Source organism: Diospyros lotus, chromosome 15 (genome assembly GCF_014633365.1).
Source record: "Diospyros lotus cultivar Yz01 chromosome 15, ASM1463336v1, whole genome shotgun sequence".
NCBI classification, from domain to species: Eukaryota; Viridiplantae; Streptophyta; class Magnoliopsida; order Ericales; family Ebenaceae; genus Diospyros; species Diospyros lotus.
Window position 1 is genome coordinate 10,939,175 of NC_068352.1, and position 72,089 is coordinate 11,011,263.

At 36.5% G+C, this 72,089-nt stretch overlaps 3 protein-coding genes across 3 annotated transcripts; 2 read left to right on the top strand and 1 right to left on the bottom strand.

Moving 5' to 3' along the window:
• Positions 1-10,588: 10,588 nt before the first annotated feature.
• On the top strand, positions 10,589-11,948 carry LOC127791570 (uncharacterized). The gene is made up of 4 exons (XM_052321552.1): positions 10,589-10,778; positions 10,897-11,080; positions 11,162-11,366; positions 11,463-11,948. Exons 1-4 carry the CDS (start codon positions 10,589-10,591, stop codon positions 11,946-11,948), a joined length of 1,065 nt encoding a protein of 354 aa, XP_052177512.1.
• Positions 11,949-14,855: 2,907 nt separating this feature from the next.
• LOC127791571 (uncharacterized) lies at positions 14,856-15,242 on the top strand. Its single transcript, XM_052321553.1, has 2 exons — positions 14,856-15,051; positions 15,115-15,242. The coding sequence occupies exons 1-2, from the start codon at positions 14,856-14,858 to the stop codon at positions 15,240-15,242; spliced, it is 324 nt and encodes a 107-aa protein (XP_052177513.1).
• A 30,063-nt stretch (positions 15,243-45,305) lies between these two features.
• On the bottom strand, positions 45,306-45,995 carry LOC127792645 (uncharacterized). The gene is made up of 2 exons (XM_052323236.1): positions 45,651-45,995; positions 45,306-45,561 (listed from the first exon to the last, which is right to left on the bottom strand). The coding sequence occupies exons 1-2, from the start codon at positions 45,978-45,980 to the stop codon at positions 45,388-45,390; spliced, it is 504 nt and encodes a 167-aa protein (XP_052179196.1). The 5' UTR covers positions 45,981-45,995; the 3' UTR covers positions 45,306-45,387.
• Positions 45,996-72,089: the final 26,094 nt, after the last annotated feature.

The following is a 72,089-nucleotide window of genomic DNA, read 5'->3' on the forward strand; positions in this document are numbered from 1 at the left end:
CACGCGTCGATCGTCTTCAACCTTATTCTAGTCGCCGACAATGCTTCAACGGTTGGTTTCTTCCTCCAACCTTGGCATACTCCTTGCTCCAATCACGAAGGAACTGTTGGGTGCTTGAAATGATGATTGGAAGTGCCTCAAATGGGTGGTTTAAACCTCGGCTCTAGCGAACCCTCACAATTTCGTCCAACCTCGAACACCACTCAAACGAACTCCAAAACTTCTCAAATTCTCCATAAATGATCCTCACTTACTCAAAAACAAAAGCCCCTTATCCTTCTCCCTCAGTTCTTCCTCAAACATTTAGATTCTTGAGTTTAATTTTTAAAGTTTTTTTTCCATCCCTAAACCTCTATTTATACTCAATTTACAGCCATGTTGAGCCATTCTTTGTCAAATCCAAGCCTTTAGTGCCCTAACACAACCATAGATCACTCGAACACCCTTACCTAATTTTTCGGTGACCCTTAGCCATATCTCGCCTTACAGAGGTCAAATCACGGCTATTCTTAGCCCATACCCTGCCAAAATCGACTCCCCATACCCTGGAGCCCATGATAGACCTTTAGGCAACCCTTCCCAACAGTAACAGGAGGCTAGCAGGCGATGGTAGTGGTGGTCGGCGGTGGACATAGCTATTTTTAGAAAAATTGCACTTAGACCCCTACTAACTTCCAAATTTTAGTTGAGCCTTTCCGTGCACCCCTTTGAGTTTCCAAAAATTCCACAATGAACCTTTAAATTTCCTCTTTCACACTTTATCCCCCAAGTTTTGTTTTACCACTTTCGGTCAAGTTTCAAAAATTATACTTGGGCCCAAATTTAAGTCAAATCATAGTTCTTGGAGGACTACGACAAGACCATGCAGTTTCACCCAGGGCGTACCCGTGTGGGGGTCGACACTTGGTGTAGCAGTAAGCCTACTATGTGATCGAGTTGATGGTGACAGCTTGTGTGCTGGCTGGCAGTGAATGTAGTGCCTATGAGGAACTAATTTGATAGTCTTAGGTCGATAGTCAGCTAGATCTGAAGAATGAAATACGAGAGGTAATTGAATCTTGGTGAGTGAGATTTCGAGTAGTAGAGCATGGCTAGTTTGAAGACTTCACAATGAGTTGTGTGACGGAAATCTCAGTTTAAGGAAGAGTTTGTGCGCTTAAAACGCAAGAGTTGCTTGTTTGGTCGTAACGACCATAAAGGGAATGATGAGATACCTAGTCAACAGAGTTTGTGACAACGGTTTAGTGTGTCAAGTGGGCTTGGAGACTTAAGGGTTGTGGACTCAAAGCAAACCTAATGGAAGGCTTGCATGAGAGGTATCGTTGAGGTTAACGTTGTTTTGTTAAAACCTGATAGATGATCAAAAATTTGTAAGTGGCTAGATGTGTGAAGCCACTGTGAATCTTGGGATTTAGGCCAAGAATTTTGAGGAGGCTAGTGAGTTCGAGGATTTGAAAAATACTAAGTGTATTCAAGGAAGGTACGCCTCAGAGCTGACTCCAAATATGCTAAAGGGCGACCCTAGCTTTGTGGCCACCCATGTGAGAACCTTGGTCATATGATGGGGTGAGGGAGGCGTGATGGCTGTCCAAAAGTTCGATAGGCCTAGAACCTCAGCCATGATAAGGTGAGAGAGGTGCAAATGCTGTCCAAAAGTCCTGTAGGCAAGATTGGTAACCCTAGGTTTGTCAATGGAAATGGGTGTGTGTGAACACTGGCCCTAAATGAGGGTGAGGGAGGTGTGAATGCTGCCCAAAAGCCCAGTTGACCGGAAGTAGTTGAGAGAGGAGGTTTTTGGACTATCTTAATTAAGGTATGGATAGTGCCTTGGATTTTGGAATTGAGGTAAGGTTACCTTGAGGAAATGACTCATGGGAACCAGTCATGTCAGTTTGGTGTCAACTTAGCTGATGAAGTGGCCAAGGTGAAGTCTTGAGCCTCATAGAGGTTTCAAGTTGGAAATTTTGATTATTCATGATTTAAGACATGATGATTTGATGTATAAAGTCATTGAGATGATAGTATACATGCGTAAGGAAGAGACAAGATGATTAAAAGTCTGGGTATGATATGTGAAATGGGACATGTGGATAGGTTATACCTTAGGCAACCGCATGGGACCTAAATCGTTATCGAGATAGCAGAAAGGCGGATCTTTGAAAGATTTATGATTTTAAGGTGTATAGCTCATACGGAAAGAGGTCAAGTTTGAATGGACTGTCAAGTCCAAAGAAAGCTTCCAGGAGCTCAAGGGAAGACTAACCTCAGCACCTGTTCTGACAATGCCTTATGGGCCCTGTGGGTATATTGTATACACCAATGCCTCGAAGGTTAGCTTAGGCTGTGTGTCAATGCATCATGGTCGAGTGATCGTGTATGGATCACGCTAGTTAAAGAGCCATGAAGTGAACTACCCAACGCATGACTTGGAGCTGGTAGCAGGTATATGCTCTGAAGCTATGGAGGCACTATCTATACAAAGGGACGTTTGATGTGTTCACGGACCACAAAAGTATAAAAATCTCAGGTATGTGTTCTCGCAGAAAGAGCTGAGCATGAGGCAGCGACGGTGGATGGAACTCTTGAAGGACTATGACTGTACCATTTTGTATCACTCGAGGCGTGCCAATGTGGTGGTCAGGTTGATGGCCTAAGAATGGCTGTAGATTGAGGCTTTTAGCATGATGTCAGTGAGTGTAGTGCCGAAGGGTTCGTCCATCCTGATAGTTGGCCTAGAAATTCCACTGGATCTTGAGACTGAGATACAGGAGGCTAGTAGGGGTGATGGGCATATAAGTCTATGGGTAGATGAGTAGGGTTAACCCAAGAGTTTGGATTTTGAGATGCGAAATGGCACTCTAAGGTTTAGGGGTAGACTATATGTGCTGAACCTTTGAGAATTGAGGCAAAGGATTTTGGCTGAGGCCCACAAGACTAGGTATGCAGTGCACCTGGGAGCCATGAAGATGTATTGGGATCTTTGAGAGGTCTATTGGTGACGGGGATGAAGGCTAGAGTGACTAGAAGGGTGGCACAGTGTGATTTATGCTAAAGGGTGAAAATTAAGCACTAAAAACCCGCTGGGTTGATGAGACCTCGAAAATTTTTGAGTGAAAATAGAAGCATATCACGATGGATTTCGTGACAAAATTTTTGAAGAGTCGGAAGGGCATCATGCCATTTGGGTGGTAACAGACAGGTTAACTGAGTTAGCACATTTCTTATGAGGATAGACCAATAGGTGAGAAAATTCGCAAAGCTATACGTGAAGAAGATAGTTCGACTCCATAATGCATTGGTAAGTACAGTCTCAAATCAGAATCTGAGGGTCACCTTGAGATTTTGGGAGAGTCTACAGGAGTGCAAGGGGACTCGACTGAAATTGAGTACGGCTTACCATCTGCAGGCTGACGGGAAATTAGAAAGGACCATTTAAACGTTTGAAGATATGTTGTGGACTTGTGCCCTTGATTTTGGAGGGAATTGGAAGGAGAATTTGTCGCTAGTGGAGTTCATGTTACCACGACAGCATCGAGATAGCTCCTTATGAGGTTTATGGTGGAAGAGAACTATCGGTCGCATGATGTACAAAAACTATCGACCATTGGACCCTCAAACAAGCAGTCCCTATGGTTGAACCGAGTAGGTAGGGTACCCAGGCGAGGAATATCAGAATTGTTGGAGATGAGAAAGCCTTTGCCAGCGGGTGTGCTGGATTCTTTCGGGGATGAGTGATCCCACATCGGGCCAACGGGGGAAAGACGTTGGATGTATGGGCGTTAGCTATCGACTGTTGAGGTATGGCTGTTGGTCGTTCTTGCTTGCTCACCACCGGAAATTAGATTAAAAATTTGGGACTTTATGGATTATGAGATATATCTGAGTCTGTGAAATAGCTTATCTTGATCTTCAAAGATTGCAAATATGAGCCAAATTTCAAGGATAAAATTTTTGTAAGGAGGGAAAATGTAATACCCCATATTTTTATAAGGTCGCCACCTGATTTAAACAAGTTTCAAATATCGAAAATGTGATTTGATAATAAAATAAATCGTCGAACCAGCTGCAAGGAGTGCCCTGGAGCTTAGATACCTAAGGAAAAAGGTATGTCTTTGACAAGCATCTCAAGACGTGATTTATGACACTGAAAGAAATCAAATTCGAGACGATTTTTAGTACAGCTAAGTCATAGTCTGAAAGACCAAATGATTGTAAAGGGCTTTCAGGAAATCTACGGAACCCTATAGAAGTTCTAATTTTGTGAATAGAACAACCCTTCAGAGGTTTTGGGATGAAACAAAAGGGTTTGTAGTCGAAATATATATTTAGACCGAAGTGTAAATTATTAATTTTGGCCGAGGGTGATCAAAACGATGGTTTTTCTTAATCTTCGGGAGCGAAATGAAGATTTTAGAACTTATGAGGCTTAGTGGAATTGTTGGATAACTTGGGGGCTTCAAGGAAAGGGCCAAAATGGGAAAGGAAAGAAGTTGGGGGCCAAAATGCAATTTTTAGAATTTCTGCAACAAGGCATGGCCGATCTGGCTGCCAAGCATGGGCCAAAATTCAGCAATTGGACGGCACCATCTTGCCAGGGCATGGTCTCTATCATCCTAGAAAGCTTGTGGGAGACGCAATGACCTCTAATTGGGAGAAGAACGACTGGGGTTTGCCTATAAATAGTGGAGGTTTTAGCCAAAGATTTGATCACAAATTACTTGAGTTTGAGAGGGATTCGAGGGAAATGCTTAAGGCACTTTTGTTCCCTAGAGTGTGAGGATAAATTCTGGAGCAATTGAGAGAGTTTCATGTCGGTTTGACTGACTTTTGGGTATTGGCCAGAAAGTCACAATCTGTCGGAGTCGAGCCTTTGGCCGCCTGTCTGAAGGCTTTTCTAGTGGCTTTTTTAGCTCCAAGGCGTGCAATCGTGGTTTGAATACTGAGAAGAGCAAAGGAGAAGAGAGAGGTTGAGGTTTCGTGGTGAAACCAAGCGGCTAGCGGCGAGCAGCACGTCGAGGAAGAAGACCAAAGAAGGTGCATGTGACGCACGCACTAGGCAAGTGGCTACGGATGCGTGGCAGCACGTGAAGAGGTAAGGAAAAATAAAAACTAAAAAAAAAAAGCAAAAAGAGGAAAAAGAAAGAAAAATAGAAGAAATTCGAAAAAAAAATCCAAAAAAATCAAGGATTTTATTTTAAGTATTTTTGTGGAAGAAATTTCTGAAAAATATTGAAGGAAATATTTATTTTGTGATTTTTGAGAAAAAAGGAGAATTTCGAAAAATAAAGGAAACATAGGAGAAAAATCTAAAAAATTCCTAAAAATTAGGAATATTATTTTACGAATTGTTATGGAGAAAAATTTGGAAAAATGCTGAGGAAGTATTTTTATTTTGGAGTATCGATAAAATAATGGAAAGAAATTTGAGAAAACTTATGAGAAATTAGGAAAATTAGAGATATTGATTTTCCTTTGAATGCATATGATGTCTAGGGTATCGTTGAGGTTCAAGGTTGAGCAATAGTACCCCTGGCACAAGAATCAAGGTCTGACACGAATTTTGAGAAATCTCGAATGTTCAAGGTGAGACTCCGGTACTCAAACTCCTATATTGTGTAAAGCTCATATTGCATCAAACGTGTTTTTTGTAACGTTCTTGTAAGCAAAATCCTATTTGTAATACCCAGTATTTAATATCAAAGTCATTTCTAAAAGTTATTGGGTCAAAATAGAATTTATCAAAGTTTCGCGCCAATGTGTAATATTCAAAACTTGAATGAAAAGGAAAGTGACCAAACAAAGATGAAACTTGGAGGGTAAAAATGTTTAAAGAGTCATAGAATGTCAAAAACAAGGGATTTACAAATGTTCGGGGTCGAAATTACGCAATTAGGGGCATTCGGACCAAAGTGCATAATCTAGAAATTGATGGAGGGTGGTCAAAACGAGGTTTTTTCTAGACTTTCAAGGGTGTAGTGACACATCCTAAAATTGAGGGGTCTAATGGTAGTTATGAAAAACCAAGGGTTTGAGTAAAAGGGGCAGAATCTTGAAATATCAAAGTTTGGGGGGGTGAAAGTGCAATTATCAAAAGTTAGGTACGAAATCTACAAACCACCAGCCAACTTTGCGGCGACCTTCATCGAAACTACCAAAGGACACCTGGATGTGCTCCAGGCCATGATGATTCGAATAAACCAAGCCATTGGCCGAGATCTATGGTATATGGATGGGAATTCATTTTTAAAGAAAAATCGAATCTAGTCAAAAATTTTGAAGCAATTTCATCGCGATTTAGCTTGATTTCGAGGCTTGTAATGATCATATTCGAGGCTTAGGAGGTAGGAAAGCTTGTGATTGGTTGAAAATCCGGTCAAAATTGGGTATAAATAGGGGTCGAATGCCAGAGGGTTTCAAAACAAAATCGAAGTAGATTGGCCATGTTTAAGCAAGAATCGAGCCTTCTGAATAAGGGGGATTTTGTTCCTAGAGTGCTAGGGAGTGTTTCTGGAAAATTTGGGAGCTTTTGGTATAGGTTTCAAGGGGTTTTGAGAGTTGGCCAGAAAATCGGGCCTCGCCGGAGTCGAGACCTGCAACTGCTCGTTTGAGGCTTTTCCAGTGGCCTTTTTTTACGGTTGAGGGTACCCCTAGGATCACCTCTTCAAGTACTTCAAGACCCTGTAGCTTGTTTGGCCGTTGGAGGTTGTAGCCGGTGGCCATCGTCGGAGAAGACGACCGGAGAAGACAAGGCGCGTGTGCTCACACGCGAACTTCACTCTCAGCCACTCTCATGGCGCGTAAGGGCGCGTGAGGTACGGGAAAAATCCAAAATTAATTTTATTATTTTGTTAAAATTATTTTATGAATATTTATGTAAAAATATTTGGAGAAACTAGGTGTTTGGTATTTATTAGGGATTTTCGAAGGAAAGAAAGGTTTGGAAAAATAGAGAAAACTAAGGAAAATTAAGGAAATTACAGAAAAAAATAGAAATATTGATTTTTATAATCATAATGGTAACTAGGAGACAACTTGACTGTTAGAAGGAAGGATTACATGATTTTCGAGGTGTGACATTTTTTTCGAGGTAAAAATCATCTTTTTCCGAATTAAGGTGAGAGGTTTGAATCCAGTCTTACCGTTGTTTTTAAAGTGTCTTGATGTGTGTGTAGTGAGTTCAGGTGAGCGGTTATACCCTCCAGAACTTGAGATATATTGTATAGGTGTTTTATTTATGTACTTGTGGCATCATATGCATATTGTTCATTTGGGATATTTCATCAACTGTTTTATTTATGAAAAGTCGGTGCTTGTTACGCATTTTTCTCATATCATCAAGGTCTTGATTTTGTGTTATTGTTATCGGGGTGGGGTCTTCTTAAGAATGGGGCAAGGTTAATCCCAGTGATCAAGTGACACGATAGGGCACTCAGGGATTAAGTATGTCGCGGTAAGGTCAACGCCAATGGTGTGTGGAATGGATTTTTTCCACGGGAGGTTTTGTATGCTAGGGAGATTTCTCCGGTTAAACATGTTGTATGTGATACTTGTCTATATATGTCATGTTCATGTGTTATTCATGCATTCAGTAAATTGTATCATGCCATCATTTAGATGTTATATAATCTAATCTGGGCTATGCCCCTGGAACATTTTACGTTCCAGCCAGGGACTGCTGCAAGGGCAAGGACGTGGCCAGTTGAGGGCCAATGGAGTTTAGTGTGATAGCTGATGTACTATTTTTGGGTCGTTAGTATTTATTTTTGGTATATGTATGGACGGGTGCATGATAACGTTATTATCCTTTTGTAGCATTGTAATACGTATCTTGCTATGTATGAACCTCATGATAAGCCACGATATTTGATGTCATGATATTATTTTTCGCTGTGTATGTTATGACTCGTTTAGTTTGAGACTATGGATCTTGTTAAGCTAAATGGGAAAGACTGGGGTTTCTGGGATTTCATCTGCATGTGAAGATTGTTCTTGAAATCACCGTGAACGCTGGCCTATGTAAGCATGTGAGATTGTTTGTTGGACCGTTTAATGTGTCAAGCATGTTGAAAGTTGTTCTTGCTGCACCGCGCATGATAATCAGAAAAAAAAAATCCCGAGAATTCCCTTATAGTGGCATGCCAGGTGAGACAGGGTGTTACACTATTGTTCTCTTACGTGAAATCATGGTGCATATATGAAATGTGTTTTCCTGGAAATATATGTTGTTGGCTTTTAATTGTTGCATTTATAAAAATTCGTGTGGCCATACTGTTGTACCTATTTGTTCTTGCCCATGGCAAAAGCTTGGATATCCCACGAGAGGCACTATGCGTGCGCCATCGAGAAAGCTCTTATGGGGAAGATCGTGAGCTTAAGGGACTGCAAATGTGGTACTTGTATGAGTTCTATGAGGTCGGGCCAAGGTGGAATGGTTAGGGATCTCCCGAGAGGTGTTATTGATAGAGCGCATATTTTCATATTATTTAGCCCTCATATTTAGTCTTTTTGCACGTTAGTTGTGTCATTTTATTCATCTTGATTTTATTTTATTTTATTTTATAGGAATTGAGCTTCACACTATTTTATCTTATTTTGGACAGAATAGGGCTTCCTGGGTCATAAGGAATTTTGATGGCAAGAAGGGAAACAAAGAGATTGGAGACAAAGAAGCAAAAGTGTGCTCACATATTTGACCTTCTGTGCTTCTTTCGAGTTTTTTGCCAAGTTATAATCCTAGAACGTGAATGATGTATTCAGAGATATTGTAGAGAACTTCTTGGGATTTCCAGAATGGTATTATTTGTCCAAATCCGAGTTCGTTTGGGCCTCCAAATATTGCTTCAAGTTAGGGCCGAAAAGCTGGGCCAAATCCTAATTGGATTAGAATTCTACACAAACATGGAATCTTTAAAAGGCCATAACTTGAGCTTCTGATGTCCAAATCAAGTGATTTAAAAGCCCAAATTCATCTACTCTTCCTGATGCACAATTTTTATGAAGGGGAAGAATCCCATAACGCACGTTATCCTATTCGAAATCAGCTGTGAAGTGGCGGTAACCTAGGGTTTCCTCCCTAAGCTCTATTTAAGCACATTAAGTGGCCGATTTTGGGGAGATTCTTTTCTCATGTGAACAGTAGCCAATTTTCCTTTTCTCCATTGTTCTTGTCAAGATGGAAGGCTAAGGATTTTGTAACCGGTTGCATGCCATACTCCTTATCCGGTTTGAATCTTTGGACGTTTTTGTATATCTATTTTCATCTTTAATCTTATGGTTTTGTTTCTTTGCTTCTTCTCAAGTGTGTATGTATTTTATGCGATCGTATGAATGCATGCATGATGCTTGGGCAGATTTGACTAATAGGCTCGATTGGGGTATTGGTTTGCAAGAAACAACATAAACTTAATGGGCGATTGTTCATGTCAGTTTCAGATCTGTGTGCTAAAAAAATTGAAACTTGTATATTGATTAAGAAGATCTTCTGTGATTTTTATATTTGTTTTGATTTAGTCTTCAGCGATTGTCAAGCATTTTTTTTAGATCTGGGGATTAAAGATAAATAGGTTCTTTATATGGTGGATGATGATACCCGGGTAGGGAGGAAAGGTTGCAACTGGTTGCATCTCGGTTTACTGTGTTCTTGTTTATTTTGTTTTTTGTTTTTCATCAAACCCCCCCCCCCTCGTTTAGTCTTGTTTTGACAGATCCGTTTGAGGTTCGTTGGGAGACGACTTTGGGTTGCACCCTTATTGCAAATCCGAATCATTATTCATTTAATCTATCGGTGTTCGACAGCGCCGACCAAATTTTGGCGCCGTTGCCGGGGAACCGTCAAACTGTCCTGCCATAACAAGATTTGTTTTCTGTCTTTCTTTTTCTTTTTAATTCTCTTTCATTCTTTGTTGCTTTCTTTTGTTGCTTCTTCGTGTCTTGCTCTTTGGTTTCTCTTTTTCTTTTGTTTCTTTGTTTCTTCTTTGTGTTTTTCTTTTCGGTTTTCTTCTTTTCTGTTTTCTGTTTTCTCGGAATGCCCTGATTTCATTCTTTGTTGCTTTCTTTTCTATTTTCTGTCATTCCTTTTTTGTTGATTTCTTTTTTGTTCTTTGTGTTTTCTTCTTTTGTTTCTCTGTTCTTTTATTTCTTTGTTCTTCTCTTCTTTTCTATTCTTAGTTTTTCTATTTTCTGTTTTCAGCCACAACTAGCACTGTTCACTGCCGACGACTATCTAGGAATGCCCTGATTTTTGGTGTCTAAAGGAATGGGTGTGTGGGGAGAAATAGTCACTTCTATGTAGTGAGGAGGGCGTATTTTGGCCAAAATCCAACATTTAGACCACTTTTTGGGCCATTTTGTGTTTTCTTGGTGTGTTTATGTGGTTTTTCCTTGTGTGTTTTGTTTAGTTTTTGTTCTTGTTGATATTTAATGCATGACCAAATCATCTAAGGGTGACCTAATTGATTTAGATCCAGAAATTGATAGAACCCTTAGGTGACAAGCAAGAGAACTTAGATCCCAAGATAGGGCAGTGACTAATAGTGTCTTTCCCATTGTTTCTGATACTGTGTTTGAGTTCCAACCTAACCTGATCAATATGGCCGCCAATGAAAACAATGGCAATGAGAATAGGAATAATGGGAATAATGCTAACAGGAGTATTAGAGAATTGGCTGCCCTTGATGTGCATTATCAACCTTTGTGTATTCAGTATCCTCAATTGGAGGCAAACTTTAAACTGAAATCTGGATTGATACATTTGCTTCCTAAGTTTCATGGTCTTGCAGGTGAAGATCCACACAAGCATCTGAAGGAGTTTCATGTGGTATGCTCCACCATGAGGCCACAAGGGGTTGATGAAGAACAAATAAAAGCTAAGGGCATTCCCTTTCTCTCTTGATGGAGCTGCCAAAGACTGGCTGTACTACTTGCCACCTGCTGCCATTACCAATTGGGATGGCCTGAGGAGAATATTTCTGGAGAAGTTCTTCCCTGCTTCCAGAACAGCAGCCATCCGGAAGGACATTTGTGGCATCCGACAGATAGATGGAGAAAGCTTGCATGAGTATTGGGAGAGATTCAAGAAGCTGTGTGCTAGTTGTCTTCATCATCAGATAAGTGACCAGCTCCTCATTCAATATTTTTATGAAGGCTTGCTCCCCATGGACAGGTACTTAGTGGATGCTGCTTCTGGAGGAGCCTTAGTGGAAAAGACACCAGCTGTAACCCGGGACTTAATCTCAAAGATGGCTCAAAACGCACAACAATTTGGTACCAGGTTGAACACTCCCATGAAGACTGTCAATGAGGTTGGTTTTGCTGCACCTATGGACCAGAGGAGAATAGAAAATAGGCTGGAGGAACTCACTTCAATGGTTCGCCTGTTAGCCCTTGATCGAAACCAACCCCAGTAGGTATGTGGCATTTGTTCATTATCTTCACATGTAACTGATCAGTGCCCACAATTGCAGGATAACACAGAATCATGCAATGGAATCTTCCCTGGAAGACCGTTTCAGCACCAGCCACAACAGAGTAGGTATGATCCCTATGCTCCCACCTACAATCCGGGCTGGAGAGACCATCCCAACTTCAGATATGGGGGTGCCTCAACTCAACCATTCCAACAGAGGTTCAATGCACCAGGTCAAAGTAATGTCACACCAATGAAGCAACAAGCACAGACATTACCCAAGACAGAATCGAGCTTGAATGACATAGTGCAGCAATTGGCTGCCAATACTCTCAAATTCCAACAACGGACTGACACCACCATACAGAATTTGGAGACACAGATTGGGCAGTTAGCAACTAACATAAATGAGCTAAGGAGTCAAGGTTCAGGTCAGCTACCTTCACAGTCAATATCCAATCAAAAGGGAAATGTGAGTGCGATCATGCTGCATAGTGGTAAAGAAGTGAATGCTCCAGAGAAGGCACAAGAAGAAACTGGTTGAAAAGAAGAGTCGCAGCCCCTCTCAATTCAAAGGGCCAAGCAGCACATCAACAATGATCAGGACAAGGGAGAACACCCCTACAACAATCCATTACCTTTTCCCCATAGAGCCACTCAAAACAAGAAGAGGGCAGAAGTTGAGTTGGATAAGGAGATCATGGAGACTTTCCAGAAGGTCGAAGTCAATATACCACTCTTAGAGGCCATCAGACAGATTCCCAAGTATGCCAAGTTTCTCAAAGACTTGTGCACCCACAAGAGGAAGCTGAAGGGAAATGAGCAGGTCAACCTTGGAAGGAATGTCTCAGCCTTAATCCAACCCGCCATGCCTTTGAAATGCAAAGATCCAGGGACGTTTACCATTCCTTGCACTATAGGAGAGCTGCAATTCACAAATGCTTTGCTAGATTTAGGTGCTTCCATTAATGTAATGCCTAAGTCTGTTTATGCATCCTTGCAGGTTGGCCCATTGAAATCCACAGGAGTGGTAGTCCAGCTAGCTAACAGGAGCACGGTCTATCCCACGGGAGTCTTGGAGGACGTGCTGGTTAAGGTTAAGGATCTTATCTTCCCAGCTGACTTTTATGTTTTAAATATGGAAGATGATAACAAAATTGGACATGCACCATTAATACTAGGCAGACCTTTCTTGAAAACCGCTAGGACAATAATTAATGTGCATGAGGGTACCTTGTCTATGGAATTTGCTGGTAATACTATCCATTTCAACATTCTCGATTCCATGAAGTATCCTTCAGAAGATCATTCCTCCTGGCATGTTAATTTTATTGACTTGATGGTTGATGTTGCATGTGCTGATATTCCTGACTTTGTTTCTAAATTCCCCACCATCCATGACTTTCCTGATAGTGTCCATTGCCCTGATTATCATGATGGATTCAGTAAGTGTGCCGCTTGTTCTGAGATAGATGAGTTTTTAAATCTTTCTAAATCTAACATGAGTTTTCAGCATGCCTTACACAACTCTCATGAGCCTTCCATGGCGAATGTTTCCCTTGCTGAGAATGTCATGCAAGCAGATGGTTCTCTTGACTTAAACACAAACAGGTTGCTGCCTTCAATCCAACAGCCACCTGCCTTGGAGTGCAAACCCTTACCTGACAACCTCAAGTATGCTTACTTGGAGGAGGGAGAGAAATTGCCAGTGCTCATAGCCAACAACCTCCGCCCTGACCAAGAGAAGAGATTGCTGGACCTACTCAGGAGAAACAAACGAGCAATAGGCTGGACCTTGGCGGACATACCAGGTATTAGTCCTTCTTTGTGCATACACAGGATTCATTTAGAGGAAGGAGCCCGACCAATGAGGTAGCCACAGAGGAGACTCAATCCCACCATCCTAGATGTGGTCAAGAAAGAGGTAAGTAAGTTACTTTCGGCTGGTATCATTTATCCTATATCTAATAGCAAGTGGGTGAGTCCAGTGCAGGTTGTCCCCAAGAAGACAGGTTTCACAGTGGTGGCTAATGAAAGAAATGAGCTAGTACCCATGAGAGTGCAAAACAGCTGGAGGGTCTGCATCGACTATAGGAAGCTCAACCAAGCAACCAGAAAAGATCACTTTCCCCTTCCATTCATCGACCAAATGTTGGAAAGGTTAGCAGGTAAATCGCATTATTGTTTTCTTGATGGCTTTTCTGGTTATTTTCAGATATGCATAGCACCAGAGGATCAGGAGAAGACCACCTTCACTTGTCCTTTTGGCACTTTTGCCTACCGAAGGATGCCATTTGGCTTATGTAATGCTCCAGCCCTGAAGTTCCTTCTGAAGAAGCCCGATGCAAAACCTAGGCTTATCCGGTGGATGCTGCTACTCCAGGAATTTGATATTGAGATCAAAGACAAAAGTGGAGCTGAAAACTTAGTCGCCGACCACCTAAGCCGGATACCTGCTTATCCTGACTCGTCTAACATGGATCATCCCCCTATCAGAGATAATTTTCCAGATGAGTTACTTTATCACTTACATGGTACTGAACCTTGGTATGCTAACATGGTAAACTTTCTAGTTGCTTCTGAATTACCTGCACATTTTAAGAAAGCACAATTAAATAAATTTAAGAGCGAAGCTAAGTACTATGTATGGGATGATCCATATTTGTGGCGCTTGTGTAGTGACCAAGTCCTTAGGAGGTGTGTCCCTGATAATGAATTTGCATCTGTCCTACATTTCTATCACACTCTTGCATGTGGTGGTCATTTTGGTCCGCAACGTACTGCTAGAAAGGTCTTAGATGCCAGGTTATATTGGCCATCCCTTTTCAGAGATGCATATGGATTCTGTAAGAATTGTACATGTTGCTAACACACAGGTTCAATCTCACGCAGAAATGAAATGCCTCAGAAACCTTTATTATTTTGTGAGATATTTGATGTATGGGGCATTGATTTCATGGGGCCTTTTCCTGTCTCTTTTGGTTTTGTGTACATTCTTTTGGCTGTGGATTATGTTTCGAAATAGGTGGAAGCTAAAGCCACCCGAACTGATGATTCTTCTGTGGTTGCAGATTTTGTTAGATCTCGTATTTTCTGCAGGTTTAGCATTCCCAAGGCCATCATCAGTGATCAAGGATCCCACTTCTGCAACAGAAAGATGCAATCCATGCTCCGAAAGTATGGAGTTTTACATAAAGTGGCGACGCCCTACCATCCACAGACCAATGGGCAGGCTGAGGTTTCAAACAGAGAGATCAAACACATTCTAGAGAAGACAGTCCAGCCCAACAGGAAAGACTGGAGCCAAAGATTGGAAGATGCACTTTGGGCCTACCGCACGGCCTACAAGACCCCAATCGGCATGTCCCCATATCGACTGGTCTTTGGAAAAGCATGTCATCTGCCGGTAAAGATCGAGCATAAGGCCTATTGGGCGGTGAAGCAATGCAACATGGACATGAAAGAAGCTGGTTCCCAGCGGAAGCTTCAATTGCAAGAACTTGAGGAATTGAGGTTAGAGGCATATGATAACTCCAAGATCTACAAGGAAAAGACCAAACCTGCACACGACAAATTGATTGCCAAGAAGGAGTTCAACGTTGGCAATAAAGTCCTCCTCTATAATTCACGCCTAAAGCTGATGCCTGGTAAGTTGCGTTCTAGATGGGTTGGTCCTTTTGTGGTTACTCATGTTTTTCCCTATAATGCAGTTGAGATCATGGACGGGTCGACTACGAAGAAATTCACAGTTAATGGGCAGAGGCTTAAACATTTCTACGAGGGCTTTACAGAACACACAGTGGAGGAGCTATCTCTCTTGGACCTTCCTCCGACTTGATACCACCAGGCTGTTTCTCTCTCTTTACTTTTCTTACTTGTCCTATACCTCATTCTTGCTGCATGCTTACATTGAGGACAATGTAATGTTTGAGTGTGGGGGGGAGTTTTAGAATAAAAGTTTCTTTTCAAAAAAAAACAAAAAAGATTTTTAGCAAAATGAGATAAATTGAGTTTGAAAGAATTTGGCATGATTAGAAAGTCGATCTTATCTTTTTGGGCTCTCAAGTAAATTGGCAATGAGTTTGGCTTGGTGGGTTGATTGAGGTAGTCTTTGTGAGGATATTTGTGCATGTTCTTTCTTATGCTATGCGTGCATTCACTAATCATGGGTATCACTCTAGAGCTTGTTTTGAATCGATATTGAAGCTATCAGTGCTCATGCATGTGAAAAGATGATTAAGGCATTCTTTCATTTTACTCACCTTACCCAAAAATTCAAAAAAAAAAAAAAAAAAAAGAGAGAGAGATCATTTCCCTTCTTTAGGTTGAAGAACATTCATTGCATCCCTTGATTATGAAAAAAAAAAATTAAGCAAGTCCTTTGGAATCAAAAGAAAATAGATAGAAAGGCAGAAGGCCAATGTGAGATGGAGCGTAAAACGCACTCACCAAGGTTGGGATGGAGCGTAAAACGCACCCACCATTCAAAAAAAAAAAAGAAGTTCTATTTTCTGCTTGCTTGATAGTTCTTCATTGATCTTGGGTTGTCTTGAAAGTTTTCTTTCTTCCTAAAGTTTACTTTTCATTGTTATCTTCCTATCCCTTTCACCTTGCCATGTTGGAGCCATGAATAAAAGTCCTTTTGATTTGCATGCATAAAGCATTGAGAGTGGAGATTTAGAAGATGAGCATATATGGTAGTGAAATTGTGATTGAGTGGAGTGAGGCATAGCATTTGAGGAACTTGAGAGCATATTCTTATTCTATGAGGGTCTGCTTATTTTGACTCGTCTTGCCAAGTAAAATTGCCATGCTACTTGTTTGTCTGGGAAGCGTAAGGAAGATGATCTTTGAGTGTTGAATTCCTATAAAACTTGACGTGCCTCTCATTTTGCATTCTTCACATCTCTTTTGTTATTGAGTGTTAGTGTCTAGTGTTTTTCCCAGGAGTGCAAAAGTCTAAGTGTGGGGGAATTTGATAGAGCGCATATTTTCATATTATTTAGCCCTCATATTTAGTCTTTTTGCACGTTAGTTGTGTCATTTTATTCATCTTGATTTTATTTTATTTTATTTTATAGGAATTGGGCTTCACACTATTTTATCTTATTTTGGATAGATTAGGGCTTCCTGGGTCATGAGGAATTTTGATGCCAAGAAGGGAAACAAGGAGATTGGAGACAAAGAAGCAAAAGTGTGCTCACATATTTGACCTTCTGTGCTTCTTTCGAGTTTTTGTCCAAGTTATAATCCTAGAAAGTGAATGATGTCTTCAGAGATATTGTATAGGACTTCTTGGGCTTTCCATAATAGTATTATTTGTCCAAATCCGAGTTCATTTGGGCCTCCAAATATTGCTTCAAGTTAGGGCCGAAAAGCTGGGCCAAATCCTAATTGGATTAGAATTCTACACAAACATGGAATCTTTAAAAGGCCATAACTTGAGCTTCTGATGTCCAAATCAAGTGATTTAAAAGCCCAAATTCATCTACTCTTCCTGATGCACAATTTTTATGAAGGGGACGAATCCCATAACGCACGTTATCCTATTTAAAATCGGCTGTGAAGTGGCGGTAACCTAGGGTTTCCTCCCTAAGCTCTATTTAAGCACATTAAGTGGCCAATTTTGGGGAGATTCTTTTCTCACGTGAACAGTAGCCAATTTTCCTTTTCTCCATTGTTCTTGTCAAGATGGAAGGCTAAGGATTTTGTAACCGGTTGCATGCCATACTCCTTATCCGGTTTGAATCTTTGGACGTTTTTGTATATCTATTTTCATCTTAATCTTATGGTTTTGTTTCTTTGCTTCTTCTCAAGTGTGTATGTATTTTATGCGATCGTATGAATGCATGCATGATGCTTGGGCAGATTTGACTAATAGGCTCGATTGGGGTATTGGTTTGCAAGAAACAACATAAACTTAGTGGGCGATTGTTCATGTCGGTTTCAGATCTGTGTGCTAAAAAAATTGAAACTTGTATATTGATTAAGAAGATCTTCTGTGATTTTTATATTTGTTTCGATTTAGTCTTCGGCGATTGTCAAGCATTTTTTTTAGATCTGGGGATTAAAGATAAATAGGTTCTTTATATGGTGGATGATGATACCCGGGTAGGGAGGAAAGGTTGCAACTGGTTGCATCTCGGTTTACTGTGTTCTTGTTTATTTTGTTTTTTGTTTTTCATCAAACCCCCCCCCCCCCCCGTTTAGTCTTGTTTTGACAGATCCATTTGAGGTTCGTTGGGAGACGACTTTGGGTTGCACCCTTATTGCAAATCCGAATCATTATTCATCTAATCTATCGGTGTTCGACAGCGCCGACCAGTTATGCGTGCGCCATTGAGAAAGTTCTCATTGGAGAAGGCTGACATGTTCACGGGGCACTTCGAAGTTGTCCTTATTGTTTCCTCATATGTTTTATTCCTGTTCATGCATCGATATAAACTGTTTTGGAGTTCCCACTAGAAAATTCATCTTCTAATTAGACTATGTCCGTGGAATATTCAAACGTTCCAGTTTCGAAAAGCAGCTCTAAGGGAAAATAGATTGTTGAAGAATAAGTTCGTTTTGCTGTTGTTGTTGCCAAAATACAATAATCTATTTTTTTTCGTGGGAGAATACAATTTGTGGGTGGTTGATCAGGATGATCACGGTAGTCTCGCTCAGGCCTTGTGACCATTTTGAGAGTTTTGTCGCCAACGCACGTTGAGAGTCTCATCACCAATGCGTTGTGAGTCTCGTCACCGTGTGCTGAGAGTCTGATGAACGAGTGGGTCTAGTGATCTGGTGGGTCTGGTGATCTGATGGGTCTGATGATCTGGTGGGTCTGATGATCAGGTGGCCCAAGATAACCGAGAGTCCCAAGATAATTGAGTGGCCCAAGATAACCGAGTGGCCAAGATAACCGAGTACCCCAAGATAACCGAGTGGCCTGCAAAATGAGAGTACCGTTAGGGCACGAGTGGGGGTCCCGCATAAACCCTCCGATGCCTAAGTCAGTTCTCGAGAGAAAAAGTACAAAATTGTGTTGAAAGGCCCAAGAGTGCGTACCTTGTGTTAGGGACGTGGCCTCCTATTTATAGCGGAGGAGAGACATGCGACAATCAAGGTGAGAATCTCACGTCCCATTTCGATGATTTCGCCGCCCATCCGATAGGGAAAAGAGGAGAGATTGGTCCAAGCCCACTCGGTCATGAACGAATGGGGTGCCACTCGGTCATGACTAATGTGAAAATTTATTCACACATTTATTGATCATAATTGATTAGTATTTTTAGTATTTTATATGTATTTTACCTAGAATTGTCTAGTATTTTGAGTTTTCTTCACATATATTTAATTTTTAGTATTTCTTGTTATTTTACTGGACTACTGCTTGGTGTTTGGTTTAAAAGAAAAAAAAATAAAAAAAATAAAAAGAAAAAGAAAGAAAAAAAATTATAAAGTTAATTTTAAAATTAATACTATAAATTAATATTATAATTTAAATAAAAAAATAAATATTATAAATAATAAGTATTATAATATAATTAAAGTTAATATAATTAATAATATATTATATATTATACTATTTATATAACATCAACATGTGTTGTGTGGGCTGTGTGTGATATATATATATATATAATAATGTGATGAAATGGGAATAGGGGAGTTGGGCAGCGGCGCACAGAGATTGGAAAAGGCTAGGCGACGTACGGGCTGAAGGAAATTAAAGAGAAGTTTGATAACAAAAGCTTGCGGCACATTGGTGAAGCAACAGACAGAACAATTGGAGGAATTGGAAGCAGCACACACCAAGAAGCCACGACCAATTAAATTGTGAAGAAGATTAGAGATTTTAATTCTAAATTAATTTTTTCAATTCTTTTGTTCTTGAATTTTAATTATGTTTTTTTGGAGTTTAATTATGATGATTTTTGTTATCATGGTTGGCTGAATTTCTTGTTAGCTAAGGTAATGAGATAGCAGCGAGATAATGTTGTGATTGATACTATTGTCGATTAATTTGATTGATGATTATTTCATGTGATTATGTGATATAGCTATTACTACTTTGACAATCTGATCACTTGTTAAATGATTTTATGAACATAGATGATACAGACCAAGTAATTCTATGTTAAGCTTCACATATCACATAACTTAGATTGGAAATTGAAACGGACCAAGTATGAATATTCATCTTTGTGGTAACTTGAATTTGCTTGAATTAGTAATTTGAGTTAGTGAATTTCATAAAACTTAATGCGTCGTTAATTAATTGATTTTACATGGATCAAGTGTAGAATTAGTGATTAGCGATAGTATTGTTATACCAGGACCAAAGGATAATAAATAAGTTATGAAATTCCGCCATCATATGTAAGTAAAATCCATCTAATTAACTTATTTGGTAAGGATTACAACATTCTCGTAGGTGAATCGAATACCTTAGCTATCTATCTCTCTGTTTTAACCTGCTTGATTGATCTTTATTTTGCTATTTTCGATACGCCGCATTCTTCTTACTTTATTTTGTAGTTAGTTGATATTATCTCTAATTCGATTTTTTTAGATAAAGAATAGGGTTGCTCCATTTCGGTACTTGTTTCGGTAGTCCCCGTGGGAATGATACTTTACTCATTCACTTTATTACTTGATCGACTAGTGCACTTGCCATTGCATTTTAGGCACATCAGTGACCGAGTGGGTCTTCTTCCCCTTGGCTTTGATGCCTTCTTTTGCCATTTTCCTTGGTTCGGTCTTGAGTGGTTCTTGTACCTTAACTTCATGCTCAATTTAAACCTTGATTCAGCTTGCATCTCTCAAAACTCAAAACATAGAAGTTGTAGATAATTCTCTTATATTTCCATAGGACTTTGAATCACCTCATTCGAAGCTTGTATGAGAGAGTTATGCCCGAAAAACCAAAGTAATGTCGTACTCACTCGGCATAACCGAGTGGGTTATGAAAAGTGAGGGGAGATTGGTCTCCCACCCACTCGGTCATGATCAAGTGGTACCCCACTCAGTTATGAGCGAGTGGGTCTTCATTCCCTTGGATTTGAGGGCCTCTTTTTCCTTTTGTCTTGGTTCGGATCCATCTTCGCTCCAATACTTGACTCTAAGCCTTAATAGTGTAGGTGCATCAAATTAAAGCCCAATTTTAGCCTTAATGCGGCTGGGATCTCTCAAAACTTAAAACATGAAATTGTAGATAATTCTCTTGGATTTCTATAGAATTTTGAATCACCTTAATCAGAGCTCGTATGAGAAAGTTATTCTCGAAAAACCAAAGAAATGTCACACCCACTCAGTCATGACCAAGTGGGTCCTCCCTACTTGGCCTCGACTCGATCTCTTGCTCTTTCGGCTTGTATCCTTGACCTCCTGCAACCAATTGACCCTTTTGGGGTTCATGTCCATGTCTCGTGACTCTTTTAGGTCTTGTAACTCTCCAAGTTTGCAGGGCATATCAGCTGTTGTAGCATGTTTTACCATATCTTTAAGTATGTATGAGAAATTCAGTTGATGTAAACCTTAGCATGTTTTGGTTATGTTTGAGACGTTTAGTTGTTACTTACAAGAGATGGTATCTATGTAATGTATTTTGTAAACATCTCGAACGGCTTCTTATATTATAAATAAAATATTATGATTATGAAGTATATCAGGTTCGATCTAGCTTCCATATTTGAAATTTTAACACATGTCTTGGTTATTCGATCATTGGGTTTGTTAGGCTGAGAAAGTGAAATTGGGATTTTCGGGAATCGTATGTTGTATATCAATGGATGTGGTGTGAAAAAAAAAGAAATTCTTGAAATCCTAGGTTATTTAACGCCCAAAAATTAGGGGTGATACAATTGTCAACTTTCTCTCTTCATTAGACACCAGATCGGTTGACCGTTCAAATGGAATGATCAATAGTTTCTGCAACCTGTAACAAAACAGAACACAATATGATGTTCTACCCTTGTGTTTAGTTTTGATGATGAAAAAGAATATCGTGTTTTATCCCCAAAGTCATGAGTCAAGTTTATGGTTTTCAACAAAAATCAATTTCAAATACTTTGTTAAAATAAAAACCAAATGATTTATATTCTTATACATGGAGATGTGAATAAATATGTATTATGATAAAATCTCCTAAAACGTTTTTCGAATTAGCTTTGAAGTCATTAGTCAACATAGAGCTAAAATTGTTCTAAGGCAAAAGACCAACTAGAAATTCAAATGAAAGATTTTCAATATAAGTTTTTCATATTTTGAAACATGCATGAAAGGTTTTGGCTTGAAACTTAATCGTATGAAAAATCCTTTAGTTCATGCATCATGTCTTGAAACTCATTCTGCTATCGTTTCAATATTTTTCCAAGTCTGGAAAACTAGCACCTTATAAAGAGACATATATGAAAATGTTTTCTTTTTAGAAAACTAACTCCCGGTAATTCAATAACTAACATTCATTAGTGATAAAATGATTTTTAACGAATTTTTCAAGAAATGAAAAGTGTATATCTTGGAGGTGGTAAAATAGCAAAATCCTAAGTTCCTACTAAAATCCAAATTCTACTTTTTTTATTCTTATGGATTTTGATTTTTTTGATATTTTTATTGAATCCAAATGGGGGGTACTTTCTTATTTACATTTATGTATTAAAGTAAATGAAAGGTAAAATATAAATTAAACAAAATGATGACATTTACTTAAACAAGTGTGCTTCTCATGTTATCTGTCAAGTTTCCAGATTTTCCAAGAAGATAGTCGACTATGTTGTTTAGTGTTGTCGACTATGCATAAGGATAGTCGACTATGCTTGTTCAGTCTGTCGACTATATCTTGCATCTATCGACTATGTTTGCGTCTGTCGACTATTGTGAAAGGATAGTCGATTATGCTATTTCATCTGTCGACTATGTTTGTTCATGAATTCCAAAATTTTCTTTGTAATTTTTGATCTGTCGACTATGTAAAAGGATCTGTCGACTATGAGATTTTTGTGTTATAAGATAGTCGACTATGGCTAGCTTTATTTGATAAAATAGTCGACTAACCTATTTGATCTGTCGACTATGTGTTTCACAGAAAATTTCAACGGCTAGTTTTTGGCGCATTTAATGCTCGCCCAACCACCACAACGGTCGGATTTTTGGATCTATCTACCATCAACTATAAATATGGGTTGGGAGAATCGATTGAAGGTTGTTGGAAAACATTTAATATCTTCAACCACCAAGCTTTCATTTTTACATCTAGCGATTAATATCTTCTCTCTCTGTATTTACATTTCTGAGGCTTTGTATACACTGTTACATTCATTGTAAGCCTAAATTTATCAATTGGAGAGAGCTTGTAACTAAGAGTTTGTACTCTTAGACTCTCATCTTCACGATTACTGTAATTGTCCTAGCGTAAGCTAGAGGGCCCATTATATTGGGAGGTTTGTAAGTTTTTCCTAGTCACGGATTAGAGGACCTACTCGGGTTGAGTAGGGGGTTGATAGTGAATTTGCTTCAAAATCCTTAGTGGGTAGCTAAGGTAGTGGATTAAGCTTGGAAAGCCGAACCACTATAAATCTTTTGTCTTCTGTGCTTCCTGTTTTTATTTGTTCATGTTAGCAATTTTATCCCTACTTAATTCATTCATTCATTCATAAGATTTCATATTTACTTTTCACAAAACAAGATTGTTTTTACACGGTTGATATCTCTGTTTCTCTACTTCAATTTTTAATATAACCAATTCACCCCCCCTCTTGGTGTGTGCCATAGCACCTCCTGTTCTAACACAATACACGTCCAAAAATGTACACACAATACACAAAACACAAGCATTGGATGATAAAACTGAGCTAAGACTCTGATACCACTAACTCGATGTGGATCTATATAAGAGTTTTATTTTAAAACATTTTTCATTAGAAAAATAGCACAGCGGAAGCAAAAAACATATATAGCAAAAACCAAAATTGACATTGTAAGACTCAGTACCTATCAACCACATGCTAAACTGAAAAGCCCATGCCATAGGAGGTTTTTCGGTATACCTTTCGGATGAAGATTGGTGTCGGTTGCCTACGTGATGACCTCTTTTTCTTTCTGTCCAGCAAGCTCCTCGTCCCTGCAATCACTTGGGTGACCAACCCTCCTCTGTAAGTGTAGAGGACTTAGTCCGTCGACACCTGAGCCACCACAGAACCCTCCAATAGAGCCCTGCTAAGACCCTCTCGATGGAGGTGACCCGGAGCTATATTCGGTTCATTCCTCGGTTGCTTCTTGGTTGTCCAACAGCCTCTCTATTGGGGAGAAGAAGAAAGAAAGATCTGCACCAGCTTGTCTTGGAGCAAGAACCAAAAAAAGCTGCAACTAAGGAGGAAGAAGAACAAGAATAAGAGAGAATGTGGAGAGCAGCTCACGCGTTTGGGTGCTTTCTCTAATCAACCAAAAACTCTCCCCGAATCCCTCCTAATCCCCCTACAATGTCGTCCACACCTCATCCTTTCTCATGCCCACTTTCATCATTTGCATCAGAGTATTACTTAGTATGCATTTGACTTTCTAGGTTCACATCCATGTAGCAATCAGTACTCGTCAACTCCTTAACGTCGACCGATCCTATCGATCTACTAAAACGATCTCCCCAGAGCACCCTGAAAGATCTTGAGTATCCTCTAGCCAGAACATAAGGAGATCCTAAAGGCAGGGAAGTCCAAATTCATATGAACCTATTAAGGCTCCTTGATTATCATGTACTATAGTCCTTCCACTAACTAACATCCCGACTAAGTGAGAGTCATGGACTGATTAAACTCATAGGACTCAATAACTATGATAGATCCAGTACAGTGTGTGATATAGGTAGCATGTCAGATCCAATCTAACATTGAAACTCTTTCCAATCTCATGCTCACCCTAGCTAGGGAATTTTCAATCACAATCACCTACATGGATTACATAGGATATTCGCCCTCAACAAATGGAGGTCAATGGATCGTATCAGCGAACATTTGTCTCGATACACTACTGCACAAAGAGCATTCCCACCTCTTACAATGGACGGTTCCGCTCAACAACAAATCCCTGACACCAGTGCACTCACTATGTCACCTCTAGTCAAAGGACCAGAAACACAATCCAAAGCTAGCGACAAATCATTAATCCTCAATCCATGTGATATGTCGTAGGCGTCACATTCAGTGGATGTTCTTCCAACACCCACCCACATCTACTATATGCATCTCATGTAATGTGGCTTGTCACTCACCACCCCATCTAGAAAGCATCTCCATACTAAACAATGGTAGTAGCCCATGTGCCAGTCCATTAATCGACTAATCATAGTCCCCTTCTGATAAGTTTTAGGACTGGGAATACCTTTAAAAAATTCTGGACTAAAGATCCAACTAAGGACTGAGAGTAGGAAGTCTAGGGACTCATTCATAAAGATGAGATGGAGAAATATGAATGAAGATATGACCTTTTATTAATATCAAGAACAATCAACAGTGTCATTCACATATAACCCATGTAATGTAAATCTAGCATCTAGGGCAATATCACTAACACGTTCAACACGATCATTTTTTTTTTTTTTAACCCATTATAGCCTGGATCATCTGCAAGAGGCTTAGCTACCACATAGGCCTTCTTATAGGTTTTATCCACCACTCAGAGCATGGATCAACTAGGGCCCTTGTGTTTTAAAGGGTCGGACTAGTCATCCAAAAACTAATTGGAATAGTTGGACTATTCGGTGGAGCTGTTCGGGAGTCACCAGTAAGCAAAAGGTAGCTGTCTCATGAAGATATTCAACCTCTTCATCAGAATCAACCAATAGTAAGATATAATTTCTAAATGCCCTATGGATGGTTTTGATATTGCATTGCATATAGTTGTCAATATCGGGTCATGCAAGGTGATTCTACTTTTATTTTTGCTGCATTTATTGTATGTTTTTGAAATGTTTTGAAAATGGTAAAATCCTTACATGATACACTGGCGTTCCCTTTTAGGTCAGTCATACTAGTGGCCATAGTGGGGTCAGGACTCATCAGACTTCCAAAAAGGGTTGATCGGCCAATAGGAAAGAACTAGGATGAGTATTGCAGATACCATAGAACTCGTGGCCATTCCATTGATCAATTCTGAGAGTTGAAAGATCTGAGATGCTTATCTGAGAAGGACACTTACACAGATATGTACGGGAAGAAGAGGGAAACAACAAGGAACCACAAAGAAGGAAAGAAAGAAAGAATTGAAAGACAGAAAAGACATAATTAGGGACATCAAGAGAGATGGAGCAACTACAGACAGAATCTCCCTCTGGATAATGAACCAACACACTAGGTTATACACATAATTTCGGAGGGCAAAACCTTGATTGGTGACAACTCTTCTTCCCAAAAGGCCTATGCCCATCTAGCCTACCAAGCCAACTCGATAATGGAAATTAAATAGAATGAAGAACCCATTACATTCACACCACCTGAGATGAGAGACGTAATTGTCCTGCATGATGATCAGATGGTAATTTCAACCATCATTGAAAAACATCCCATGGGGAGAATTCTAGTGGACAGTGGCAGTTCAGTCAACCTTATTTATTGGAACTATTTTGAACAAATGCGAATTGCCCATAATCGACAGGAAAATGACTCCTCCCCTTTATATTATTTCACTAGGGAGACTATCTCGATGGCCAGTTCAATTCATTTACCAATCACATTAGGCTCTAATCTCGAGAGCATAACATGACAAGCCAAATTTATGGTGGTTAAAGCCACCTCGACTACATACAATGTGATTTTGGGTCACCCCCTACTCGATGACATGAAGGCTATAGTCTCCTCCTACTATCTATTGATGAAGTTTCCTATGCCTCAGGGTATGGGACAAGTTTGAGGGGATTAGCAGAAGGCATGCACTTGTTATGTGTCATCCACAAAAGGGAAGAAGAGTAAAGAGACTTCATCCATTACCAAGCAAGTTGTGTAAGACTAACCGCCCATAAATCCCAAGTTGTATTTGAAAGATTACCTGAGAAGGGGGTGAATTGGGTATTTTGGAGACTTTTAATATTATTTGAAATATGATGCAGTAAGGTTTTTTGAAAATAATACTTTTCATAAACTAAAAATAGTCGCAACAACTAATAATATATATTTATGTACCATAGAAAGTTTTTCACAAAGATAACTTTGAAATATTTGAAACATATGATATATATAAATATATTCATATAAGATGAATGCATTTAAGGAAGAGCTTAAAGTAACCTTTTTTGCACCAAGAGAGGATTAGTTTGAAACACATAAGATCAATTGTATACATTAAGAGAAACAAGTGCAATTAGAGATATTTAAAAAGCTTTTAATTACGCAATGAAAGTTGATGTTTAGAAAAATTTTGTGCAAGCCATGAAAACAGAAATAGAAATGCTTGATGATGATTGAAGAAAAATGAGAATACATTATATATTAAAAAACAATGTTTTATGATAAACAAATTCAAATTTTTAGTTATAGAAAATATATGTAATGATGAAGTGCAACATTTGAAAATAAGAATGAGTAAAACATTTATGAAAATGTGAAGGGATTCAACTGACACTTCTAGATCTTGATTTTTAATTTTCATGAAAATGTATGCATTTGAGAAGTATATATATTCAGGAAGAAAAGAGGTTTTCATGCAAGCAATAAAGACTAAAAGTGATATCTTTTTAAGATGATTCCAATCAAGAAAGCATTTCCATGACAACTAAAAAACAATGCCATGAGTTGTACTTATGCCAAAAAAAACATTTATAAGGCAGATTAACAATGATGTTGTTAAGAATATAAATATGAAAAGAAAAAATCATGAACATAACAAATTTAGAGTGGTTCAACCAACATGCCTAGTCCACTACCTTAACTCTTCACTAAGGATTTTGAAATCATCCATTATGGGATCTTAGTTTTTAGGGCTCAACTATAACTCATACATACTTTTTACAGGTTCAACTATAACCTCCATTTTTAACGGGCTAAGTAGGGACCCCTAGCTTTTATAAAAGCAATTGCAACCTTTACATGAAGCTTTTTCACACTTTGCTCAGTCACAACCAAGACACTGCCTTTTGAGGCGTAAGCATAAGCTTTTACAAGTTTCACAAAACATGTGAAAGGATTTCTCAAGAGAAAAATATATGATAATACAATTATACCATGTATTATCTTAAACAAAAGATAGTTACAAGAATGAATGAATGAAGCACTCAACTCTCTTATATAAAATTTGGTTTAGAAATATATACATGAAATCTCACCAGATAATTCATTGAAGTGAAAGAGGATGAATCATGAAAAACACTCACTTCAAGCATTTGTTATAGGACCAAAAAAAAAAAAATTAGACTCGCGATGCTTAGGTTGGCTTTTTATTGCTCGAACAACAACCATAATATATATCAGTCGCAACCATAGCATCAATATCAATCTCTTTAAAGCACTTGGCCTTTAATAAAGCTTGAGACTTGAATTTAGCATTGATACATGCATAAGATCATAGCTTCTTTTGATTTGATCGATAACGGTCAAATTTGTTAGGAAACAGATGCATATTATATAGATAAGCATTTAGCACACTATTCATAAACATATTTATCATTCTTATATAAGAGAACATAGTTAAACTTCGTAGCATAAAGAATTATTACTCTAACGGTAAAAAATGTCCTCTTTTTATTTTCTGAGTAACGGCTATAATTTTTAAAATTTGACACCAATTACTCGACTAACTTATAGTCTTACTTAACTAATATAGCTCTTCCCTCGATTGGACATATCAAGTAATCAATTATATAATAGCCTCACTCGAGTATGACCATCACTCGAATGACTTATAAGCCACAGAGACTTTGCATTAAGCACTTGACTATAAGGTCTAAGCTTACTCGACTAACAGAGGCATTCTGTAAGGTGCTTTAGACCCAATCAAATTGGGCATGTTATACACTGACAATTACAATCATATCTATTATTGAATAAGGAGTTATTCAATTTCACAAGGAGTCATTCTATTAGTTTCTTATTATTATTGTAATAACCAGATGAAATTAGATAAAAGTCCATATGATGTATATTGTGATTAATCTATAAAGATGTGAGATGAAGCATCATAGTTTCTAGACATCATTAAATGTCTCAAGTCGTAGCAATGTCAAGAATAGACATTGACAATTGCGGTAAGACTTGTATGTGCTATGTTTTTACTATGTGATAGCAATGGGGGTCTCACACCCATAGGCATGGGGATGCCTAGACAAGTACATAGGTGACCAATGTTGGAGAACGTGTCACTAGACATGACTCGCCATGAGAATCCATTTTGGTTATATGTTGATGGAATTCTCATACGAGATGGGTGTAACTAATCCTTGGACCTGAGGTTGTCACGATCATCTCATAAGAACATTAGTATGCTTTGACATCGTTTCGATGGGCCTAGTCAAAGGCTATATGTGGGCGATCATTGGGCATATCATGAGGCTTATGGAGATGAGTGCATAACCAAGATGGGACTCGTCTATCCCTTGATAGAGGATGATGTATCTAAGGCGCCTTCGATGGATATTCACTTTAAATCGATGGCCATGGTGAAAGAAATCAATAAGAAGTTATTGATTCACTTTCTATTAAGTGAGGATATTCGGAAGACCGAAGAAAACTTATGTGATCGTAATCAAGCAACACATCGCCAACTTGAGATCACATAGGATACAATGATGAGAGGATCGAATTACACGGTAACCATGCTCGTGAAAGGTTATTTGCGGATTATGAATCCTTCTAAATAATTGGGTAAGCATGATGCCTTGTTAGAGGCCAATTTTGTCTTATGTGTTCTTACTGACACATTGCCAACATATTCGGAAGCCTAATGAGTCATACACAATAGGCACAATTCCTAGCTTAAACTAGGAGAGCGAGCGTATTGTTAAGTGGCACACTTCAACAAGAAGTTGTACCATCATAGGTTCTCACAGAAAAATAACAAATAGACGTAATGACGTCGATATGACGAGAGGTCGTCATAAAGGAAAAAGTTTCCTAAAATGACAATTGATTAAATTAGAAAGGAGTTTCTAATTTAATAATTTGGGCTTAATTTAATACTTGGTCTACATAAACTATTTGGGACAAATATTAAATTAAATATTATATTTGGACTTAAATTATATTTGGGCCAAATATTAAATTAAATATTATATTTGGGCTTGAATTAGATTTGGTCCAAATATTTTATTTAAACTTATAATTGGATTTGGGCTATTTAATTAAACTTCTAGTTGGACTAAAATAAACTCATTTAATTAAGTTCCTAGTTGGACTAGGATAAATGGGCCGATCGAATCTATTAGGGTTTAAGAAACCCTGGGAGGCTTCTCTATAAATACCCCTTTAAGGGTTACCCAAATCAAGATTTTGTTTTATGATTTTTCAAGAGTTAAAAAATTGCCATACATTCTCTCCCATTTCTATTCCGCATCGATTTGAAACGGGAGGTTCTTTATGTCCATACACAAGCCGCAAAAGGGAGAATGAGCTAGCACTCCTTTCTGCTCTCCTTGCCAACGGACACGTGTCACGTATCACAAGTTAGAGGCCGGACACTTGGACAACTAGAACCCACAAATGACTCAAAAATCTAAAGGTTAGATTTATTTTATGTTGCATATGAATGATTTAATTTCGACGTTGATCCAATCCCTAGTATCAGGGTAAGATTCAAAAATTTTGAACTACGTTGCTTGCCCTGTAGCAATATTGCTTTACTTTAATTTGTAACACCTCTTCTCCTATAACTGCTCGAGAAAATGTGCTATGGGAAAAAATAGATAAAATAAAATAAAATTCTCTAATAAACTGAAATCTAGAGTAACTCAACTGATTAAACATATTTGAACATCTCAATCAAACTGTAATAAAAACTCTAATTCAAAATAAACTGAAAACATAATCCACTAACTAAGGAAAATCTCTCTACTGAATATGAAAAATACTACTAAACTGACAAGACACCAACTAATCCTAGACATCTTTTATCTTGAGCGGCTCCACGTATACACACTACTAACCACTGCTACTAAGCCCCACATCTGGTATTCTCCCGCTAGGACCTGGATTGGTGAAGAGTATAAGATGAGCTACAAAGCTCAACAAGTAATAAACTAGAAAGAATAGCTGAATCGAAGAATATCAATACTCATATATTATTAATTGTCCTTGTACTGAGGGATATAATAATCACTGTAAGATTGCATTTACAAGATGTAATGTACATAAACTGTAACATAAATGCAAGTATGCAACTTTGACTCATGGTCCACATAACTATAATACATATGTAACGACCTATCAGAGGGTTTAGTATTTATTTAGCATTGATTAATTTATTTCATTAATTTTTAGTTTAAGATATTGCGAGTTAATTACTTAATGTGGCAATTGAGATTTTATTTGAGAAAATAATATTTAAATAGCATTAGATTCTTATTAAATTGTGAAGATTGAATATAAGGACATGGCAGTCTTTTAGAGGTTTGTTAATTAGAATTAAATTATTTAATTAAGAGTTATTGTGTTGGAAGAATCCTTGCGAGAAGAGGGATTAAATTATAGTCTCCTAATTACTAAAGGAGTGTGAGTTATGGGATTTAGGGTTGTATTTCCTACTTATATATACATATATATAAGCCTTTAAACTCTAGCATAGAGTCACGCCGTGAAGAACAAAGAAAACAAATTGAAGAAGCCTAGAGTTCATCCAAGTTCCATCCGTTGGTCTTCATCGATTGATTGATCAAATCAAAAGGCAAGTTCTTCTCCTTGTAAATCATTCTTACGGGAGCATGTGTAGCAATCAAACTCAACTTTTGTAGGATTTATATTGAATTGCAGATCAGTTTTTACATACATATATATCAGCGTAACAATGTGCATGATCAGATTATTCATTGGATCTTTATCTTTGATTCTTCAAGTTTTAATCCGTTGTTCATTCATATGATTGTTTCTTACCAATTGGGACTTGTTTTCCCAAGATTTCTTTCGGAATGGTGTTGTTATTTAGCTTTAAATTGAATCCATGGCGTCTCTGTCCGTGTCTCATTTCTGGGTTTGGAAGATGAAGGTATCCGGATACAAGAATTCAGTATTCGGATACCCAGCATTCCAGAATATTTTTGTTCTCTTGCGGGCCAATTTTGACCTTGATGGAGCCCGAATCTCGGAAACTTCAAAACATAAAAGTTGTAGGTATTACTCTTGTATTTCCATAGCAATTTGAATCAGCTCAATCGGAGTTCATAAGAGAGAGTTTTGGCCAAAATACAAAAGGGTATCAATCTGTCCACCCAGCATTCCAGAAAGTTTTTGTTCTCTTACGGGCCAATTTTGACCTTGATGGAGCCCGAATCTCGGAAACTTCAAAACATTAAAGTTGTAGGTCTTCCTCTTTTATTTTCACATCAATTTGAATCAGTTAAATATGAGTTGAGAAGAGAGAGTTATGTCAACAATACGAAAGGGTATCAATCTGTTCCGAATTCCATGTTTTCTTAAAGTTGTCTCTTTGAGTTTTGTTCTTTTGCGGGCCAATTTTGACCTTGATGGAGCCCAAATCTAGAAAAAATCAAAACATGAAAGTTTTAGGTCTTCCTCTTGTATTTCAATATCAATTTTAATCAGATCAATCGGAGTTCAGAATAGAGAGTTATGGCAAAAATACAAAAGAGTATCAATCTGCCCACTCAGCATTCTAGAAAGCTTTTGTTCTCTTACGGGCCAATTTTGACCTTTATGGAGCCTGAATCTCGCAAAATGCAAAACATGAAAGTTGTAGTTCTTCCTTTTTTCTTTTTCCCGTAGCACCTCTTCTCGGGCAGATCTAGGAAAGGGGGTGTTACACATATATGTCTGATCTGAATCCTGCAAACATAAAAGTTGTAAGCACATACTGTGGACAATATGCCCTTAGCTCCCTAGTCATCACTAGGCAAGCAGCTCATAAACTGAACTGTAACTAAAACTGTGGGATTCCCACAGACTAGCTGCCTGGCTCGCATAATGCAATGCTCATATATATGCTGGCACATAATATGTAATGCTCCATAAAAAGTCATACTCCATGCTCATATCAGAATATATGCACATAACGTCACATAATAATGCTAAACATGTCATATAAACATCATTAATTATATTGGAATACAAAGATTTTATGAATTATGAGTATGGGCATATTAGATTTATCATATTTGGCATGAGAATTCAATATTTGAAAGTATTGAATAATTTAATTTAATTAAAAACTTGAATTAAACATCACTGGAAGCTCGATTGGATTTTCTAGAAAGACCACCCGAATATCAAGAAGGGTATTCGGATATGAGGAAGGACATCCGAATATAAAGAAAGCTCATCCGGATGTTATACAAGCTATTCGGATATCTGGAAAAAGTATTCGGATATGAACTAAGGCATCCAGATATAATTCAGGTCATCCGGATATCTCACGAAGGCATTCGGATGCTATAGGATCCATTCAGATATGAAATTTCAAAACTTGAGAGAGACATCCAGATATCAGCTTGACCTATCCGGATGCATGATGAACCCATCCGGATATCACACACAAAAATATTTGGACACATCCGGATACAATACAAGGTATCCGGATATCACTCACAAACATCACTGGACACATCTGGATACTGATCAAAGCATCCGGATATTACTCACGAATATCACTGGTCACATCCGGATGTGAATCAAAACATCCGGATATCTTAAGAACCATCCGGATATGAACAAGGGTCATCCGGATGTTACTCACAAAAATTTATAAGCCATCCAGATATGCACATTGGCCATCCGGATGTCACTCATATAAAACTTTTTGATTCATCCGGATAATCTCTAGCCCATCCGGATATCACTCACATACTCTGAAAAATCCATCCGGATATAAAGAAACTCATTTGAATGTCTTCAAATTAATAACCCAGAAACGAACGATTACAGAGACTCTATTTTGAAACAAATCTAATCAAAACTACACCATTCCGAAAGAAATCTTGGGAAATCAAATCCCAATCTATATGAAACAACATCAATGATGATTCAAAAATAATATTTCACTGAATCGCTATAAAGAAATTGTTAGAACAGAAGGTGCTATGGCACACACCAAGAGGGGGGTGAATTGGTTATTTTAAAAACTTAATTGATAGAACTTGAAAAAAACTTTTTGATACAGATTGAGGTTTTAGAGTTTTAAAGCGTAAAGTATAAAAATGACAAATGAACAAAGATAAATATGTGAACCGAGTGAGGAATAATGAAATGTTTGGAAAGATAAATATATCAAAGAACACAAGCACAAGAAAACACAAGGATTTATAGTGGTTCGGCTTAACCCAAGCCTAATCCACTACCTTAACTCCTCACTAAGGATTTTTCAAACCATCCACTAAAACCCCCTACTTAAACCAAGTAGGTCCTCTAGTCCAAGACTAGGAATTACAACCTCTTGCTTATACAAGAAAGCCCTCTAGCACCTAGCTAGGAATTACAGCCCCTTGGTTCAACGAGCAAGTCCTCTAGCACAAAGCTAGGAAAATAAGAGTGATACAAATGTAAACGAGATGCTAAGAGTTGGCACTCTTAGTTACAAGTTCTCTCAGAATGAAAACAAGGCTTGAATGAATTAATACAAGTTAAAATCAAAGCCTTGAAGAGAGAAAAAAATTGAAGCACAATCACTGTAAATACAAACGAGAGTAATAGTAAGCTTAAATTATTTGATTCTCGTCCATTAGCCTTCTCTTGATCATCCATGACTTGTATTTATAAGCATCCCAAGATTCTTGCCCAAAACTAGCCGTTATTGAATGAGAAACTAGCCGTTGGAGATTGAAAAACTAGCCGTTATTGATTTTTGAGAAACAAACAGTCAACAGATAAAATGGGTTAGTCGACTATTTCTTCAAATAAAACTAGGCATAGTCGACAGACAAGAAAGTATAGTCGACTATTGCTCAACCAAGACTTCTTATAGTCGACAGATCCTTTTACATAGTCGACAGATCAAATATACAAAGAAAATTTTGAATATCATGTACAAACATAGTCGATAGAAGAAATAGCATAATCGACTATCCTTACACAATAGTCGACATAATGAAATATAGTCGACAGAACAATAGGCATAGTCGACTATTCTTAAGCACATAGTCAACTATTTATGGGCATAGTTGACAGATTGAAGCACGCAGTCAACAGATGAGGAAGATTTTCAACAAAATGAAGCTTGAAAACATTACAAAGTATTTACATTTCTGTAGTTTAAGTAAATGTCCTCATTTTGTTTAATTTATATTTTACCTTCCATTTACTTAAACTACATAAATGTAAATAAGAAAGTACCCCCCATTTGGATTCAATAAAAATATCTAAAAAATCAAAATCCATAAGAATAAGAAAGTAGAATTTGGGTTTTAGTACAAACTTAGGATTTTGTAATTTTACCACCTCCAAGATATACACTCTCCATTTCTTGAAAAAATCGTTAAAAATCATTTTATCACTAATGAATGTTAGCTATTGAATTACCGGGAGTTAGTTTTTTTTAAAAAAAAAATATTTTCATATATGTCTCCTTATAAGGTGCTAACCTTCCAGACTTGGAAAAATCTAACTTTGAAATCTCGATACTTGAAATTCATTTGGTTTTCATTCTTACAAAGTAATACTTGATATTGAAATTGATTTATGTTGAAAACCACAACATTGATTCATGACATAGGGATTAATAAAATATTATTTTTCATCATCAAAACTAAGTATACAAAAGTATAACAATAGAAATCATTCATAACTTGCTCATGCACTCGTTGTATGCGCATATATATATATGTATCTGTTGGCTATAAACATAAATCTGAGAACTCAAACAAAAGGTTGAACAATCTGAAAAATATGCTAACATGATCCTGTAATGGAAGGGATTACAGGGAAGATACCTGCCTTATGATCTCGATCGAATCAAACGCTTTCAGTGAGATCTCCTATGCAAAGTAACTTCTGCAACACACAGACTTATTGGCTCTCTACTCCTCATGCGACGTGAAGAACACTATGGCTTATGTGCCTTTATATAGATAAAGAAATAGCCCTAGAAGCTCATCTCCTTCTCCTTTTATAATTTGAAGGCTTTAAACCTAAACCTTCTCATGCATGGATTCTCCCATAATATTACTAATAAATAATTCATATAAAAGAAATTATTATTAAAACTCTTAGAATTACTTTCATGCCCTTGCATTTAATTTCCACATAATTAAATGTCATTTAAATGCTAATTTCTCACTTAAAGATTCTTAAATTGCCACCTAAGCAAATTCTCTTAACACAAGAATTAAATAAATAATTAAATAATTCTTAAATAACTTCTGAGCCCTCTAACGAGTCGTTATACATTCACTCAAGTACCAACATCGGTTACTCAATTACACTTAAGACCAGAGACTTAGCCAGATTCAATTTAATCTTCACTTCACTAACACATATAGATACTCAATTATCAAAATACTTTAGTCGATTGATGAGAAATATATACTCGATTAAAGAGTTGTTCAAAGTTTTGATACCAAAAAGATACTCTAGTAAAATTACTCCTTACTCGACTGATTTCAAGAAAATAGAGAGCTTATATCAATTACTCGAGTAGGAAACCTTAATAATCGATTGAAAAGATTTTGCTAAAACATGTAATCAACTAATTTGAAAAACACACAAAGCATTACTCAACTGAAAATATGCTCAGATTTCAATAGCTATAAAAGTACTTGGTTTTCTCAAAAGCTTACTCAAATGGTGAAGGATCAATGCTCAATTATAAAAGTACCATACTCGATTGAGTTTTAAGAAACAAAATTTTGTAAAAAAATAGTCAAATAGGTTTTTATGATAGCCGATTGAAATATGTTAATACTCGATTATTTTGAAAACAAAACTGAGCAATACTCGATCGACTCAAAAGCTATTCTTAGATTGAAAGGCTTTAAAATATTACTTGAATGAAATAAAGGTGCATGCAAGATTTGCAGGGTGAGATACTCTTTTGATTGGGACTCTCGGTCAAAAGAGTAAGGAGCAATTAATATGCCCTGCAAACAACAAGCATAACCTGACTAAAGACTTCCCATCGATCCTTTGATGAAGCATGAAGCACAACTTGTTGAGCAAGTGCATAATTGAACAAGGCAATGACTGAGTAGCCACTCGTTCATGATTGAGTGGGCACTCAATCGAGAAGAATCAAGGCTAAAAGATCCACTATTGAAGAAGCAACTAAGAAATCAAGGAAAAAGTAAAGGCAACAAGACTAAACATGCAGAAGCTGGAACAATGTCATGACAAAGTGGCCACTCGGTTATAAAGATCAAAAAGCTATGAAGATGGTCTATTGGGGAGCAAAAAACAAAGCAAATGAGAGAGCCAAATCCAAGGGAAAACCAAGGAAGAAAATATATCATCAAGTAAGGGAAGAGAAGCTAAAGGAAGAAGCACAACTCGGCCATGACCAAGTGCCCACTCGGTCATGATGATAATGCACCCCCAAGAGCCTCCCTTGTAGTTGAAAAACCCTCCTGGGGTGTTCCTCTAATAGAACCCGGGATCCTTCCTAAGACCCATAAGAATATGCCAAAAATATACTTAGAAAATGCCACCCGAGAAACTTGGGATGGTTATGCGTGTCCCTCTCTCCCTCCTCTATAGATAGGAGGAACACCTCCTCTCTCAAGCAAGCTCCCTTTGCCACTCCATGTAATATCCTAGTATTTTGAAAATAATAGTAATTAACTTTTGTATTTAAAATATTTCTTTTAACATCCATTAGAGATTATAATTAAGGAAACTAAGGGGTTTAGAATTAGTGGGCTAACTTGAAAAATGAAATATTAAGAAAATGGGCTTAGAGTTAGTAGGTTAAGTTAAAAAAAATAAATGTTAAGTAAATGAATTTAGAATTAGTGGGCTAAATTGAAAAGAAAAAAAGGGCTAAATAAATGGGCTTATAGTTAGTGGGCTAAATTGAGAAATGAAAGACTAAGTAAATGGGCTTAGAGTTAGTAGGCTAAGAAAGTGGGCTTAAATTTATGGATTACATGAAAGAATAATTCATTCAAAATAAGATTTAGTTGAAAAATAGTTAAAGTAAAAAATAATTAAAGATAGTGGGTGAAATAATGGAGAAATGTGGAGACAAAGTAGAATGTGGACAAATAATCAAAGATAATGGGTGAATTAATGGAGAAATGTGGGAGACAAAATATGGTGTGGACAAATAATCGAAGATAATGAATGAATTAATGGAGAAATGTGGGAGACAAAGTAGAGTGTGACCAAATAATCAAAGATAATGGGTGAATTAATGGAGAAATGTGGAAGATAAAGTAGAGTATGGACAAATAATTAAAGATTATGAATGAAATTTAGTGGAAAATAATTAAAAAGGGTGATAAAAAATAAAAGATAGTGGATCACTACAATTATACTAAACTTAATTCAACCTCTATAAATAGAGGAAACTTGAAAGGTTTGAGAACTTGAATTAAAAAGAGAAAGGTTGTAAGAAAGAAGGATTTGAGAGCAAAAGAGAGATTTGAGAAAGAGAAAGAAAGAATATAAAGAAAAATACCAAAAATTTTTAGAAAAATCCTATAGGTTGGGTTTAGTAGTTCGTGTGAAGATTTGTGACAAAAGACGTTGGATACGCAAATCGAGACTTCATCGCAATATGGAAGAATACCAAATCACTCCGCGGGAAGGTAAGTTATCTTCAAAAAATTTCTTTAAAAATTCTAGAAATATTAGAATGATATTTTAAAATTTTTTATGGTGAAATTGGAAGAGAAATGCATGATTAGTATTTATTATGGATTTTTGAGGAAATAGATACTTGAAAATCAAAGAGAAAATAAGAAATAAATAGAACATGGATTTTAAAAATTATGAGAAAATTTCTGGGGCTTAGGAATATTGTTTTAGGAATTATTGTGAAGATAAATTAAGAAAATTTTATGAGAAAGTATTTATTTTATAATCTTGAAGAAATAATAGGAGAAAATTGAAGAAATTAGAAAAGTTAGAAATCTAATTTTCTTAAGTAATTATGATGTCAGGGTACGTCAAGGTTCATAATTGAGTACAATTGGAAGTCCGATGCGAATTTTGAAGCAAAATTACGCTAGGGGCAAAATTATCTTTTTATAAGATAAGTGGTACTATTCAACTAAATTTAGTTTATAAAAATGGCTTGTAAGTGGTTTCACCAAAACCTGATTTTATGTAAATATTTTCATCATGTTGTCATGTCTTGATGTGAACATGTCAAAGTATGCATATGACAAAGTATTAATGACAAAGTATGCATATGAGCATGATGAGATTCACGGTCATACGTTGCATGGGTTTGGGATTAGGTACTGGCGTCGTTGCTTTTACCAATGCTGCACCCATACACTCCGGTCTGGCAGGGAAACTGTAAAAATGGCGAGTAATCTTTAGGTGTAGTCGACCCAAACATGAGAGTTATGATATTATGTGCATTGCATTCATACATATGCATTATGATGTATTCTTACTTAGATGATTTATCATCTAATGTGGGCCTTACCCCTGGAACATTCAAACGTTCCAGATGAGGTTTGCAGCGAAGACATAGACGTGGATGAATTGTAAAGACGCAAGGCATTATGAAGTTAATTTTTACATTTAGTTCCTGTATAAGGACCCAATCATGTATCAGTTATGATATGTTATGTTTTCAAGTTATGTTAAAAAAAAATAAAAAACTGATGTCATGTTTCATGTTATGATGAAGGACTTAAGTACTATTGTCGAGTAATCTTGTGTTACTAATTTCATTGAGACGATCATGTAATATTATTAATATTTGAAGTATGTTGAGGTTCGATTCTTGCTTCCGCTATTGATGATTACCTAGCTAACATATACAGAGTAAGTAAGCTAATGATAGGCAGGTAGTAGGGAAATTTTGAAATTATATCATGATGAGTTATTAAAAAAAAAAATAGTCAAAATTTCCTAAGTTATAACATGCCCGTGATAGTGGGGTGTTACACTCCAACTTCATCTTTTGTGCTCTAGCACTCGAAGACTAACTTAAACATCAGAGTATTTGCGCGGGGACCTTCTCCCTTGCACCTAACTGGTTGTTTATCTCAATAGTTCTCTTGGTCATTTCAGGGTCTCTCGTTCATCAATGCCCACTTGATCATTGCAAGAAGACGCCCAGGTCCTTGCACAAGACTATCAAGATCACATTTTTCCACACTTTAAGTTAATTGTTGTATGGCAACAACACATATGGCCAAACTTACATCATATATTACTCTCAATGGAAGATCTACCCTCCAATTTCTATCATGGCTAGGCCTCAAATTAATTCTATAATCAAATTTTTCATTAAAATGCTCTCATTCCCACGAATAGAACGACCATGGGATCTAGGGATTAAACTATCAAGTGTATATCGAAGTTGGATTTGCAATCTTACTTTTGTTTAGGCTCCCACATCGACTAATTGAGTATTGCTTTTATTTCTAGTACTTTGTGTCTTCTATTGTATCATGTTTGTTGGGATCTTTCTTTCTTCATTAGGCTATTTTTGTGATGGTTGTTGGTTGTGATGTCTTCTTTGAGTCTTAGCCATTGGATTTAGAGGAAAGGCTGTTAAGAGATTTTCCTTTCTTTGAGGATTATGACCCCTTTCGGTCATTTCCTTGCCTTTCATTAGGCATTGCCCTTTCAAGGTCATTCCCATACAAACTATAAGGCAATTAAAGGTATTATAGGGATTACATAATTATGAGTTGTAGTTGAATCTTGTGTTGCTCATGACATGGGCATCTATCAATCAATTAGAAAGATGCAGTAGTCATCTAGGGATTTATTAGTGGTATGGGCAAAGTTAAGTTAATCATGTCAAAATGTTCAAAGATGAATTTAAATAAATAAAAAAAAAAGGTCAAAGACTAAATTGAGTAATTAAAATCAAGAAATTCAAAAGATAATTTAGCCTTCTTTTCCTAAACATTGACATCTATAGTCAAATGAAAAAAGTTGACATTTAGCTGCCTCTTCGTTAGTTATATGTCAAATTTAAACATTTTGAAAAATGTAGGCTTTAAAATTGAGTAAAGTGTGAGTGATTAAATTGATTAAAATTAAAAGTAAAAAAATGTCACATTGAAAAGTTAAATTTGTTTCAACCTGTGCATAAGTGTATGCATTGTATGTAAAGATGAGAGGAGGAGGAGGAGGAGAGTTGGTGGAGGTGCAGGTAGCATCATTAGGATTTCACGCTACCATTGCAGTCACATGCAAAGCCTTAAATGCGTCGAAAACTACATGCCAGAGCCAAAACTAAAACCCAAACCAAAGCCCTGTATCTCACTCACGCGCGCGCGCGCGCGCTCTCTCTCTCTCCCTTGTTAACACTGACACGCTAACCCCAACAGCAACCCCAAGCGCAGCCCTCAATTTTTCCTTATTTGTCTCATTGTTGGATTCGCTTTTTGGCTTTTCATTTCAGTATCTCGATGGGATTTACAATAAAAAATTTCATCGCCCAACCCATGTGGGGTCGCATATTTTTAATTATTATTAGTAAATATTATTCCATCTACTCTCTAAAATCCCCCTAAAATTGCTCACCCTTCACATAATAAGAGCTATCTACTTCCATACTTGCCTACAATTTATGTGTTAAATGATTAACATGAAGTTAGTATTCACACACACATATATATATGTTTCTTTTTTCTTTTTTTTTTCTAGGTATATATAAACTCTCAACAAGGTTGTGTAAAACAAAAAATATATATTTGTTTCTTTGCTATATAAGAGTTGGCTTGGTAATCTTATATGGTTTGATTTGGGCTTGCATCAACTCGCTTGCAATTAATACATATTCAGGCAATTTATATTGTTTGCGGGTGTTCTCTATACATTCATGGATGGCAAAGGATTGCCTATTTATCTACTTGCATTATACCTTGTTTTAATAAATTTTCAAATAAGTTGTCTATATCTCAATTTTTATACTCATTTAATTTTAAATGGGTATTTGGGAATTATTGACATCCCTACGTAGGTCTAGTAGGGGTTACATCATAACATGAAGTTATCCCTTTTACTTTAGGGTAATTCTATTTGCAACCATAGAATTTGCTCTTTGTAACCATTCTAACTAAAATATTTAATTTTACTATTTGCAGCCACACTTATTCCTTTTTGCAACCATTTACATGTCAAATATACCCTCCACACACTCAACCCTCAAAAACTACACCCACGCGCATCAAACCCTATTCTTCTCCTCCTCATTCTCCTTCTTCTTCTTCTTCTTCGTCTTCTGTGACAGTGCCACCGACTTAGCCTCGCCCACTTTGTTTGCCTCATCCAGCTTGTTGGAGTCCCCAAATCGCATAAATAGGTAAACATTTTGATTCATATTGTTTATTGTTAATTTTGATTCGGCAGACTTGGGCGTTTGAAGGATAGGTTCCCCCCGAAACTCGTTGTTCAAGGAAAAACTTTTCCCCCGAACAACGATGTTCGGGAGAAAATTTTTCCCCCGAACAGCGATGTTCGGGGGGGGGTGCGAGTTCCCCCGAGCCTATTGTTTGGGTAACCCCAACCCCTTTTGGGTAACCCCAACCCCTGAAACTTGCCTAATTAATTTTTTTAATTAATCTTGTGTTTTAGAAAAATATTAATAATTTGTGTGTTATATTGTATAGATATGGTACGCGGGAGAAGAAATGAAGAAGAACGAGCTCTTGCTTCTTCCTCTCGACAGCGTCCCACTGCATCGAGGAGAAGGAGACGAGTAGAGGGTACTAGTGAGCCACTAGATGTATCAGAACCAGTAGATCCATCTCTTTCAGAGCCACATGCCTCACCATCTATTGCCATTGCTGCTGATGCTACTGAGGCTAGTCAGCAAGAGCAACCATCCGATCACGATGATATTTCTGTTGGACCATTACCTGGAGGCCCCGAGGATCCATCCATTCTGTAAAGCTTTAAAAATCACGTTGCGTTTGCAATATGGTCAGGAGAGGTAAGTTATATTATTTTTTTGTTACACCCATGTTATTATTATAATTGAAATAATTAAGTATTTTTTTATTTTAACAGGAAAGAGGTGTATTAAAATGTAGAAGTCATGGATTAAACATTCCCGAATGGCCATTAAATAATCAACGTGTTCGTGATATCGTTATGGCCTCTAGTTTATCACCTTTGATAGATTGCACGTATCGTTTTATAAATCCTACGATTGTGTCAGCATTTACAGAAAGATGGCAGCCAGAGACGAATACATTTCATTTACCATTTGGAGAGCTGAGTATAACATTATATGATGTGTCATCTATTTTGAAGATTCCAGTCACTGGAAGGCCCGTATCTATCCCTTATCATTTGAGTGGTAACGAAGCTCGTGATTTATTATCTAGTTTACTTGGAATTTCAATAGATATAGCAGCCCAACAGATAGCAGAAAATAGAGGACCATTTGTAAAGTTAGATTGGTTAAGAAAAACATTCATGCATGTACCAGATTCAGTTTCCAACGAAGAAATACATGTCAGTAGAGCATATCTATTATTTTTATTAGGCTGTAGCTTATTTGTAGATAAGAGCGGTACATTAATTCCAGTGGCCTATTTGACATTGTTGGATGATTTGAGTATGATTGGTAGTTATGCATGGGGAGCTGCATGCCTAGCATATTTATATAGACAGCTTGGCATTGCGAGTAGACGAGAGGTGAAGAGCATCAGTGGATATCTTACTTTACTCGAGGTAATTATTTTAATTTCATAACTCTATGTACATATGTTTAACATATATTAATAATTATTTATATGAAATTTACAGGCATGGGTGTATGAACATTTTCAATTTAGTAGAAATAAATACAATTTGTTATATAGTGATGAACAACCACGTGCTCTTCGTTGGTTACCTGTTCGTGATAATGATACTTTACAATCTGTGAGGGAGCAGATTGATGATTTATCACCAGACGAGGTATTTTATTTTCGTGTTATGATTTTATAAATTAATTAATATATTCTAAAATTAATGTTTACATTAAAAAAAACACTTGCAGGTAATTTGGATGTCGTATTGGAGGGCTCGTGCATATCACCCATTACCAGAGATTACATTTTTCTCGGGTTGTTTGAAATGTGGAAGTATTATCGAACCATACCATCCTGAGAGGGTATTACGACAGTTTGGGTATGTACAAACTATTCCTCCACCTCCATTATCACCTATTGAAGCTAAGCGGGGTGCAGGTACGGCATCATATCGAGTAATTTATGCATTTATTGACGATAGTTGGAATCGGTGGGATATTCATTTATTACCACCACATCGACGTGGTAAACCTTGTGAATTTCCGTGGCACTTTACATATGAATACTTACCGTGGTATGGATCTATTACTCATGCATTGATACAAAATCCTGAACGTAGATCAGGGTTCGATAGAGGTGGCCAAGATCTACTTAGTCTTGCTGAAGCAGTAAGATTTTAAGTTTATGTTTAAGTTATTATTGAATATAGTTTATTTAAATAAAAAACATTGATATATTTTTTTTTTCCAGCGTAATGATGTTGCATTACGTGCTCTCAATCTTACCATGTCAAGTGTTGAACCCATATCCTCAGATGCATGGAGAGAGACGTGTATCCACGTAAATCGTATTTTATCAGCTTCTACAAGCTTCAATCCATCGCCCCCGTGTGATGCTGCCGGACCCTCCACATCTCGTACTTCTCAACCCCCCAATCAAGATGAGCAAGACTAATTCAAGCATGATGAGTATGTCTAATTCAAGCACGAGTAGGATGGAACATTGAATCAATTAATTATTTTTATTAGTACTTTTATTGGCTGTATTTCTAAAATGGATCAAGTTATTTAAGTAATTTGTAATAATATTTTATTGTTAGTTTTAATTTAATGTAATTTTATTTAATTTTTCTTTCTCTTTTATATTTAACTAAACAAATTAAATTTTAAGTGGTTGAAGACAAAAAAACAAAAGAAAATATGAATTTTGATGTAACTTTTAAAAAAATTTAAGAAAACTCAAATTAAAACAACTAAAAAAAATTATAAATATAAATGTTGATTTAACTTTTAAAATTACTAAAATTAAAGGAACTAAACAAATTAAAAGTAAAGAAATATAAATTTAATATAATGTAACTTAAAAAATATAAATTTAATATACTTAAAAATGCTGTCAAGGAGGTATCGACGTGCAGCCTTCGGGAGTCACTCAAATTCCAGAATCTCTCTCTTCGGTGATTGGGGATGACCCCGAATCCTTAACTTCGAGATTTTCAAATACTTTTGAGTTTATGAGTTCGGTGATTGAGAATTTTCCCGAACCCTCGAGTTCGGAATTTACAAATCCTCCTGAATCTCTAGATTCGGTGATTGAGGATGACCCCAAACTTAGAGGTTCAGGAATGCTGCGGGTTCCCGAATCACATGATTCGGATATATCGACTCCCCCCAAATATTGAAGTTCGGGAGAGTTTTAATTTAATTTTCTGTTAAAATTAAAGCAATGGAAAAGAAATTAAAACAAAATGAATATAAATTTTGACGTAATTTCAAAAAAATTAAATAAACTAAATTAAAGCAACTGAAACATATCAATGGTACTTGCATACAAATAACAACTATAACTAATACAATTATAATTTTATAAAAATAAAACTTGATAAACAAATTACCACATAATTTTCTTATCAATCACTTAAATCAATAACATTACATTCATATTTTTGTCAACCATCACTTAAATCAATAACATTACATTCATATTTTTGTCAACCATCACTTAAATCAATAATATCTTTAGTTGCCACATTTTTGTCGATCATAGACAAAAATGCTTCAATTCTAGCTATATATGGTGTTTCCCATTCTCGTGCACTATCAGCTCGATATCTATGCCACTTGAGTGCAACAGGAGGTATTGGCGAGTTTGATTTAAGAAACACCTGAAAAATAATAATAACATGTATTATGAATAACAATCTAATAACTATATAATAATCCAAATACACAACATAATAACAAATAAGAATACCTGAACAAAATGACAATCATTCACAAAACCAATACTAATAATTCTGTGTTGTAGTGATGGAGGAGGTACTGATCTCAGCGGAAGATAGGTAAGACATTGAAGTCTAGACAAATGGATCAAGACCACATTATACTTTGAAGCAATCAAATGTCCCATGTCAGGTAATGTCATCCAGTGCTGGGGAGGTGCAACAGACTCAAAGCAAGAGAGTGCATGTATTAACTCATCTACACGCATATTAGATCCATATAATTGTGAATACTCAGCACGAAAAACATGTAACTCTTCAATCAGGTTAAGACGAATATCTCCCCAATTTTGCTCACTCATGCCAAGTAATGCCGTAATGGCACGAAACCCACAATGTCCATCAGAATCTACATTCACAATATTGTGTATGAAATATTGTACGTTTGGTGGAAAAGAATCATCATAACCTCGCAATCTATATTTCACATTCACACGAGATTTTGAATGCTTACATTCTTTCCCTATCTTACTTGAACTCTGTATTACTGGGGTTGTATTATCATGAGACGACTGTACTATTTCAAAATAAGATGGATCACGCTTGGTAGAACTATCAAAGTGATATTTTTTCTTTGAGGATGGCTTACCTTTTGTTTTAACTTTAACACTTGGTGCCATCAATGAAGTTGTAGCAGGATCAACTAATTCTCTCAACTTTTGTTTCAATACCAATTTACCTGCCTCTGATTCTAATTGAAACTTCTTATATATGGTATCTATCTCTGGCTCAATCATCAGTAGAGATGAGATATCTTCATCACAACTAGTCTGCATCAAATGTAACTTTCTCCAATGAGAATGCACAACTGATAAGGGAATTGGTCGTCCTTGAATGATGAACTCTGCAATTTCATGTGCACAAGGCAAACCATGTGTACTTCTTATCACACATCCACATGAAATCTTATCCACCCCAATTTTCTGAGCTATCTGTGTTTCCTTTAACACCATATTCATTGCATTTCTAGAGATAATACCTCGTAGTTCTCTGAAAATTTTTGGTTTGAAATTATGTTGCACCAATGTTAAGCTCTTCTCAAACGATCCTTTGATCTCAGTATGCTATAACTCAATAAGAGAGTTGATGATTGTCCATGATGACTCAAAATCACCTTGAGATGATCCAAGATGTCTTTTCAGCTTCGCATGCGCACTCTCAGTCCTTGAACAAAATCATATTGATATATCAGATATCGTAATTTTGGAGTATATTATAATATAAATAATAAGTAAAAATATATAAGATCTGAGTTTTATAAATAGTACCTGTTAGTAGTAACATTCCCAAAATGCATTATCTTATTTGTCCACGCTGCAACAAACTTTTCCTTATAATTATTCAACCATGCATTTCTCACATAATCAAGTGCATTGTCATATGTATGATACTCAACTGTTAAGTCATGAAGCCGACGTTCATATTCATTCTTAGTTGAGGCAAACATAACAAGCTGCCAATCTAATATAAACTTCTCCCATGTCTCTTTTCTATCGAAGAACTTCTTACAATTAGCGAGTACATTTTTTGATATATGCCACCTACACAATAAAGTGGTAGCATTTGGAAACACTTTATGTATTGCATTTATCAATGCTAATTCTCTGTCCGTAACAACTACTCTCGGAAATATATTAGATCCCATCAAACTCTGTAATCTTTCCATTGCCCATGTATAGTTATCCTCGTATTCATGATCCATGAATGCAAATGCAACAGGAAAAGTCAATTCAGTGGATGTTACACCAACAATCTGAAGCAGTGGATATCTGTACCTATTAGTTTTGTATGTACAATCCATTATTAAAACATGGGGGAATACCTTTAATAACTCTATAGCCATCGGATGAGCCCAAAATAAATCTGTAATACAATCTGTTGATCTCTCACATCTATGCCATTCCACATAATTACATTCTCCTAATTTCTTCATCAACTGTTGCATTTGTGATCGACCACCTTTCTCTATAAGTCTATATCTTTGACGTGCATTATATATAGTTTTGATAGTAGTTGCGTTTCTATGGTCCTGTGCCTTTATAGCCATCAAAATATTTCTAGGCTTCACAAGATTATTAGACATTGTATTCAATATTTTTTTCTCTTCTTCTGTAAGCCGCCCTGCATATGAATGACCCTCAAGTTGAGTTGATGGTGCATGATTGTGAAATCCACATGTAATCTTCAACTTCCATTTTTCGTTTAAAACTTTGAGACCAACTAATTGAAATGGACAATCACATTTCTTTGAACCCGTACACTTACGTTTTAATTCTTCCCCTGATTCTTCTCTCTTTTTTGATGGTCTATATTTTCCACCTCTTTCGCAAGCAAAACGAACTCTAAATGGCCTTCCGGGACCTCCACATTCAGAACCCTTTATCACGATAACAATTCCATTTTCTTTTCCAACTTGTCTAACCCATCCAATAAGTTCTTCTTTACTGCTAAACAACTGATAAAAAAATAGAATTCAAATATTGTTCAAATAATAATGAAATAAAAATTTAATAAAAATGTATGATACCTCATTGGTAGTAAATGGTTCAATAGCATCAAATGACTGTTGAAATGAAAAAAAATTATGTAAATAGAAAACATAAATAATTTAAAAACATTGTTCACATAATAACTAAATGAAAGTTTAATAATGTATGATACCTGATTGGTAACCGGTTCAACAGCTGACTGATGAAATATGAACAAAAAATAAAAATTATGTAAATAAAAAACATAAATAATTTAAAATAATGAAATATCCGAATCATTAGATTCGGGGTTACTTTACTCCCCCGAACTGAAGGATTCGGGGCATCATCGAGTTCCCGAATCCTTCGGTTCGGATACTCAAGGAGTCCCCGAATCGAAGGATTCGGGGCACACTGATTCCCCCCGAGGATTTGGGGTATCCTTCAGAGTTTCCCAACTCTTGCTTATAAATAAATTTAGAAATACAACAAATTTTCAAATACCTCATGTATTTCATCATCTTCTTTCTCGCCAGAACATGAATAGTTATTATCTTCTTTGTAAAACTTCGCAAACATTTGTTTATGATAATCTTCCATGCTTAACTTGCCTATCACGAGCTGAACTTTGCTTAGTAATCTTTCGTGTTGAGTGAGTAATAGTTGTTCTGTAATGTTGTATGTTGAATAACAATGGCTGCGCGGCGTGGGTGAGTAAAAGTGTTCAGATATGGTGATATAGTGAATAAAGTGGCTGTAACGACAGTGGGTGAGAAATTGCGTACACGCGCGCTTGAAAGAGTAAATGCTGAGTGGTTGAACATACAGCATTTATTAAGGGTAAATATGAGATTTTATGTGAGGATTTTTTAGGAATATTAAAAATAGGTTACGGAGAGCAAAATTGATGATTGTAAATAGAATTTCCCTTTACTTTATCCTAGCACTTTTTTTTGGAGAGGCGCCTTATCCTCGTACCTTTCGCATTGATTTTTTCACCTCAACCTTGCATTTGCCACCTACTTTAGCATAACCCTCCCCTAAAACCTTTTTTTTTTTTCTTTTTAGAGACAACTCTCCTTGTAAACCTTTCTCCTCCAATAACTACTAATTCAGCCACCTCAATCGTGTTTGCATCTTCATAACTTGCCCTTTTCTTCGATTCTTCCTGTCCCACGAACCCTAACTCTAAACCATGACCTGTCTCCCCTTTGCTCTCACCATCATTCTAGTTGTTGGCTCTATTTCTACCATTATCAAATTAGCCCTTCGAAAAGCTCCCAATCCAACCCTATTTTCAGATTTATTGTGGTTGCAATGGGATTTTGAGAATGTATGAGTGACATTAAACTCGATCTATTTGACTTTGGACTCTACTTTGTTAGTCTTTGTACTTTTCTTGTTGGTGCTAGAGATGGGGAATTGGTGGTCTTTAGGAAGAATATGACTAAGATGATGTAATCTTAGAAGAAGCATCATTAAACGATTTTAGGTTTGTTGCTTGTTTCATTTTTGCTTATTTGGGCTCTGGCTTGGGATTGGTTGTGTTTCTGGAGCCTTGATTTTAACTGTTTTGTACTGTGCATGTTTAGTTATTTGCTTAGTTGTTAGGTTGTTCCATTTTTGTTGGGCCAACTAGTTTTGTTTGTCTTGTTAGTGCTCTTTTCACATGGTGTTGCTCTGAGTTTATCTCAATACATCTCTCCTCCACTCCTTTAGGCTTAACCTTGTGCCTCAATTTGCTTATTCTCTTGTTTTTCTCACCCAAAAAAAAAAAAAAAGAAATTGTTACATACAAGTCTTAGCCATTAAAATGATATAGTGAAGCAATAATAAACTTACTTCAGAGTAGTTAATTACTAATTTTAAAGTCGTACCTCGTTTTAATTAGGATGACCCAGCTGCCAACAGGTCCAAAACCAGTCCTGTCGTTCGCATATATAGAATAGAAATACCCTTACATGTTTTCTTCTAATTTATTAATATATAACTTTTGGTGTGGGCTGTGTGTGTTAGAGGCGTGATGAAACCTTTTAGTGGAGAATCTGCATGCAATACTGCCAAGGATAAAGAACAAAACCAAATTTGTTCACCAATGAGACTTCATGCGCGAGCAGCTGATAGTGGAAGTTGTTCACGTCAACACCCTCTTTGCATGCTGTCAAATTAAGCTTAGCCAGTGGTTGCAGATATATGTTGTTGATTCCAACAAGCAATCCCTTTGGAGTCATTCTTTTCGGGTGGGTATATATATATATATGTGTATTGACCCATCCCCACGCGCTACCTGGCACATCAATGGCTGCTTGCTTTTTGTCCCTTTCGCTTCCTTTCTTTTCCTTTCTTTTCTCATGCAAAGTAGGCTGCAGGCAGCATGAGGAATGGGCAAATAGAACATTTGCACATCTATGACGGAAAGATTGATTATCATAGCTCTCATGCACATTTCAATTCCATTGATTGTTTTTCCTCTTTTCACTTGTCATCATGTGCAAATCAGATGCCAAAGATTTCTTTCTTTTTTTTTATTCACAAACAATATAAGTACGTAGACTTATATATATATATAGTTATATAAATAAAACCTTTAGCCAAAAATTACTCAAAACAAATAATTAATATGAGAATGTTGTTGAGGCCAAAATAGAGAGCCCCCTCCTCCATCTTATCATGTCTATTTATGGTAATGAGCAGAGGTGGCCGGCCAGGGCTATGAGGTTATAGGAAGATCCCTTTCCAGCTTGCACAAGACAAGAGCTGTTCCTGTTTCATGCTTTGCAAACCTCTCTTTCCACTCCATAATTTTGTAAATCTAGGAAACACATATCAGCATAAAGTATTGATGAAAACAAGACCATGCCCCCCCCCCCCCCCCCCCCCCCCTTACCACTTCCAGGGTGTCATACACTCCAAACATATATATATATATGAATTCATTTTTGCAAGAACTTTTTTTTATTATTTTTTCATTTTACTATCTTAATTAGTTCCAAACGTGGCATTAATATAATACATTAAAAATGTAAGAAAGGGGCAATTAGAATATACAGTTTGGTGTCAAGATAGAGTTATGTGACATCAAGAAAGGTCCAAATTAATCATGCGAGTAGACAAGTGTAAGCACTTAAGTTAAGATATTTCTTGAACTTAATTATAGAAAATTCAATATGTGCCCATTTATATTTTACTAATCAAATTTATATATAGTACACACACATATAATTGAATAATTAAAAGTTTTTAAGTATTTGTAATCAACTAAATTAAGTTAGTTGGTGACTTGTGAAGTTTTACAAGCATGGAAATTGTTCCCGCCAACCCAACAAGATTGATAGGACTGGTTGTAATGGCGGCGGAATATCGCGATCAGGTGACCTTTGTGATGGGGTGGCTGGCACCTCCAAACACTCCGGTGCTCAAATTAGTGAGGATTCAGAATCTTAGAGTGTTGGTAAAATTTGAAAAGAATATACATTGGCTTGTGATCAAGTTGGTTTATATAGAAATGAAGGTACTTTATGTGCCACCGATCATCGTGGGAAGATTGAGGGCCAAGATGCATGATAGTAATAGGGATCATCCTCGAAGATCTCGAATTCAATGAAAATTACGAACTGATGAGGATCAGTATGCGAATTGTTCAAAGTTGATAGAATCAGTTTCTGACACAAAAATCTTGACTTGAATGAAAATGTTATTCGAGCTTTTGAACCAAGATCTAACTTAAGGACCGGACTAACTACCAAGTAACACGCCAACCCAATAAATTAGTACTATCTAGAAACAATTATCACAATGTTAATTCATGGGCTCCAGTTATACCCCAAGCATTGTTAATTTTGTGTGTATACATATATATAAATTATTGGAAATAATTAATTCCTACTACAATTTCATCAACCAGAAAACTAGAAATGTAATTTGTAAACATTCAACCTTTTATTAGAGTTTATAATTACATTTGTATTTTGTAACATTCAAATTATCACAATGTCTACGGTTTAGAAATGTACTCTTAACATTAAGGGTTTAAAGTTTAGAATTTAAATTTTAAAGACAATCATTTTCCTTTTTATCATTGTGATGGTGATCTGACAATATGTATGAATTCACCTGCATTTCTTAAATTTAAAGTTTAAAGTTTAAATTTTAAATTCATCATACTTATAAAATGATCAAAATTTATATTATCAACATAAATAATAAATACAAAACGTGACCTTACAGACTGCGATAAAACCAAAGTGAAAAACCCACTTCCCCGTAATAACTATAAGTACTTCACGGAAGTTCTTTTCCTCGTAGGATTTAGAGTGCAAGAATTAAAAAGCTGCACTTCTTCACGTGTATGTTGGATTTGACGTTGCCCAAAAGTCCATCTTGGAGAACCCACGTCTGAATTTGCCTACGCCATGCATTAAAGTTCTCTGTTTCAATAATAAAGAACATCCTAAAATATGGTAAAAATTAGAATTAAACTTATAAATGATTTGATCTAAAATAAAAATTATTAAATGATTACAAAGTTATATATAATTTTTTATAAATATTATATTTTCCAAATTAACTAAAAAACGTTTACCAACAAAGAGTCGAACAATGAAAATCAATAAAATATAATATATTATTATTTAATTATAATAATTAAATTTATTTATCTTAAAAAACAGCTTGGTAGAAATAAGGCAAAAATTCAATGTCCATGGCACCACATAAGGGTTAAATGGTGTCAGGTTCGATCCGCTATCCGAGAGAGCTAAAAGGATGCAAGGAGTCTTCGAGGGCCTTACTCTCGAAGAGTCATCCACTGGGTTTGAAAGGTCTTCAAATGGAACAATTAGAGGTTGTTTGGCTTAGCAGTTTGATCGCTTTTAAGCTGCTTATGCAGCGTATACGCTATATAGCGTTTTATTATGATGTGTTTGACAATAACAATCAGCTGAAAAGCTGTGTAGTTTAAAAGCTATTGCAATAGCGTTTTACAAAAGCTGGTGCCCCAAACTTTGACAAAAAACGCTATATAGTTGACCGACGAAAATACTATTATGCCCTCAAGTTACATCTTTTTCTCCTCCTTTGCTTTCCTCCCGTCATTTCCCTTTGCTTCTGGCCATTACTATCGCTGCCGCCGTCGCCCTTCCTCCAACTGGGCTGCCGCCGTCGCCCCTCCTCTAGATATGTCGTCATCGTCGTCCAATTGGGTTGCCGCCATCGCCCCTTCCCCAGATCCGCCATCGGCCGCTGTTCTTACTGTTCTTCGGCCGTTGTTCTTCTCGCGCAGGTGCAGCATATATATATATTATATGTTATATGTTATATGTATATATATAATACAAAATAATATATATTATTATTATATACAACATATATAATATATAATAATATTGTATTAATATATTTTTAATAATTATGTATAATTTATTAACATTTAATAATACAAATTTACATCATTTAACATCATGTCTATTTTAGTCTTTTTGTCAAGTTTTAATAACTTATCAGCTCTTTCAAACTAAACACATAAAATATTAACTGATAGCTTAAAAGCACATTTATCCAAACATATTATCAACTTAAACACTATCTAACTTTTAATTTGAAAGATAAATAACTTAAAAGTTATAAAAAAAAATTGGTAAGCCAAACAGCCTCTTCACACGGGGCCTTCGATGCCTAACTCAAATGAAGATGTCGTCAAGTAAAAGTATGAATGTATGTATGTATGTGATATGTTCTGGATTGGAGTCTTCCGATTGGTTAGTCTCCCCGTGTGTGTGTGTGAGAAAGAGAGAAATCCCCTTGTCATGTAGCTCTGTGTGTGTGAGAGAGAGAGAGAGAGAGAGATCCCTTTGTCATGTAACAAACATGTATTTATAGACATTGGTGATGGGGTCCACGTAACACGTGACATACTGATGTGAGTCCCGACTCTTCAGGAAAAATGCATTGGATGGGGCCTAAAGGTATCTTCGGGGATAGAGTGTCCTAATAAGTATCCTCCAAATAGGTCTGAAGACTTCAAGAAGTCATCAAATGGCTTGAGCCCAGAAGACTATTCGGACGAGTCTTGGGCCTTGGGAGATGCTAAGGGCTAGGCTACCCCAAAGACTCTTTGGGGTCTTCGAGAGACTTTTGCCTGGAAGACTCTTCGAGGTCATTCGAGTTTTTGGCCTTCTAAGGATATTTCTAAGATTTTTGGGATTTTTTGTTTTGATTTTTCTTGGTCACACAATAATAATAGCTCTCCACTTTCGCATTTAGTTAAAAGGCAAAGGAAAGAGTAAAATGTGGGTGCCTGATACCCCAAAAACTAGGATGCAGGTCGATCCGGATTGATGTTGGGTCCTTTGAGCTATCAAGGAGGAAGCCCCTAGATGACTTTGGTGACGGTTTGGCTTCCAAAGCCTCTAGTTATAAATAGGCAATTGATAAACTCATAATTTTATATTTTTATTCTCCTAACATTTAATCTACTTAGCATGTTTAATGTCTTAAGGTGTTCATTTGTGATGTTTTTTTTTTATGTATGAGACATTAATGGCAAAGTTTAATAAATTATATTTAAAAAATAAAAATAAATAATACATTATTTTCATCCGTATTGTTACACATATTTTTATTTAATTTTCTTTGTCTTTATTTATTTTACTTAAAATATGTGTTTATATAAATTTTATACATTGAATATTTTTTGTAAGAAAGACAAATGAAATTAATCGGTGTAATTTGAGATGATTTGGAAGTTGCTATTGCAAATTGGAATTTGAAGGCTAAAGGAGGTGGCCCGCTTATTATTAAATTAAAAAGAAATTAATTAGTCATGCTTGATTTATATATATAAATATATATATAACATTATAATATATATATTCAAACAAAAGGAAGGCGTGAAGCCCAAATTAAAATTGCAATTGATTTGTAATATAATATATATTTAGAGGCTCATATATGTGCATATATTGATATATATATATATATATATATGGAGGTCCATATATATTATATTATAAATTAAAAAGGCTACTTGAATTTGAAAACTGAAGGTCCAGGAAGCCACGTGCAATTGGAAGATTATGAATTGAAGCCCGGCCCGTGGAGACGCTAGGGCCATGCGCATGAAATAGGGCTAAAAAACGGAACGCACAGCGCACAGCAGCAGGCGAAATTAAGGAGGGAATTAACACGCAGATGAGAAAGCAGCGGCGAAATTGAGAAATATAAAGGAAGAGAGTTTTAGATTTTTATATTATTTTTATTTTATTATGTCACTTTTAGTCAATTCAAGAAATTTAAAAATAGTTATAAAATTATGAGATTTTGTTCTTAATTTTATTTATTTTTCTATTCAAATATCTGTATTTCTTTATTTTACATGTTAATCATTGAATGATTTAATTAATTAAAAAGGCCTATTAATTAATTGAATTATGTGATCTATAGCTAAACCAAATCTATAACCCGTAATTGTTTTGATATTAAATTGAAATAGTAATTAAGTAAAACAATTATGATCGTAATTTTTGTTGTTTGCTCAAGGGAAACATAGAACGAATTAAATAATTTAACGCTTATCGCTTATTATTTATCTTTAACTCCTTCTTAGTTCGTAATGCTATCAGTAAATTCATAAAGATTGCTTAATATCAATTGGTTTATTAATAATGATTAATTTGGGTGCTGAGCCGAGATTAATTAAATTAGAAAAGGTAAAACTTGTCTCATTTGTTGACAATTTTTGATTAAATATTTTATTATAGAAAAATATATTTATTAAGGATCAGTGATTAATTTGCAGCTGTGAGTAATTTTTCTTGAATCGATATTGTCTCCAATTAAATTTAGTTACTCAATTCTGTTTCTTTTAAATTATTCTTTTGTCAATTAATTCATAGCATTAAATCCTCTTCCCTAATATTTTCTTTTATTTTCATTGATTTATTGTGATATTAAATTTGATTGACTAATCTGTGTGGATCGACCTTTACTTGCCATTACTATTAATTGTAAGTAGAGTAATTTTATTATTTGGTGTATTCGGCACACATCAACAGTGGTCTCCTATGGGCCACACTTTTGCCTTTCTTCTTGAAGAGCTTGAGTCATTTGAAGCACTCGAAGAGTCTTCTCACCCTCTCGAAGAATTTGCAAACCTTTCGACTCTTCCATAAACTCCGAGTCTCTAGAAGACTTTGCTCCTAAAAACTCTTCTCCCAAAAAACCTAACTCTTTCACAGTAAACCTCATGGCTTTTTCTCAACCATCTTCCAGGCGACAAACGGGCATGTTAGGCCTTGCTGAGACAACATCGCCCAGGCTTTCAGCACTTAGTGCTTAGGAGTGAGCTTGTAGATTACATCGCGCATGCTTTTCAGCATTTCATGATCATGAAGGCCGATGAGTCCTAATGCAGTGGAATACATGGCCACGGTTGGGGGAGGCAGCATATCAATTCACTTGGATAGTCTAAGAGCTAGGCTCACCCTTTTGGTATGCAATTTTTGGAGGAGGAGATATTAGTGTCGGCCTAGTTGCACCAGAATGGCTGGGCCGTTCTAGTAGGATTTTTCATCCTATGCAGGAAGTGTAGCGTAGAGCCTATTACTACTCTATTCCACTACTTCTACTGCGTCCAATCCACAAGAGAAGAGAGAGAATTTGTGGTTCTCCAAATATGAATAATAAGGTTAAACTATTTAGGGGTGCACCACAAAAGGTAGATAGACTTGAGACTGGGTGGTTGGTGGTTCGTGTAATACCCGATATTTTTATGACACTCGTGCGTTTGAGGTAGTGGATGTGTCAAAGGAATCACGAGAATTCAATGATAAAAATACAATTTCAGAAAGGCTCAAGAAAAGATGTGATTTCTTAAAAATATTGAAAAGCTATTTAGGGGTCGCTCAAAGATGGAAGAAACCTCTTCTTAAGGATATTTGGGATCGAAATAAGAAACCACATGAATAGCCAAAGTCCTAAAAGATCCAGGGGTCAAAGTGCAAATATACGAAACTTCAAGCCAAAGTGTAATTCTTGAAAATCTGCAATGAGGTCGCTTGAAAAACGAACCGGTCGAACTGGCGGTTGGAGGTAATCATATCAAAAGAGATAAGAACTACACGTGGAGACATGTGATTGGCCCGGGATTTCTATAAATAGGACCAATGTTCACCCAAAGCATATCCATGAATTGAGCTGAGATTTAGAGGGTTTGAGAAGAGGAATCTATTCTTGAGAGAGAGGAGAAAATTCTACAAAAAGAAATAGTGAAATCGGTGGAAAAACGAAGGAGAACGGGCTTTGCCAGAGTTTCAAAAGCTTGGCCTGAGTTCAGACCCGAATTGCCAAAAAATAACGAGGTAAGTCCAATCTATATATTTCGGTAGAGGGTAGAGAAAAGGAGCCGTAGGAACAAACAAGAGTCAAATTGGAGTCAAAAAGAGAGAGAAACAAGCAAAAAATCGAGCAGCAGAATCATCGTCGCTGGAGAAGAAACGACGCGTGCAATACACGCGCTGGAAAAGGCTCCGCGTACATGCGTGTGGCCAACCTTCCGTTAACAAGTGCGGGCGCATGTAGGCCCCTCTCCCCTTGCAACTTTCCAGAAAAATTACTTACTTTATGTTCTACAACCCTATGCAAAAATATTTAGTGTTTTGTTTATGAAAATACATATTTTCTACAGAAAAACTAAACCGACAAGTGTGAATAGTACACTTGGAAGGTAAATAGTCAAAGGTGAGTCACTACGAAAAAATAGGCATTCAGCGATAATTTGTTTTTTGCATTTAGTAGCAGTTTTAATCGCCGCAAAGTGATTTAGCGATAGTTTTGAAAACCGCCGCCAAATCAATCGTCGCAGAGCATTTAACGACAATTTTCAACAATAATTGGAGTAACCGCCACAAATTATATTTTTTGCAGTGATTTAAGAACTATCACAAAATAAGTGATTTAGCGACGATTTTTAAAATATTTAGTATCAGTTTCAGAACCGTCGCAAAAAAAAAATTCAAAATATTGAATTTCAGCAGCGGTTTTAGAACCGTTGCAAAAAAATTCAAACATTTTGAATTTTAGCGACAGTTTCAGAATCGTCGCTATTTCCCGCACCCATGCGCGCGTTGGTGCAAATGTTAATTTAATTTTAATTTTTAATTATTTAATAATTTTTGAATTTAGCGACGGTTCCTCAAAAATTGCCGTGAAATTCAATTTTTTAATGATTTTTGCAGTGATTTTAAAAAATTACCACAAATATTAATTTAATTTTAATTTTTTATTATTATTTTTTTTACATTTAGCAGCGGTTTCTCAAAAATCGTTGCAAAAATCAATTTTACTTTTTAATTATTTAGTTATTTTTTGAATTTAGCGATGATTTTATGAAAACCGATGCAAAATTAAATTTTTTAATGAATTTTGTGGCAGTTTCTCAAAACCGCCTCAAAATGTTAAAAAAATATTCGCAAAATATCATGTTCTGTGGCGATTTTTAAAACTATTGCAAAAAATCAATTTTTTTGTAGTGAGTGATTCCTGAATGCTTCTTCCTTCATATTGGTTATTCTTGATTTCATATGTGTGAGGTTTGTGGGTTACAACTCATGTTTCCTTTGTTCTGTGCATGTCTTTTTTATTTTGCACGCGTTTTGGCATTTTGTAGCTTCATGTGGGGGGTTATCATGGTGATCATGGCCATGAGTATGGGTCTGGAGTTTGACGTGGTGACTGGCAGGACGAAGGCATGGGTTATCATGGTGATCATGCCCATGAGTGTGGGCCTAGGGAGTGATCACGTGCCCATGAGTATGGGGCTGGAGTTTGATATGATAACCGGCGGGGATGATGGCAACAAAGGGAGATTTCTTGTTATTTTTGCTTGTTGCATATAATTACTTTTGCATATGTGAACTTTCCTTTTTTGAATCGCTCCTCTAGATATAATTATCCAACTTGGGTGTTTCATACCCTTGGACCATTCAATGTTTCAAGTATATCAAACGTGTCAGGTACTTCAAAGACAAGTAAGAGGAAAGGCAAAGTAGTAGCCCAAGTTTAGTTTGATTTTCTGTTGTTCTTGTACTACGAATCCTTGTATAAAAAAGAGTTATTGTAACCTTTGAAATTTTATGTCTATTAGACGTTATATAAAAAGGCTACTACTATGGGCTATTTTGGGACTTGTGTACCACAATTGTATAAATAGGGGTTTACGGTAAGGTTTGGGTTTACCTTTATCCCATTGAGAGTGGCGTGTCGTAATTGCTATATATATATATATATATCTCGAATGATGTACTGTGGATGTTGTATAAGGAAGCTACCATGATGATAAGGGTTTATTTGTTAGTTTTTGGGGACGTATGAATTTTACTTGTATAATTGTTGTACGTATACCGAAACTACATAATGAAAATCCTTATTATCTAGCTTTTAGTGTGCTATCAGGTTCAATCATTTGCTTCTATTGGTAAGGATTTTTCTAACACTCATGTATGATATTAAGCTTGTTTTTAGCATCATTGTATATTTGAAAAATTGGACGTTACAGTTCGGTCGCCCCAAGGTTGGAAACTGTCATGATTCTAGCACATAGAAGAAATAAGAGGGTGGTGTGCAAGTGGCTAGACATGAAGTTGATAATGCAAGAACACTGAGAGAAGGTTAATAAACTGGCCCAAGAGGGTCTAATGGCCTTGTCTGACTTACTTATCGACGAGCGCCTAATAGTAGCGAGATGGATGGTTGTTCAAGATGATGATGCAGGTTCTTCGGAGTCAATCAAGTCCGAAGAGGTTGTTTCCTCGTCATCCTCTTCATCAGAGCATAATGGAAAAAGGGACGACAACGAGGTAGGTGCTGGAGGAGATGAAGATGTGGTAGGAGATGAGGAGGAAGAAAGATGTGAAGGGAGACAATGAAAGGGAACACTAACACTTGGTGGTTCATTCAAAGGTTTTAGCCTGTTTTCAAAACTTTTCGAAAACAACATAAAATAGGCAATAGAAGAAATCAAGATCACATTGCAAGACTCGATATCTAACAACCATATGCAATAAAAATGAAACCATACATAGGGCGTTTAGAGATTATATACCTCATTGGAAGATTTCGTTGCAGATGTAGATGTTGAAATGTAGCCGAGGCAGCTCTCGTCCTCACCAAGTACTCTCGAAGCCTACTCTCGAACAGTCATGTCCTACTTAGAATGAAACAACCGGATGATCAGTCTGTCCCTCCTTTACACAAGGGCCCTAGTTAGTGAAGGGGAGATGCCTGAAAAACCAACTCTTGATGGATCAATGCAAGGGACACCAGTTTTTAAAACTTTTTCAAAAACTTAACTAAACAATGGAAGCAAAACTACCCTTGCAAGAGCCTATATAAGTCATCCATATGTACGAAATAAAACCAACCATAGGGGGATTTTAGAAATACCTCTAGGATAATTTTCCAACTCCGGTTGTCCACAAAAGAAGCTCCAAGTTGCTCCCACGAACCTGCAATTTGGTTAACAAACTAGCCTTCTCAATCAAAGAGGTCCTAATCCGTCCATGCCCGAGCTGTCATTGAACCCTTTTTCAGAGCACAGCTAACACCCTCTTGGAAAGGGTAATTCAAGGCTAGAGAGGTTCCAAAAGTTTCCTTTTCTATCCAATAGTAAGAAGATCCTAGAAGGAGAAGAAACAAGATGAAGAAAGCTTGTAAGTGATTAGTGGTTAATTTTATAAAATTTTATTATAATTCTATTCTTTTTTAATATTAAAAATTGAGTTTAATTGAATATTTTGTAATTATATGCAGGTTTAGAGGAAAATAAAATTTAAAGAGGAATTAGGGATGAATTAGAAATTTTAGAAAAAAAAAAAAAGAATATTCTCCTTTAATTTTTAACAAAAAAAATTAAATTAAAAAAGAATTTACAATATATATATATAAATATATATAATATATTATACTGCATATATAAATATAATATATATATATATTCAATACATATTCATGCATAATACATAAATATAATACATAAACATATAGTCATGCGTGCAAAACCATTAACATATATAATATGTAACATGAATGCATCGTGAAGCAGGGGCTTGGAGGCGTATATGCAATTGGAATGCAATTGAGGGCCCACATTAAAGAAGCAGCAATTGAAAGTCGCAAGCCCAAATTGAAAGCCCAGCCAATATTTTATTAGAAGCCCAGCCGCATGCCTCATTTAAAAGCCCAGCCCACTGATTTTTGGAATTAAAGACACAGCAACGTGGAAGCAGCAGGCGCACGCAGTCTCTGGCTGTAATTTCTCACAAACTTCAAGGGCATTTAAGAGGGCAGCGTGATATTCATATGAGAAATTCTATTTGCATTTACAATTTTTACTCTCGCAACTTACTTTTAATATTTTAAAAATATTTTAAGATAAAAAATTATATTTATCTTTTATTTAAATCTTTGACTTTTAATCACTCACCATTAATTGATGTTCCCACTTTTTCACCTACCATCACCACAATCACTTTATTCACTTTAACACTGAATATTGCACAACCACTATTATTCAACACATAATATTATTTAGCCCAGTTCTACTCACCATAGCAAATTATCAGTTACTATCAGTAATGGAAGATTATTATACACAAATATTTACGCTAGAGTTTGATGAAAAAGATAATAAGTATTCATGTTCCGACGAAAAACAACACAAATCGATTGAAGATGAATTTGAAAAGTTTTTGTATCTCTAAATTTTATTTTTATCTAATCACACCAAATCAACTGATGAGATAGGTTGAGTGTCGGGACAATTTGAGTCCCTTAACCGAAGATTCAGGGAAGTTGATGTGCCCCGAACCGAAAGATTCAAGAGCTCAAGGATCCCCTGAATTCTCGAGTTTGGAGGAATTATTGTGTCTCGAATCCTTGGATTTGGGGGAGTCAATATATCCTAAATCCAACGATTCCGGGATTTCTTGAGTCTCTGAACCTAAAGATTTGAGAACTCGAGGATCCCCAAATTCTTTGGTTCGGGGGAATTATTGTGTCTGAATCCTTGAATTCGTGGGAGTTGATATGTTCTGAATAAAATGATCTGGGGACTTCTTGACCCCCATCCGCCATTACTGCAATTAGAATAAGGGGCAGCGCTGGAATTCTCGGGCAGCAGCACAGCAACTCAGAAGAACCGCAACGTCGCACAGCACTAGAGTGAACAGTGAAGGAATCGCACAGCGAGAGGTCTTTAATTTACAGTACAAGGGATTTAAATTCTAGCTTTCAGATTACTATTTTTAGTTTCAGAGAGTGTTGTACTATTTTTATTTTCTGTCTTGCTTACTTTCTGTTAAAGATTGCTGTATTAGAGTTATATTGATGCCTGCATTCTGTTTTGTTTTTATTTCTGATGCTTTTAATTTTTATTATCCATTACATTCTGTTATTAATTACGGTTGATGTTTACCATTTTAATTTATCGTAATTAATTTGTCTTTTAAATACCGTGTTTTAATTTTTGTAATTTAATTTTAGTGATTTAATTTCTGTTATTTAAATTTAGTAATTTATATTTCTGTCATTTAAATTCCTGTTAATTAATTTTTGAAAATAAAGATGTGTGACTAATAATTCTCGAGTCAAGACAAGAACAATACTCGAAACCCAAAATTTCCTAAGTGTTTGCGCTTAACCTTGTGCCATTAATTTAAACAAACACATAAAAACAAATAAACAAGGAAAACAAGCATGCAGACATAAGGCGTTTATACTCGCCAAAATACGAGTGCGTTGCAGCACAAATTTATTTACTGGATGAAAGTTCAGGTCGATTCACTGGGAGATCTTTATTAAGATGGAAATAAAAACAACAAAAAAATTTTATGTGCTGAATGGGTTTGTCAGACCAACTCAACTAATTTTAAAAAAAAACAAAGAAATTAAATGTGCGACTGAAAATAAAATATCTCAAATCAAGACAATTTCAGTGTCAATCCAAATATTTTTAAAGACTCACAAAGGATAGTATCATAGGGTTAAATTAATTTTAATATCTTTGCTATTAATTACATTTCATAATGATGATGGTTCCAATTTTAGTAACCAACATATATGGTATGCCGACTCTCACTTAAGTAACCACCATAAACCGAAATATATATATAGTATACTTAAGCTTGGGGATGATGATTTTTTCACGTTGGGCAACCCACATACATGGAATGAGGGTTTCGGATTAGGTATATATCTCAATCCAAACTCAAGTGTTTGGAAAAAATACTTAAAATTAATTTAAACACCTCAACTATAATGAAGTTTGGTTATTTTGAAAATTTTTAGTATCGGACACTGTTTTTGCCTTAGTCTGAGAATTATTAGCCACACATCTTCATTTAAAAATTAACTGACAGAAATTTAAATGGCAAAATTTAAAAGAAAAAAATGTAAATTATCCAATTTAAATAACATAAATTAAATAACTAAAATTAAAATGACCGAAATTAAAGTTGCTGAAATTAAAAGATAATATTTAAATAATAAAAATTAATTACAGTAAATTAAAATAAATCAATGTAAAGGCAGAGTTAACCTTGGCTGAATTTAAGGTTGCTGAAAATAAAAGAAAACAGTAATTCTAGTAGAGAAATTAATCACTGAAAATGAAGGAACAGAAATTAATCCAAACAGAAAATGAAAGTACTGTGCGTTAAATTTAAACCCCTCGCTGCGCGGTCTCTGTTATCTCCCTCACTCACTGTTTATTCTTATCACGCACAGCCTCACTCTCCTCTCTTGTGCCGAGAATTAATCCCAACGCTCCAGCCTCTCTGTATTGCTCTCCTCCTTATTCTGGTAGAAATGGCGAATGGGGGTTCTCCTTCCCGGCGCACAGACTCCTCCCAGCGCACTCTCTCCTTCTCTTTATCCCCCCCCATAGAAAATGGCGATTAGGGGTGTTCAAAAAAATCGGTGTACCGCAAAAATTGACCAAATCGAACTGAATTAAATCGATCCGATCGATTTTTTTTTTTGCGGTCGAAAACAGTTTGGATTTTGTCCAAACCGCACGATTTGCGATTTGGACAGTTTGCGGTTTGGTTTTAAACCGAACTACCCAAGAAAATAATAAAAAAAATTATAAAAAAAATATTATTATAAAAATCTAATAATTGGCGACCCATCCTATTTATTTTTATACTATTTTGTCTTTATTTTTTGTTCCTATTTATTTACATTTAATTGTCTTTATTTATCAATATTTGTGTTTATTTACTATTTTTAAATATCTTTTTTAGTGATTTTAAATAGCATTTTAAACCGCGGTAAACCGTACCAAACTAGACCGCAAATGCGGTCTGGTCGGTTTGGCCGAACTCAAACCAGACCGCGGTTTGATTTAGTTAAAAAATTGCACTAAAAATTTGACGTACTAAAAATGATTCAGACAAGTCAAATCACACCGCGAACACTCCTAGCGACTGTGGAGGCTTGGGGTCAATGTATTTCAGCGCGTAAATATATATATATATATATATACATATCAGAATATCCATCTGAATTGTCCTCCAATTTAAAGGAATTTACAAGGCTGAGACCGTGTTTAAGAGATTGTCGCGCGCTGCTGTCCGTTCCGTGGGCTGGGCTTTAATTTGATCTTTATTTTCTGTATTTAATTTGGGCTTGTGACTGGATTGTTATTTGAGCTTGACTTGTATTCCAATTGTACATGCGGCCAAGGCCTTGCTTCACGATGCACGTAAGTTTATTAATATATTATATATTATAGCATGGGGGCTTTAATAATATCAATGGGCTTCAAATTTTGGGCTTCCAATTGGGCTTTACATTGCTGGGTCCAATTCAAGTGCACATGCGCATGCTGGTAATTATGTGTATTATATTCTATATGGAACGCATGAATATATGTATATGTATATATTTATATATATTGCAGATTCTTTTCAATTTAATTTCTTTTGTCAAAAATTAAAGGGGAATATTTTTATATTTTATTTTTTTTTAAATTTCAATCCATCCCTAATTTCTTTTTAAATTTCATTTTCCTACAAAACTTGCATATAATTACAAAATATTCAACTAAACCCAATTTTTAAGATTAAACTAGGGGTATAATTATAACAAAATTTACAAAATTGACCGCTAATCATCGAGTTAACCGAACTTCATTGTAAGTTGAGGTATTTAAAATTAATTTTTAGATTTTTGCCATACACTTAATTTGGATTGGTATATATGCCTAATCCAGAACCCTCATGCCATGTATGTGGGTTATCCAATCTAAAAATATCATCATCCTTAAGTTTAAGTGTACTATATATATTTCGATTTATGGTGGTTGTTTAAGTAAAGTCGGCATGCCATGTATGTCGGTTACTAGAATTAGAACCATCATCATTTCGAAATGTAATCAATAGCAAAGATCTTAAAATTAATTTAACCCGATGATACCATTTTTTGTGAGTCTTGGAAAATATTTGGATTGAAATTGAAATTGTCTTGATTCGAGACATTTTATTTTCAGTACCAATTTGATTAAAATTTCCAAAATTAATTAATTAATCGGTCTTATTGCCTACACACTTCGATTTAATTTCTGCACTTTTGTTTTATTTGCATAAATAAGCGAATTGGACTAATAATCCAATTCATATTGCGGCTTTTATTTTTATTTTAATAATGATCTCCCAGTGAATCGACCTAGATTCCCATCCAATAAATAAATTTGTACTGCAACGCACACTCATACACTGGCGATTATAAACGCTCTGTGCTTGCATGTTTGATTTTTTTCTTTATTTGTTTGTGTATTTGTTTAATTAATTGCACAGAGTTAAATGTAGTCAAAATTTTGGCGCCGTTGCCGGGGAGATCGATCATGAAATTATTGCTGTGGAAAAAATATTATAGTTTAGTTTCTTTTGATTTTACTGTTGTTATTAGTAATACATTAGACTACGATCAGGTATGCTTATTGAACTATTAATTGATTTTATCATTCATTAGCATTATTATCTACCGTTGAATTGTCATTTTCATATTCTTTATGTCTCAGTATTTTAGCATGCCTGTGTTTTCCAATGCATTTGGCTATCCCAATCCCATAAAGCAAAATGAGTCTAGACCTCTTAGGGATTATTTGCACCCTCCCGAGCAACCAACTCCACCACACATCAAACATCTGGTCAGTTCTTATAAACTCAAATTTGACCTGTGTACTACCCAATTGTCATCCTTAGATCCTTTAAGAAATCATGTCAATTCACAACCAATTTTCAATGAGGATGATGATCTTAGTGTTAGGTTGGATTCTTTAACTCGGAAGGTGGAGTGGTTAGAGTTAGAAAATTTTAAAAATTCGAGTGAGGTTAGATGCTCAGTGTGCAAGTATTCAAATCATCAAACAGATGATTATCCTACCATATCTGCTCTTAAGAAATTTTTGAATGGGCTACCATATGATTTTCAATCACACCACATTGAGAAGATGTTTTCTTTTAACTAGGGATGACAATTGCAACCGAAACCGTGGGGAACCGAACCGAAACCGAACCGGTCAATGCGGTTAAAAACCGTTTGACTGGGTAATGGTTTGGTTCGGGGAAAAACCGAACACTGTTTCAATGGGTATGGTTTGGTTATGGTTTTCACTAAAATTAAACCAAAACCCGAACCGAATGGTGGGTAACCGAATCGAACCGAATATATATAATATATTATATATAATATAATATGTATATATAATATATATTATATACAACCCCGCCCACCTGAGGCTAGCCCATCCCAGCCCAATTGGCTTGCTTGCAAACCCTTCTCCCCTTCTCTTCTCCTTCCTCTCTCAACCTCACTCTCACTCTCTCTCACCCTCACTACCTCTCACTCGTTCGCCCGCCCTCGCCCTTGCTCTCTGCATGTCTCTTGCTCTCGCTCGCCCTCGCTGGATCTCTCTTGCTCTTGCTAGGGCTCGGCCCCTGCTCTCGCTTGCCCTCAATCTCTCTAACCTTTTCTGCCTTATTTCTCTTGCTCCTCCGCGCGAGCTTGCCAATCGCCCTCGCTCTCTGCATCTCTCTTGCTCTCACTCGCCCTCGCTAGATCTCTCTTGCTCTCGCTAGGGCTCGGCCCCTTTTGCTCTCGCTCGCCCTCGATCTCTCTCACCCTCGCTGCCTCTCGCTCTCTGCCTCATCTCTCTTCATATTAATTTATTTTTTATATTTATAATTTTGTTAGATGGAGTTGGCTCATTCATTTCAGATGGATATGCATCAATTTACGAAAAATATATTAATGTTGTTGATGAAGGTATTAACTTTCGTAACTAATTTTTTTTAGCTTAAATTACAATTTAATTATGCACATATTAATTTATTGATCTTAACAATTGTGGGTTTGGAAATGTGATTTTATATCCAATAAGTTTTGTAACTTTATGCAAGAATAAGGTAACTTTATTAGAATTTATCTTTGTTTGTTGTGAAATTATCAAAAAAATTTATGAATGCTATTTGTCTTTGTTTGTTGATATGGATTAAACTAAAAAAACCATGGTTAAACCGAAACCAAATGGTTTGGTTATGGTTTTAAATTTTTAAAACCAAATGGGTAATGGTTTGGTTTTGGTTTTAGTAATTTAAGTTTGGTTTGGTTATGGTTTTGGCAAAAACCGAAACCAAACCGAACCATTGCCAACCCTACTTTTAACTAGAGTCAGGGGAAGAATTTTTATCTGTCGGGTTACGACCCAAATCTTTACATTGATTACCCCAGTTTCTATGACCATTTGAATTATCCATGGAGTGATGACTCTGTCTTCCGATCTCATGAACCTTTTCCTCCACCATCTCACCAATTCGAGTTAGGGCAAGGGGTTAGATCTGATGTTTATCAACCTTAGGATGAGAAATTTTTAGAGGACACCCTTCAAGAGTTTATGCAAGGTCAAAGCTTTAATTCACAAGTGGCCGAATTTTTAGAACAAACCACTAGGGCTGTGAATGACATTAGTAATCAATTGACCAAGCTACCACCGACCTTGAGCTGAGTGAGCCTGGCGAGTTTCCAACCCAACCTAATCAAAATTCTGTAGGTCAATATCTTGGGGAGAAACTTTCGTCCAGTGATACCATAGGTCATGATTCGGTCTAGCCTACGCCCATCCCTAGGAATGATGAACCAATTGAGAGACTCGTTGACCCTAGGATGGTATGAGCGATCATAGAAGAAAAACTGGACCAAAATGATGTGAAAATAGAATAAGCCTGGGAGGAAGAAGAGGATAAAACCCGAAAGCCAAAATGTGAAGATACCATAGGTCTATCCAAACTTGAGCCTAAATTTTTGTCCTTGAGGTTGGTCTGTCTAGAGAGGGATCACATAAAAACAGACATGTTCGAAGTGTTTAAATAAGTGAGAATTAACATTTCACATTTAATAAAACAAACACCTCCGGTTTATGAGTTTTCAAAAGATGTCTATGATTTAATTCGAAAAATCAATTTACATATTTTTAAAAATAATTTTAAGTGGTTCACAGTCGGTTCTTAATGTTTCAATTCGAGGCATGACCACTTATTTGATACTGAATTGGAAAAAGCGGAAAAAATAACATTTAGAGAGGCTTGGAGATCAAAAGAGGTTCGAGTTAGGGGATTCTAAGCTTAGCATGGGAGGTATTCGAATATGCTAGGGTGTATTCGGATGTGTGAAGCCACATATTCGGATATACGGAGCTTATTCGGATAGGTTGGGGTATATCCGAATATGTTTAAAGGAAAGAAATGGGTGTATTCGGATGGATTCGAATATGCCTAAGGAAAGAAGTGTGCATGCATTCAGATGTGTGAGGGGTATTTGGATATAAGGACCAAGGAAATATAGCCATATTCGAATGTAGTGGGCCTTATTTGGATGCGTGAGAGAAAGGAAGGAAATTTAATCCGGGTATGGGAAGTTTCATTCAGATGCATAGGGGAAGATATCTGGATAGCCTAGAAGCATCTAGATATTGGCCATGCGTCTCGTTTTCTCGCATTTCTTCCTCTTGCAGACTTTCGTGGTGGCCAAGTAATGAGGTAATAAGGTGTATTAATGGGGTGCTAGGGCATGGAAAATCTGAGAGGGTTAGTAAAATTAATGATGAAGTGAATTAATTAGAGGGATAGTGTGAGATGGTGAGGATGCAGTCGTGAGGAGGCTCTGGTGATTATAAATAGAAGTAGGAGGCTCAACTAGGGAGGAGAATTACAAAAGAAGTCTCATTAAGGAAACAGAAGGAGAAGCCATAAGAGATTCAAGGAAGAAAAAGGCCCAGGCAATAGCGAAAAACAAAAGGCAAGTCGAAGAAGATCGCTGCAAGTAAGGCCTAAGAAAAGTTCTTTACCCCCTCCTCTTTATGTTTAAGAACTACAGCCTCCCCGATGATTATTTCCTTTTCTTGAGCTCATTGTAGCCTTTCTCTCAAGCATGAAAATAAGGCTTGTTCCACCCTTCTTATGATGCTTCTTTGGCTAGGTTCAGATGTATGCAGTACATTGTGACATCCACACGAGAAAGCAGTGTGTGGGTTCAACTATGTTTTTTTGTGTTTACTGGGTGTTGAGCTTGATGGGTTTTAGTCTGAGAAGTCTGCACATAAGAAAGGTCACAATATAAAGAGAGTCTGTTGAGTGCATTGGTCGAACTTGTTAAGCTATGTTAAGAGTCTTAATGGAAAAATGTGCAAGAAGAGTCATGGAAAAAGGTTATGCCATGGTAAGTTTAAAGTGCAACTCTCTTTCCCTCATTGTTTTCCTTTAAAGGTGAGTTTTCCTACTTTTTGTAAGTTCTCTAGCACCTAAGTTGTTTTGCGGTGCAAGTTGCTGTTGGCTTCTAACTATTTCCTGCAAGCTCCTTCTTCCCTGCACAAACTTTAAGTTTTATACATTCCCTCGGTTACAGTCATAAGTTCCCATTGCTAGTCTTCTTTACGTTGTTTCCTTCGGTGTTGAATAACTTGAACTAATTAATTTATTGGCCTATAAAGTGAAATCCGGTTGAGTCATGTTTGTAATCCAAATAAGGGTAAGGAATGACACATTATTGTTAGGTTCAGATTACTTAAGGATGTGTGTCTCCTTGTGAAAGGGGTGGTTGTGTGTGTCTAACGGTGTCAGGTACAAGCCACTAGCTGTCGACTGTTGAGTCATGGAAGTTAATGGTTGGATGTATGGGCGCAAACTATCAGCTGTGATGACACACGACAGACGATCCAGAAAAGGTGGTACCGCTAGTCACCCGAAAGGGAAACATTTATGGATACGAGGGTGGTAATAGTTTCCTATGTATGGGGAGAGACAAAAATGGTATTTTTACGTGCATGAAGAGTCATGGACAAGTTTGTGAAGTGCTAAGTTTATGATATATAAATTTAATGTTGTATATAGGTACAAGGTGTGTCATGCACCAGCATTATGTCATATGTGTGCTATTACCTGGGTGAAGCATGGCCTGATGCTTGGCTTATGGGGACCTTGTATCATGTTTATGCTTACTACGCCCTTTTATTTCTGTTTGTGCATTGCATGGTTTTGCATGAAAAATGAATTTAAAGGTGCATGGTAACGGGTAAAATGGCATGCTTACCCTATTGCATGAGACATTAATGCACATGATTTATGGTGTGTGCGCATTAAGATGATGCTTCAGCGGTGTATCTGCGAGATGTTATGATACTTCAGCGGTGTATTTGCGAGATGTTATGAGGATTCAACGGTGTATCCGCGAGTCGTTATGATGCTCCAGCAGTGTATCCGCGAGACGTTATGATGCTCCAGCGATGTATCCGCGAGACGTTATGATGATTCGTGGTGTATCCGCGAGATGTTATGATGCTCCAACGGTGTATTCGCAAGACGTTATGATGATTCAACGATGTATCTACAAGACGTTATGATGCTTTAGCGGTGTATTTGCGAGACGTTATGATGCTTTAGCGGTGTATTCGTGAGACGTTATGATGATTCAGCGGTGTATCCACGAGATGTTATGATGCTTTAGTGGTGTATCCGCGAGATGACAGTTCAAATTTTAATTATGATATTTCCCTTTACTTTGACTTGTGATATGCATGTTATTGCGTACATGGTAAATTAAGGTGAACAAATAATCATTGTTTATGAAAAGTGTGGCATGGAATGCATGGCGCAACGACATGGCATATGTGTGAATTGTTATTATTAATAAACATGAGATGTTGCACTGCATTGATGTCTGGCATCTTATGATGCGCTTCTACAACCTTTAGCTGCCTGTGTCTATCCTCACGTTTATGATGCCTTTGCACTCCGATCAAGAATCCTATGAAATTGCGATCGTTTCCCTATTTTCCTTATGTTATGTTTGTTGTTTCTCTTATTATACTTGCTGAGTCTTGCGACTCACCCCCTTTCTATTTGCATCATTCCACGTACGGGTATGGCCAGGGATAGAAGAGCCTAGGAGGGCTAAGAGTTAGTGAATAGGTGCTTGTGTATAGGGTCATCTCGATCTTAAAGATGCTGAGGTGTGCTGAGGCAAGGGGCCTACAGCCTTTATTTCCCGCTAAGGTTGTTTGACTGAGTCATGTCAATCCCTAAGATGATGAAAGAGGTCATGTTGTAATCGTTGCGTTCTTATTATGTAAAAATAGTGAGGAAAATAAAAAGTATTTTTATTTAAATTTTTAGTCACGGGCCTCCCGAATTCAGGGTCGTGACAGCCGAAATAGTGCAGCAAACAAATGAGAAAATTAAAGTGATCCAAGAACGAATTAAAGCAGCACAAAGCCAATAGAGATCAAATGCTGATAACCGAATGAGGAATCTAGAATTTCAAATCGAAGATAAGGTATACTTGAAAATTTTACCTTCCCAAGCCACACACCAGGGTAAGAAACGAGGAAAACTGAGC

Coding starts and splice junctions, on each gene's coding strand:
- LOC127791570 (XM_052321552.1), top strand. CDS start 10,589: ATGGCCGCCAATGAAAACAATGGCAATGAGAATAGGAATAATGGGAAT. Junction 10,779..10,896: donor TAAGTTTCATGGTCTTGCAG/GTGAAGATCCAC, acceptor CTCTTGATGGAG/CTGCCAAAGACTGGCTGTAC. Junction 11,367..11,462: donor TGGAGGAACTCACTTCAATG/GTTCGCCTGTTA, acceptor CCACAATTGCAG/GATAACACAGAATCATGCAA.
- LOC127791571 (XM_052321553.1), top strand. CDS start 14,856: ATGGACATGAAAGAAGCTGGTTCCCAGCGGAAGCTTCAATTGCAAGAA. Junction 15,052..15,114: donor ACGCCTAAAGCTGATGCCTG/GTAAGTTGCGTT, acceptor CCTATAATGCAG/TTGAGATCATGGACGGGTCG.
- LOC127792645 (XM_052323236.1), bottom strand. CDS start 45,980: ATGAGTGAGCAAAATTGGGGAGATATTCGTCTTAACCTGATTGAAGAG. Junction 45,562..45,650: donor ATGATTGTCATTTTGTTCAG/GTATTCTTATTT, acceptor ATTATTTTTCAG/GTGTTTCTTAAATCAAACTC.